Raw genomic sequence first — 71502 nt, 5'->3', positions numbered from 1 at the left:
TTCTGGCATTGAAAAAACTATGCAAAATGGTTTAGTAGCTCAGCAGATGATTGAATAATCCATCACGGCTGGCTCAACATTTGATAAATTCAGACTAACAGACTGGTGTTTTCCATTCTGGTGACAGGTGGTGGTCGAGGTCGAGGTTGATTTGATGCTGCTTTATTTTGGGGTAACGTTGCTATTTTAAGAAGCAGGTTGCATCCAATTGACTCAAGTGGCGGGTCAATTCTATCAGGGTGGTTGTCTTAAGTGCCAAATATTAGGTAGCATACTGGCTCTTCTCGTCCTAAAAGGTTAGGTGGTTGATATTTAAACTTTAAGAGCAAAGGTTCGAGATCTGGCACAGAAAAAAAAAAAAAAAAAAGAAAAGGAAAAGAGGGAGCATTGCAGAACTCAGTTAAGGATGTTTGTATTGTGGTTTGTTATTTACCTTCGTGCGCTTTCACTTATTAAGGTTGTAGCTTGTAAGACAAATTGCTGTTAAATTTATGCGTTAAAAAGTTAAATGATTATCTCTCTGCTTTTTGTTTTGTCGACTTGCTTGAGACTTACCTGTCTACTAGTGGAATGAATTTAATTCTCTTCTAGAAATGCATGTTAAAAGAGCTTCAATTTTTGAGATAGGCCACATGTTCCTCTTCGCTTGAGGGTGAATAACATAAGTTTCGGAAGGGTGGTAAGCTTCCCCTCCATAGAAGCTAATCAGCCCAAGGAACGAAACAATTATAGTAAGGTTTTCATTTCTTACATTGCAGTACAGTAATTCAAATTTCTTGTTGCTGAACTGGGATTGAGGGAAAAAAAGTTACAAGAAAGCTATCAGAATCAAAGGCATGAGCTGAACGGTGGACGTTTAGTAGGGATGATGCCTACTCTTTTTGCGATTTCATGGTGACTTCATGACCAATGCACCTGAGATCCAGGATCGATTGGTCTCTAGGGAAGCATCAGCCATCCAACAACACAAGCGACCATCCTCGCCACCAGTCCATCCAAAAATGGCTAGGTTTTGAGCAGGCCCACTCTGCATGCTTGACATAGGCAATAACATAAAGAGCCAGCATTAGTCCCACCAATCATCCATAAATTTTCTCCTCCAAAACAGTAGCAATCAACAAAATAATCAACCTGCATAATCGGTAAGGCAGATTTTCGAATTGGACTTCTTGGTAAAAGATCCTGAATACGATTTGGAGGAAAAAAATGCTTTTAGCTTTTCAAATTGTTGAACCTGAGTTAAATGGGGCTAAAAGCAAAAACTTCCCATTTTGAACTTCTAAGAATGAGTTATAACGGGAAGAAAATAAACAACTTCAGCGTTCTTCTTTTTTTTTTTATTATTTTTTTTAACTTATATGATCTAGCGTCCAACTGTCAGATGCTAACGAACGAGCATCCACAAAGTTTGCTTCATTTGTTCCGTCCTTCTAATTCCATACACCAAAAGGGTTAGTTAAATGGAGTTTAAGCACTAGTTCTGATTAAAATTTGTTAATATAAACCATTTTGGAGCAGGTTGTCAAAGCTTTAATTACTAAACGGACAGTAGATTTGAATGGAGCGTAAGAGAGGACAATGTGCTCGTATCTTTTTGCACATGATTTCACTTTGAGAGTGGTTTCTGTATACTTTGTTCCACGTATTCCAAGTAAAAGTAGGTCGCATCGTATTTCACCCACTGCAAACAAATGGAACAGAGCAGATTCCATCTCCCAACATTTTGCAAATTTCATAAAACAAAGCCCTCATGATCAAGTATAAAGATACCCCATGGTCTCAAAGTTTGTCCATCACCAGAGCTTCTCAGAAGAGTCCCCACAAATACCAACTTTCCCAATTGAAGTTCCAATATTGATCACCTGAAATATTGTGATAAAAATTAAATTAGATTCTGAAAAGAAGTTTGCCAAAACAGTGACAGGAGTTTGGTAAAACAGAAACTATGCAATGCATTCTCTAAACTAATAAATCAAGCAACAAAGTAGTACATTCTAAGATTATGAGCATGGGAACGAGAGATTTCATTGGTAAAAGAACTAGACTTTTTATGTAGAGTGTATAGACTGAAAGGAGATTAATTTAAAAAGAATGAGGTAGGAACTAGGATATCATTTATTAGAAGCATTCATAGAAGGCTAAACAACAATTAACTCATGAGTTAGCAGATTGCTTAACAGGCCAATCAGCTGTATGCAATAATAGTCCACCCTATCTGCGCTGAAACACAGGATGGCTTTGCGATTATATATCACTCTTCAACAACGCCACCAAGCAAAAAATATTCAATTTTGTACGAAAACAATACAGCAACAGAATTACCATCTACCTTAACTGCTACATGTTTTTAATGATTGGAAGAAGGACCTGAGAAGAAACCTGCATTAACGGTTGATAAGGGCGAGGAAGGGAAACCCACTAGTGTGTAGAACAGTCATTGAAGAAAATAAAATAAAAACCATATGCTTGTGTGCACTTAGAGATTCAAGATGATCATCATCATTGATGTCTCGATTGGTATCAAATATGCATATCAATCCATTGGCAGAGCAGAAGCAGAAGCTAGTTTGTTTTGATATACATTTTTGAAAATTAACCTATAAACAATCAAGATAAACATCAATTATGACAATAAGCTACATGATTCAACCAATAAAAACCCAATCTTTACAAATTTATTGCTGAAGCACTAGTAACATAAAGTGGGAAAGACTTAAATGAAGTTTCTTAAGTGAAGTTCCTGAAGTTTCGTACTACAAACGATGAAATAAAAAAAGAAAATTGAAATCACAAGATATAAATTGAAAGGTTTTATTATATAAATCATGTGTAAAATTTTAATAAATTTTAATATATTTTTTAGATAAGCAATTTTAATAAAAATGTTTATAGAATTTTTACCCTTTAATGAGTACCAATCAAATTTCAATTATAAACTACCTTTTTAATGACTTTTTACAAAGTGAAAAGGTATCACAGGCAAATAATTACTCAGAAAGCCTTGCATTATTCTTACCTTCATCATCGCTGTCTTCAAAGTCACCCATGCCTCCCATATTACCAAAGCTCTGCACAACCCCACACTTATTAGGTCAGAAAGGAAATGCTCATAAGTAAAGGAAGGAAATCGAAAAGTGTTATATCTCTATGACGAGAAGTCCATTCCTCCCAAATCAATATCACCACTACCTAATTAAAAATATTAGCAATCAATAAAAATGTATCAGCCTTTGCATCAATTTGAATAATCTTTTTCCACCACACTTTCTCAGCCTTGTCCAAGATGGAGAACATGCTCATGAATCCTATACTAATTTTGCTTTACTTTTGTCCAAAGAAACATACAGTAAGAAAAAATTTCAGACTCTCAAAATCCTTAAAAAAAATATGAGAGAAATGTAACAATTGGCAATGTAACAATCCCAGATAGGCAATCTAATCAAAACCCCACCACAGCATTTCTTTCCAATAATTAATTAACTGACCAGATTAATGACTTAAAAGCATGTTTATACCAACAATGTTCAAATATCTAGAAAATTTCACGTTTTCCCATGTTTCTCGTTGCTGTCAAATGAAATTTGAAGACAAACAACAATCACTATACACAAAGATACTTAAAAGAAGAGATTTTAAAAAAAAAAAATTTTGAAAAAGACAGAATAAGGACTACAATGTCAAAAGTGTAATATCGATAAAATCAGTTTGGGGTCAAAAGATCGAAATTGATATATGTCCTCAAATATTTAGTTTATTAAAAATGATCGAGAAAACATTAAAAATTTAATTTTAAATTTGAATTTTTTTTCTTTTTATTTATATTAAGATTTTGTTTTTTTGATATAAAAAAAAAAAACTGGACTGTTAAAAAAATTCTAAAAATCGAAAAAAAAAAGATTATGAAGCTTACCGCAATAAAAAAAATACAAAGGAGAGAGAGTACAGAAAGTAAAACCCCTGAGAAAACAGAAAATTACCGAACAGCCATTGCCCTTTGGCTTTATGTTACGGGTAAAATGTCCATATCCTTCTAGTACTTTCATTTCCAGGTTCTTTTTAATGCTATTGTGTGGAAAGTTCTGTTTTGTTTATTGCATCAGCCTCTTTTCATTATTGATTTATATTTGGAAGGAATGCCATCGGACGGTTCAAAATCATCAACATCATCAAAAGTGTGGGTGGCCCTGTTATAACTGGCACATTTGAATTTGGATATAAGGTTTTCATGAATTTGTTTGTTATTATCTATTACTCTAAAAAAAAAGGACCTGTTTCCTGAAAAAGGCATTTATATTTTCATAAAAGGTCCTGGCAATTGCCTGAACCCTACCCCAGTCCAGGCTTGCAAACGCAAGGACGATGCCCAATAAAACCCATGTTCGTATTTAGCGCTAGGCCACACCACCCTGGAGCTGCCCTGCTATTTGCCATTTTATGAGTGTTGACCACTGTATCTACGTGTCACAAGTTCACCTTTTCAACTTAAAAAAAAATCTTTACTTAGCGAAAAAAAATTATGATTTATAAATTTAGGATTTATTTTACCGACATTTTTCTCATTCAATCATGCAACCTCTTCATTACATTGATTTTTTTTCATTCGGTGAGGAAAAAGATTCACCTTGATCCATCTTAATATCTCTTATAAGAATTATCTATAAACCTTTAATTTAATAATTAAAAATATTTTAAAAAAATCAAAAATTTAATTTCGAATTAAATCTTTTTTTTCTTTTATGTATATTAAAATTTTACTTTTATGATGTAAAAAAAATATATAAAGAATTAAATCTACTCTCACACCATATGTTACATATCCACATTTCTAACCTGAAAAATCATTCATGTTAGATAAAAGGAAAAGACTCATGATTTATATGGCCAAAACCCTTTTTTTTTTTTTTATCGATGTAAAGTTTGTACGTACACAACCTGGCAACCACGTTCAATAGACCTTTATCGGGAAAAAGAAAAATCCCAATAGAAGTTCCCAAAAAAAAAAAAAAAAAAATGGTAAAATCGTTCCAATGGACAATGAGCTAACGAACAAATTTTAAGAGAATTTTAAAAAAATTATTTGTAAATATAAGTAAAATAAATAAATCGCTATTCATATTTTGATTCATTTAATAAATATTTTTTAAAATATTATTTAATATAATTTATTAAATTTAATAAATAAATAAAAATCAAACAATTCACAAATAATTTTCAAAAACTCTGTTTATTTACTCCCTACTAAACTTTGATCTTGTACAAATTTTGGAAGCCTGGTTGGTTCGCTTTGATCTTTGTCCATTCAATTATGTGCTTTTTCTAACTGCGTTGGGGCTTTTGAGGATCACCCCGTCTTTCTAACACACAAGATGCTCGAGGTCCTTCACTTCAGGCATTGAGCCACGTGACTTACTGTTATAATTATAACAAAAGCTATAATTCAATTTATTTTATTATATTAAATGTTAAACGTTTTTACGTAATACAAAACATTACTACTAAAAAAATCCATTTATGTTTGCAAATTAAAAAATCCTTTTAAATTTTTATTTAAAAATTAAAAAAAATTTTGAGGGTGTTTAGATTTTTTTATTTTTATTCAGCTATTGATTTGATGTTAGAGATGAGACGTGACAACAAATCTCAATCAGATTGTATTTTTCACAAGCTATCATGGTCTATAAGAAAGTCTGAAAAAGTTTGCTTCATATGATATGACAAATTCATAAACTTGTTTTTTTTTTTTTGAGAAGATGGTGATTATTTGTTTCTGTATGTACATGCTTTTGTTTTTTTTGGTAACAATATGGTAGATTTATTTATTACTATAATAAAGGTTTTTGTTTGCTTGAACGCATTGAAAGCCAAAGAACAAGGACAAAGGATCTTTCCATTCAGTTTTATGATTTGTCTCTGTCAAAGATCTTTAATAATTTACTCCACAACCACAACACATTGTACTGAAAAAGCTGCATTCACGTGATTTTAAAAAACCTAAAAAATTCAATAATACTTTATAAAAAAAACATATGTTTACTGCATGTTGTATTGGTGAATAAGAATGAGGTTGATAGCTCAGTATGTGACTCCCAGGAATTGAAAGCGCCATTGATGGGGACATTTTTCTAAAATATATTTTTATTTATTTCCTTTTCTAAAACTTGGCCTCCCATCAAACGGATGTTGACTTGGCTTTGTGTGTTCCTCAAACTGATGTCACGTGTGACGAATTCTTCTTGTTAATTAAATTATTAATTTTGACTAAAATACCTAAAAACAAAATTGACATCGGTGGCTGGACTGGTTTTTCTGGGAACTTGTTAGATTTTAATCAATGTGCATGATAAAAGATAACCATGAAAACTCCCTTATCCTAGTCATGGATGGCCCTACCAGCTTCCTTCCTTACTACTTCCCAAACCCAGATTCACTGAATTTGGCCGTTCATATGAAAACCACAAGCATTCTTTAATCATTAGGTTTTCTTACAGTGCATGAGCAATAAATTTTCAAGATTTCTGTGCATATTAATATCATGATAATAATCGCTTTGACCCATATTTTAAAAAATAGAAATTACATCCTCCAATTTTACATTTAAATTAGGGTTTTGATCCAATAGATTAATTTTTTATCAATAAGATTATTTTAAGTGATCGGTACAATGATTGAGTATTTATCAAGTAAAAGCTACTTATTAGGAGGAATATGTTCCAAAAAAGAAAATTCTTGGAGAAAAAGAAAACAAGCTTTATACGTTGGCTAGTTGTTGTTAATAGTTAAGTGGTCGTTGACTTGTTGGTTATGTTTTTGTTTTCACTTTTTTTTTTTTTAAGTTGAAAAGTTTTACACACAAATAATGTTTTTGGCATTGTTATGGGCACTGTTCATTTGCTCCATTGCTATTAAAAGAATTTAAACTTCTACTATCTTATAATTTAAAATTTTAGTCACTTTCTCTTATAAGGTCGAGACAAATCAAAATCCTTTAAAAAATTCATCTTCATGTCCCTATACTAGAAACCAAGTAGAAACTCTTAAAAATTCTAAACCCGAAGCCTAAAAAAATTCAATTCAATTTTATTATTTTATCTTGTTTTCTTTTTTTTTCTTGATCGGGGTTGGTACAAAAAAAACTAAAGCTGAAATTGAATTAGCCAGAATAGAATCTGATCGATATGGTCAAAGGCTTTAAATGCAAAAATCAAATCAGGGTAATTGTAAATTCAATCAAGGACCTAAAATTATGCTCAGCAAAACCCAATCCCCAGATTCAAGCCTAAATTGGTTCTGTCCGATCCCTAGAATTCATATGATATACTACCTATAAATTGGACTGATCACTACTAGATAAAAAGGGGTGGATTTTAAAGAAAAAAGGTTGGTGTTTGGGAATTTTGGAAAAAGATTGCTGAAGTTAGGTTTTGACAGCTTCTGGGTTGATGTTATGGTGATTAGAGGGAGTTTAGATTTTTGGGATTCTTGTTCTAGAGAGTAGATTTTATAGAGGGAAGTGATTTTAGAGGGAAATAGTAGAAATTTATGAAAAATTTTGTTACAGGTTTAGGAAACAGTTCTAGGCAAAATAAAAATCTAGGATTTTGATTTTTAATTTTGGGTTCGTTTGAAAGATTATGGGTTAGATTTAGGTTTATGGAGGTTGAATTAAGGTTCTGAAGGATTCAAAGAGTAATTTGGGTAAACTTGGGGAAAATCTAGAATTTTTTTGAAAAATATGAATTTTTTTATGAATATTTGAATTTATCGATGAATTTTTTTATAGGACTTTGAATTTTTCAATCAGATTTCGGTCAGATTTCCAGAAATTGACAACAAACCTAGTTTTTGGTTGAATGTTCTTATGACACTTTAGAGAAAATGGAGAGAAAAGTAAGGTTAGAAAGATAGTGGCTTGGGAAATTCTGAGGAAAAACTGAGAAGCATGACCTTTATATTGTCCTAGAACGACGTCATTTTGGACAACCCAAGATTCGTGCATTAACCCGATATCCACGCTCTAACTCGACCCGATCACAAGATTTCTTTTTTTCATTTTATTTTTGTTTTCTAATTTTATTTCTATTTTAATTTTTTAACTCATTTTATTTTTAGTTTTTCTATTATGGTTTTATTTTTAAGAAATTTTGTAAAAATTATTTCTATTATTTTATTTTTGAAATTAAATAGGTTTTAAAAAAGAAGAAAAAAATTTATAAAAAAAAACTTTTCAAATAAGTAAAAAAACATCTTTTTCAAAATAATAAAAAAAAACAAAAAAAATCTTTTTAAGTTTTCAAAAAATATTTATAAAAACAAAAAAAATCCTTTCAATAAAAAAATCTTTTTCAAATAAAAATCCCTACAAAATAAATTCATTAATTCTAATAAAACTATTAGGAAATTTTTATAGATTTAATTTTTAAAATGGAGTCTACCAAACTATTGAGAAATTTCATAAATCAGTAAAAATAAAAAATAAATTTTATCTTTTAAACTATTGAAAGATTGCTTCAAATTAAGTCCTACCAAACTATTGGATGACTTAATGAAATTTTTAAAAATTTTTACAAATATTTTTGTAATAAAATCTTACCAAACTATTGAGAAATCAGCTTTAAAGTAAGTCTTATTAAACTATTGAAAGACTTTATTAATTTTTTGAAATAAAATAAATCAACAAATCCGATGACTGAGCCTCTTCAGAGTGGGACACTACTCTCTATGAACACTCAAAAGGTGAGAGAATTGTCTTAAATTGCTACCAAACTATTGGGATAATTTTAAGACTAATTTTCAATATTAAACAATTTGGTAAATTACAAATATGATCAAGGCTTGGATAATTTGAGATCAAACTAGTACCATTTTTTGGATGGGTGCTGTGAGGGTGCTATAACCTTCCTCACAATAACCATACTCCCGAACCTAAACCTAATTCCTTAAATCAAAATCTGTTTCAAGTGACCAATTACAACTAGACAAAAAAAATTGGTGGCGATTCTTCTAATTCATGTCTAGCGATAGGTCCACAAATTTATACGTTATAACAATTTGGCAACTTCATTGGGGACATCAAAAGTTAGGCCAGTAAATAATTTCTTATTATCCAAGCCTTGCTTAATAAATTTGAGATTTTTTTTTCATTGCTTATACTTGTTTATTTAATTAATTATTTTTTTACTTCTTTTCATTGCTTACATTTTTATCTATCATTCATTTGCATATACATAACTTAAAGCTCTCCACCCGAGCTCTACCTTTAGGAGAGAATGAAGTACTTATGTCCTCATGAGATTTCATATCTCCATATGGGCTTACGAAACACTCCTACTCAAATTGAATCTTTTTCGCTTGTAGCCTATGATGGGTAGGGATTGAGGTGCCTTACTAGTCTTGATGGACTATGATTTAAAAAAATAATTTGGAAACCTTTTAAAGGTAGTCCAAACCATATATAGTTAACTTTAAGAGCCTAACCATAGATAGAGCCATGTCCTTCCACCCTTTATAATTAACCCAAATCTAGGGTCATGATGTTATTTTACTTGTTTTGTAGTGTTTATTTTTTATTTTTTAGGTGAATAACTTATTTTCTTGTCTTCTTTTATGCAGATTCATAAACATACATGTATATTATATATTATGCTTACTAACCTTTTTTTATTATATATACATACATCCATGCATCATTGCATTCATTCTTAAGTATAATCTGATAGATTCGTAAACATTATTTTAAATTTACACCATAATTAAGAGAAATTAAGGTTCAAGGATAGCTCAAGACCAGTATTACACTCAGGTTAGAGCAAAAAAAATAGAGCAAGATAATGTAGACTGACTTAAAAGAATAAAAAAAACTCAAGAGATACTTAAAGAAAAATTGAATAGAATCCTGAAAGCTCTAAAAAAAAGAAATAGAGGAAAGACAATAGAAGAAGACATTTCACATGAAGATACTTAGCCACTGTATCCTTCAGATTTCGTTCCATATCAAACTCAAGCCATTTCAAGCTTTCATCAACAACAGACCACGTATTCAAATTTTAATCAAGAGAATGTTTAGAGCTATACCAATCCTATCTTCATTGAAAAAATAGATGAGCTAATCCAAATTTTCAAAATTGATGAAACTAAAAAGGAAGTGAAACTGCAGACGATTGTGTTCCTAAAAAATCTTAAGATTGATCAAGCTATAAGTATAATTGACAAAAGATTACAGGCTATAGAAGACATTGATTTCCTTGGATCCATGGATACTGCCAACCTTTGTCTAGTTTTAGATGTTGTGATTCTTTTAAATTTTAAAAATATGATGGTACCAAGTATCTCATTACACACATCACAATGTACTATTGTAAGATGATAACACATACCAGTAATGAGAAACTGTTAATGCATGTATTTTAGGATAGCTTAATCATATCTGCTATAAGGTGGTATGTACCATTAGATAAAACTTGTATTAAGTCATGGAAGGATTTGACTCATTCTTTCATCAACTAGTACCACCTTCTGATCACCTTTTGTTACAAGGCATGAAGAAGAAAACATATGAGTTTTTTAAAGAGTATGCTCAAAGGTGGTAAGATGTTACTGCTCAGGTATAACCTTTTCTTATAAATAAAAAAATGACAGTGTTGTTTGTAAGCACTTTAAAGTTACCTTATTATGAAAAGATGATAGAGGACATAATAAAAAACTTTGCTGATATGGTGATCTTATAGGAGATTATTAAAATTGTCATCAAGAATGACAAGTTTAAAGAGGGAAAGATCGACAGTGCTAAGAAAGGTGAGATGCCTAAGAGAAAAGAAAATGAAGCCTACGTGGTGAGTTTTAAAAGGCAGCAATCCAGAAGTTATGCTTTATATCCCCCATATGTTCATCTTGCTTACTATCCAACAGCCAATAATGTTTCACAAGTTTTTTACCAGCCTTATTTTCTAACCGTGAACAACATCACTCTAAGTCTTTCTCAACTAATTTTTCAAGCACCTATATATAGGCCTTATCCTGTTACTACACCAATTTTAAGGTCTAACAATCAAGCGAGTGGTTTAAAAAAATTCAAAGGTAATTAAAAGAGAACTTATATTGATCATCCCCATAATTTATACTGAGCTATTCTCAGATTTAATCAAGAATAACCTAATATCTCTAGTCATTTTAAAGCCATTAAAGCCATTTTATCTCAAATGGTACAATGTTAATGCTACATGTGACTACCATAATAGGAATGTGAGTTACTTCATAGAAACTTACCTTACTTTCAAGCATAAAGTACAAAGTTTAATTTGAGCAGACTTGATAAGCTTCAATGGATCAAGAAAGCTAAAGATCCACGAAGACTCTTTGCCCAATCATTCAGGGGCACGATTTTGGAAAGGCTGATTGAAACTACTTATCATCTTAAGATTTGTTAAAAATATAAATCTTTTTTATATGCTTGGACTTCATTTTATTTTTCATTATTTTAATAAAAGTGACAGATTTGATGCATTTTCATGATATTTTCTCTTTTGTGTAAATCACCATTATTAATTTTTACCTTCTTATACTTTTTTTCATATCCATTCTTTGATTCCAAATAATGAATGTTCAGACAGTCATGATGATAACTCATGATTTAATTTTGAAAACATCATTCGATGATAGATGAAGATTGTTGATTCATTAAGACTGCTAAATAAAAAGAAGATAAATCTAGTGAAGAATTTTAGTAGTGATGCAACACATGATCTTTGTAATTATTCATTCACAAGTCTGTTCTTGATCAATAAATATTTTTCATTGAGAATATTCATGTTCGAGATAAGAAATGGCCATCTTTCTTCTATTCTTTAAAAAAAAAAAGAGTAAAATTATTCTTTGCTACCCCATTTAAGCCTGTTAAAATTTTTTTTTTGAGAAATCTTAACCAAGGATCACCTTTACATTAGGGGGCAAAGTTTGAGAAACTTGTTCATCCTTAGGAGTAAAGCCTTTTGTAATCAAGTTTCTTGAAAAAAGGAAAAAATAAAAAAAAATTAATGGGACAAAATGCCAATATGATCTACAAAAAAAAAAAAAGAAAAAAAATGAAGGAGAAATTGATAGAGCAAAACATCAAGGTGCTCTACATGAAGAAAAAATCCCTAGTTAGATTACCCCACAAATATAATTTGAGCCTAGTTTATCCATTTCTTTGGTAACCTTTACCCTAGCCTAAGTTATATCCTTTAAAAGTTTATTTTGATCGAACGAGAATATTCGATTTGGAGAATCATGAATTGAATTAGGGTGGGATTACTATTGGATTGTTTGAAGTTTTGATCAAAGTGTCATTAATGAATAAAGAGAAAGAGAAACGAAAAAAAAAATAAAAAAAGTGAGAAAAAAAACAAAAACAAAAAGGGGTAAAAAATTTGCAAAAAAAAAAAAGAAGTAAACAAAAAAAGAAAAAGAGAAAAGGGAAAAAAAAAGAGAGACTGAGATCGAAAACTTGAAATGGTGGTTTAAGTAAAGAGAAAAACTTGAAAAAAAATAATTTCATGTGAAGGTCCTTGGAATGAGGATGATGATTAGCTTAAAGATTGAATACATTAATAGAATGTGTTTTTGTTAGATGATCTTGAATTTGAATTCAAAATTGTCTGAGCAATCATTATTTTAGATGTCAATATCTTATTTGAATAAACTACAGCATTTTGCCTTTGTTTACCCTTGAGTTATTTTTGACCATACCATTTATTCTTTCAATAGTAAAGATCCATTTTGCTTATCCTTCTCTAAATGAGTAGCCTCTGAGTGAACAAAGGAAATGTATCATGTTTTCACTGATTTGAATGATGACAAATAAATGAATGACATTTTTTATAAAAGAGTTTTTCATTCTTTTGAAAGAAATTCAAGATGAGATAAATGAAAAAAGCATGAAAACATGATTCACAATAAGGCAAATAAGACTACTTAGTAACGAATTCAGGGATGGATTGATTGACACGATTTGTGAGTTATGACCAGATGACAAGAATGGCATAGATCAGTTGACAAAATATGCTCTAAGACTATTAATACTGAAAATTTAAGAAGGACTTGAAGAGTCTTAAAAATCTTGTCACCACAATTAAAATTTCATAACATTAACGCTACATACATTATATTTGCATTTTGGATAGGATATGTATTTGCATTGTTGCAATATCATCATCATTCATCTGATCTTGACTCAGTCTAAATCACTTTTTTGACTAGCAATTTCATCTCGATCAATCATCTTTGACCTCAACTTGATCTTAGTTGTTTTTATTTTTTAAACTCATGATTTAATCTTGATCATTCATTTTAATCTCGATTCAGTCTAGATTATTTTTTGAAACCTCTGTAAAGCTTAGAATCTTACGAATATTTCATTTTTGTAAATCTTTCTTTCTTACAAATATGAAAGTTTTTATTAATCTAAAATCTTTACGAATCTAAAACCTTTGCGAAACTTAGAAACTTGCGAATCTAAAAGTCTTTATGAATCTAAAATCTTTACAAATCTGAAACCTTTGCGAAACTTGAAATCTTGAAAATCTTTTTTTCTTGTGAATTTAAAATCTTTATGAATCTGAAACCTTTGTGAAACTTGGAATCTTATAAATATGAAAGTCCTTACGAACTTAAAATCTTTACGAATCTAGAATCTCTACAAAAGTTTAGAATCTTATGAATCTTTCATTCTTGCAAATCTGAAAAACCTTTACAAAGCTTGAATCTTTGTGATTTTGTTAAAATTAGAATGTTGGGATCTTTCAACTTCTGGAACCTCACAATTTTTTTGAATGTCCAAATTGTGAATATTTGGATTTAGAGTGAAATTCAATTTCTTAACTCGCGATATCATCCAGGTCATTCATCTTTTACCTTGACTCAGTCTTGGTCGCTTCATTTCTTGACTTATGATTTCGTCTCAGTCACCCGATTTTGGCTCAATCTATATCACTTTTTGACTCGTGATTTCATCCCGATCATTTATCTTCAACTTTGACTTGATCTTGATCACTTTATTTTTTGACTCGTGATTTTATTTCGATCATTCGATATTGGTTCAGTTTAGATCACTTCTTAACTTGTGGTTTCATCTCAGTCATTTATCTTCAACCTCGACTCGATCCTGATCGTTTCATTTTTTAACTTGCAATTTCATCCTGTTCACCCGATCTTGGCTTAGTCCAGATCATTTTTTATGACTTGTGATTTCATCTTGATTGTCCGATCTTGGCTCAGTCCAGATCATTTTTCATACTCATGATATTGTTTTGGTTAGTTTTCCTCGTTGATTTGACTCGAACAGAATATGTATCTAGGTCTTTACATCGTCCTTGTCTAACAAAAAATACAAGAAGGGCAGCTGTAGACACCCATTTGTGTTCGAAATCTATAGAATCAATTTTTATTACTATTACATTACCATACTATACTATTATATTATGTTATATTATGTTATATTATGTTATAGGGTACCATATTATATTGTATATTATTATCTTACATTATTATATTAGGTTATCATGTTATTTTTACTTTTATTATTTTATCTTTTTTTTTTCTTGATCAGGGTTGGTACAAGGAAATTGAAACTGAAACTAAATTAGCCAGAACAGAATTCGATCGAAATAGTCAAAGGCTTTAAATGCAAAAATCAAATCGGAGTAATTGTAAATTCAATCAAGGACCTAAAATTATGCTCAACAAAACCCAATCTCAAGATTTAAGCCTAGATTGATTCTATCCAATCCTTAGAATTCATATGATATGCTGCCTATAAATTGGATTGATCACTACCAGATAGAAGAGGTGGATTTTGAGAAGAAAAAATTGGTGTTTGGGAATTCTGGAAATAGCTTGCTAAAGTTAGGTTTTGATGGCTTCTAGGTTTTGTGTTATGGTGATTATGAGGAGTTTAGATTTTGGGATTCTTGTTTTGGAGAGTGGATTTTACAGGGGGAAGTGATTTTAGAGGGGAACAATGGAAAATTAGAAAAAATTTTGGTTGCTATAGGTCTGGGAAATAATTCTGGGCAGAATAAAAGTTTGGGATTTTGATTTTTTATTTTAGGTTCATTTGAAAGATTCTGAGTTAGATTTAGGTTTTTGAAGGTTGGATTAAGGTTTTAGAAGATTCGAGGAGTAATCTGGGCAAATTTGGAAAAAAATTGAAAATTTTTTGAAAAATCTAAATTTTTTCTGGAAAATATGAATTTTTTGATGAAAATTTAAATTTACCAATGAATTTTTCAATAGGACTTTGAATTTTTTGGTCAGATTTCGATCAGATTTCCAGAAATAGATAACAAACCCAGTTTTCAGTTGAATGTTCTAGGGACACCTTAGTAAGAAGAAAAAGAAAAGTAGGATTAGAGAGAGTGGCTCGGGAAATTCTGAGGAAAAGTTGAGGAGCGTGACCTTTATACTGTCCTAAAATGACATCATTTTGGACAACCCAAGATCCACACATTGACCTGATGACTCGCACGTTGACCCGCTCTTTAACTCGACCCGATTGCAAGGTTTTTTTTTTCTATTTTATTTTTATTTTTATTTTTCAACTCATTTTATTTTTATTTTTTTATTATAGTTTTATTTTTGAGAAATTTTGTAAAAATTATTTCTATTATTTTATTTTTGAAATTAAATAGGTTTTAAAAAAAAGAAAAAGAAAAAAATTATAAAAAAATGTTTTCAAATAAGTAAAAAAAAATCTTTTCAAATAAGATTTCAAAATAATAAAAAAAAACAAAAAAATCTTTTTAAGTTTTCAAAAAATATTTATAAAACCAAAAGAAAAATCCATTCAATAAAAAAAAACCTTTTTCAAATAAAAATTCCTACAAAATAAATTCATAAATTCTACCAAACTATTGAGAAATTTTTATGGATTTAATTTTTAAAATGGAATCCACCAAACTATTGAAAAATTTCATAAATCATTAAAAATAAAAAATAAAATTTATCGTTTAAACTATTGGAGGATTGCTTCAAATTAAGTCCTACCAAACAATCGGGAGACTTAATGAAATTTTTAAAAATTTTCATAAATCTTTTTATAATAAAATCTCACCAAATTATTGGGAGATCAGCTTCCAAGTATATCCTACCAAATTATTAAAAAACTTTACTAATTTTTTGAAATAAAATAAATTAATAAATCCAACGACGGAGCTTCTTCAAAGTGGGACATTAGTCTCCATAAACACTCTTGAAGTGAGAGAATTATCTTAAATTGCTAACAAACTATTGGTACAATTTTCAGACTAATTTTTAATATTAAACAATTTGATAAATTACAAATATGATCAAGGCTTGGATAATTAAGATCAAACTGCTACCATCTTTTAGATGGGCGTTGTGAAAGTGTTATAACCTTCATCACACATAACTGTACTTCCAAACTTAAATATGATTTTGTAAATCAGAATCTGTTTTAGGTGACCAATCATATATAAACAAAAAAGATTAGTGGTAACTCTTTTAATTCATGTTTAGCGATAAGTCCACGGATTTATATGTTATAATAGTGGGATAACTTACTTTAATAAGTCCCCATTATGTGTAGGCAAAGATAAAAGAAGTCTGCTGCGTGATAGATTAAGAAATGACAATGGAAGGAAATCCTAGTTTTGATATTATGTTAAATATTAAACTTAAAATCAATTAGAAGTAAGTGAAAGAACCTAACCTAAATATAAAATTATAAAAAATTAAATATTTATTAGATATGAGATAACTCAGTTTAATAATATGAAACTAAATTATGTGTGTGTGTTTGGGTCGAGTTTGTTATGCTAATCCTTGTTTTTTTTTTTTTTTTTTGTTTGATGCTATTAATTTTCGTTATTGAATGTAAGATAGCCGAATGGGTTCTTTTTATTTTCATGATTTTTAATTCAAGTTTTCTTTTTTTCTTTATAGTTTTGTATATTTATGTGAAAAATTCGTTTTGAAAGTGAGCTTTGTTTTAGTACTTTCATTGCTAGAAAAATGGAGTAAATAAAAAAGGAAAATTTTGTCTTTTGAGATTATAAAACTTTTAAAGTGAAGACAGTCAAAAATATTTGTTTTTTCTTCAATAGTTATTATGAGATTATAAATTTAATTCAAAGTTATGCAGATATTGATGGCAACAATTAGAAAATTTGAGGCCAAAGCAAAGTCCTTTCATTATAATTTTAACAGCATTAACCTTTTTTTGTAACAATAGTCAATTACAAAATTATAAGGAGAAAAAATTTATAAAAAATATAAGTGAAAAAATTGAATATCACATGAATATTTATATATATATATATATGAAGTTTATCCATCATAAAATAACAATAATGTCAAATGTGTATAGGATGCTAAATAGTATAAGATGATAATTATTTTATATTATATTTAATTTATATGTAAAAAAAAAATTATAAGAAAAATTAATCATCTTCTTGATATAAGATGATTCAATATTTTTCAAGTGAAAATGATTATTTTCAATTCATAAGATTAAACTCAAATGTTTTATTATACTTTTAAAAATTATATTAATAATTTAAATTGTATAAATTTTAAAAAATAATTTTATTTCATAAATAAATTATATTATCATAATCCTTACACATATCAAATATAAACTAAAATGATACTATTTAATCTAATATTATTTATAATATTATGTTATTTTATTTTATCATAATTTTATATATCAAATATATTATTAAATAATTAATATAGTGAAACATTCTTAAATAATTAATATACCTTTTTTTTTTCTTCAGAAGTCTTCCTCTACCACTACAATTATTGGGTATGTGGGGGACAATATACGTAGTCCAAGAAGCTGTCCTACCTTATTGGAAAAAAATGTTTCTCACACGATGTAGAATTCTTTTTGTAATTTCACGTTTTGATTTTTATCGCATACACTTTATTTAGGGTAAGTTTGGATTCAAACGGAGGGACAGTCCGGCGCGGTGAGAGATTTTTTTTGGCTTTAATCGCGCCGATCACCCGTTTGGATTACTTTCAATGTGGCACCGCACCGACCCACGTCTCCGGTAGCCAACTGGAGAGGTATAGCACCAGCGGGCAACTGAGATGTTTTTTTCTCAGTTTTATCCCTGATCAAATAACAATTGCCAATGCCTTCTTTTTTTTTTTATTTAAAAAATTATGAAATTATTTGTTTTAATTTAATATAACATATAAATTTTATTATTATGTAACAAATTAATAAATAAATATAAAATTTATTATTATATTATATTATTATTTTAATTAAAATAAATAATTATGTTATAAAAATGAAAAACAAATATCTTTTGATGTATTATTATTTTTATTAAATTTTAATTATTTATTAATAAAATTATTATTTGATATAAAAATAATTTAATATTCTTTACTTATTTATTAATTTTATAAATTTTAAATAATTTAAAAATTTTATTATATACAAATATTAATCTAATGTCTTTAATCGTCATTTTTCGTTTCACTACAATTCATCTTACCAATATTAACACGATTGAATCTAAATGTATTCTCTTATAATTAATTTTAATTTTGTTGTTATAATAATTAATTTATTTTTATCATTATTTTTAATTTTATCATAATTAATTTATCGATCATTCAAATAGATCCTCACTTTCGTATAATTTTTTTTAATTTCTTTAATTTATGAAACATTTTAGTTGCAGTAATTATAATATAATTAATAAATTTTAATTCAAAATTATATAAATTTTATTAAAATTTTATATATAAAACTTACCTTACAATTATAAAATTATAATAAAAAAATATAGGTGATATCCTCCCCCAATTTGAAAGCCACTTGCAGTCAATATCGAGAAGAGAGTATACTGTTTTTGCATTCTGGGTGGATTATTCTGCCCATGACTTGTATATGGTAACAAAATAATGGGAGCCAGCCAATAATTTACTACCAATATTTTTCAAATATTTTTTAATTTGGTAATGATTTAAATTATCTTTTAATTTTTAACTGTTATTTTTTTTTATATTTATTGAACAATGCTTTAAATTTAATTATATTTTTTATTTAATTTATATTTAATATATTATCAATATATAATATTATTTATTATTAATTAATCACATAATAATATTTTATAAAAATTGATTTTAAAATCTTAAAAATTTTAAAAACAAAAACACTAAATTTAAAAAATATATTTAAAATTAATTTTTTTATGAGATATAATTATATGATTCATTCAAACATATAATTATATGATTCATTCAAACAATAAATTAAATATAATTTTTTTACTTTTATAAAAAGCATTTTTTCTTTTATTTTAAAATTTGTACATGTTATGCAGAAAAGTACTACTACAACCGCCGCTAACCAATAATAAAAGCACCGCGACAATTCAAACTGTTTTCTCCTGCTTTCATTGCGCTAACTAAATCTTCTATCGTTCACGCGCTGTAGCCTCCGAAACAAGGCCAATCGCCTGTTTTCCACTGTACAGGGACCAGCTGTCCAGCTCGGTCAAACATGGCTAATTCCAATTGGAATGTGATTCCACGCGATGAGCATCGCACGTGGGAGTAGAAAACCAAAGTTCCTTTTTAATAATCGACATGCCGCCAAACAAAGAAAAGAAGAAAGGTCTCAGGCTGTCGATACTGAATGAAGATTACCCTATCCCCTCGTCTTTTATGGAAAGCTAACGTTGATTTTCTCCAGGAAAATTAAAAAATTTTTTAATTGGAAACTTGGAGGTGTAACATTAAGTTTTCAACCAAATATGACAGTAAATAAAACAGCAAAATCTTTGCTCTTTCTTATCAATCAATATTCATCTTCTTTTCCTATCTGCAAAGGTTCTGGGGTTCTGGCTTCTTCAGCCAGAATCTTTCTACGCCATTGAAACGAGTGGAACGGATTTCAAGTAGTGGTTGGCTTGTTTGGCTTTGGGTGTGGTTTTTTTTTTTTAAGTTTCGTGGTGCAAAATCTCTGACCTCTCTGGAGCTTGCAGCAGTGTTCGCTTTGGCTTTTTTTCTTTGTTAAACTTCAACTGAGTTCCAGGTTGGTTTTTATGGTTCTTCAGTGTTTTGCATGGTTTTGTTTTCTACCTTTTTCATTAAAGTTCTAACGCTTTTCTTCACTTTGAATGGGGTTTCCTACTATTTTATTTCATTGGTTTTCCGATTTCTTGTTCAAGAAACTCTTTTTTTAACTTCAATTTTTTCCTGACATGATTCTTTGCCAAGCAAGTTAATTTTTAAAGAAAAACATTTTTAATGCAAAATATATAAACACGAGGCGATAAGTTATACAAATTTGTAAAACTCAAGAGATTCCGTATTTAATACTATTACTTTAAGTATGGGATCTTTTCGTAGTCAAAGTTTCAGACTTTTCGTGGGACTCAAGAGCTCCTGTGACTTGTTCATTTACAATAACCGTAGTGACCACTGTTCCAACCTTTGCCTTCTGCCTTTTGGCTTTAGCTTCACGTTAAAGTTGATTGCGGATGCTTAAAAGCTTGAAGGTATTACTCCAGTTTTCAATCCATGGTGAAGCAAAAAATATGAGTTGACTTGATGTTTTCTTTCATTCTCCAATTGTCAATCCCCGGAGTCCTTTTCGGACATGATTTTGCCTTTTAACAAAACTTTATCACCATCACATTTTCATTGCTTTCTTGTTTTTTAGAGTGTTTTTTTTTTTTTGGATCATATTCAGGCATATACATAGTGATATGTTGGTATATCTTTACAGGGAATGTGAGGAAATATATTGATTGGAATCAATCGAGCTCTAAGTGATTTTTGTATTATTTCACATCAAGTTGAGTGAATATGTCTTCCGCTACTTGGGTTACTTCTCTGTCATGTTCAAGCTCTGTGATTGAATCCTTCAAGGAGACATCTACTCCTGTTATATTCCAATGGCTGAGATTCATTTTCCTCTCGCCATGTCCTCAGAGAGCTCTCTTCTCTGCTGTTGATCTTTTGTTCTTGATTACTCTCCTCTTCTTTGCGGCTCACAAGCTCTATTCTAGATTCTCAGGCAATCCCCATGGCCGCTCTGACATCAACAAGCCTCTCATAAGAAGCAACAGGGCCCTTTCCAGGACTTCCATATGGTTCAAACTCTCTTTGGTTGTAACGGTTGTCCTGGCGTTTTGTTACGCTATTATCTGCATTCTTGCATTTAGTAGAAGTAGCCAGGAGCGGTGGAAACAATTTGATGGAATATTTTGGTTAGTTCAATCCTTAACTCATGCGGTGATTGCAATCTTAATCATCCATGAGAAGAGATTTGAGGCTGTTAACCACCCTCTCTCTCTCCGAATTTATTGGATGGCGAATTTTATCATCATTTCCTTGTTCACAACTTCTGGGATCATTCGTATGGTGTCTGTTGAAACAAACCAGGATCAGAATTTCAGGTTGGATGATATAGTTTCCCTTGTTTCTTTTCCATTATCATTTCTTCTTCTTCTTGTTGCCATTAGAGGTTCTACTGGTATAACAGTGAGCAGAGAACCCGAACCAGCAATGGATAAAGAAGAAACCAAGTTGTATGAACTGCTTTTGAGCAAATCCAACGTAAGTGGCTTTGCTTCAGCCTCTGTAGTATCAAAGGCCTTTTGGCTATGGATGAATCCTCTGCTGAGAAAAGGTTACAAATCCCCTCTCAAAATGGATGAAGTTCCAACTCTTTCACCAGAACATAGGGCCGAGAAGATGTCAAAGCTCTTTGAAATGAATTGGCCTACACCACAGGAAAAATCAAAGCACCCTGTTCGAACTACATTGCTACGGTGCTTTTGGAAGGAAGTTGCCTTTACTGCATCCCTTGCAATTGTGCGGCTCTGCGTTATGTATGTTGGTCCTGTTCTAATCCAAGGTTTTGTTGATTACACTGCTGGAAAAAGAAGCTCTCCTTATGAAGGATATTACCTTATATTGATTCTCCTTGCTGCTAAGTTTGTCGAAGTGTTGAGCACTCACCAATTTAACTTTAATTCTCAGAAACTTGGAATGCTTATTCGCTGCACTCTTATCACTTCTCTATACAAAAAAGGGTTGAGGTTAACCTGCTCTGCTCGTCAGGCTCATGGGGTTGGACAGATTGTGAATTACATGGCTGTTGACGCTCAACAGCTCTCTGATATGATGTTACAGCTCCATTCTATTTGGTTGACTCCTTTGCAAGTTGCTGTCGCCTTGGTGCTCTTGTACAGGTACCTTGGCGCTTCAATGATCACGGGCGTGCTTGGCCTTCTTGGTGTTCTTGTCTTTGTGGTAATGGGAACCAGAAGGAACAACCGTTTTCAATTCAATGTGATGAAGAATCGTGACTTGAGAATGAAGGCAACGAATGAGATGCTTAATTACATGCGCGTTATCAAGTTCCAGGCGTGGGAAGAACACTTTAACAAAAGAATCCAATCTTTCCGTGAAACAGAGTTTGGATGGCTAAGCAAATTCTTGTATTCAATCTCTGGAAATATCATAGTAATGTGGTCAACGCCAATACTGATATCAACCCTCACATTTGGGACTGCACTTTTATTAGGTGTGAGGCTTGATGCAGGGTTAGTGTTCACAACGACAACTATCTTTAAGATCTTGCAGGAGCCCATCAGGACCTTCCCACAGTCCATGATCTCACTTTCTCAAGCAATGATTTCATTGGGGAGATTGGATACTTACATGATGAGCAAAGAATTGGTAGATTCATCAGTGGACAGACAGGAGGGTTGTGATGGTAGAATTGCTGTGGAAGTTAAAAATGGGGTGTTTAGCTGGGATGATGAAAATGGAGAGAAGGTTCTGAAAAATATAAATTTAGAGGTCAAGAAAGGGGAGCTTACTGCTATAGTAGGGACCGTGGGATCTGGAAAGTCTTCTCTCCTGGCTTCAATCCTTGGTGAGATGCACAAAATATCAGGAAAGGTATGAAGTCTGAGAATGAAGTAATGTCTTTCCACCCCTTCATTGATACATGCATTGTGCTCAACTTTTGTTGGTTAAAATGTTTGCATTTCATGATAGTTGGTTGTACATGTAGTTTTTTCTAGACCAGGGTTAGCTCTTTTATGGGACTTAGTGAATTTATGCATGTTTCTCATTTTGTCTTAAAATTTCTTTTGGGATTGCTCTTGAAATATTAAGAGGGGACAATTTCATCCATCCTTGTGGGCATCTCAAGTCAAGTTTCACTCAGTTCTTGATAGTTTAAGATGCAATAACATCAGCACAAAAATGCAATCAAAAAATGAATGGTTGTTAAACACAGGCTGTTTCCATGACAGGTTAAGCTTTGTGGGACAACTGCCTATGTAGCTCAAACTTCTTGGATACAGAATGGGACAATTCAGGAGAACATCCTATTTGGTTTGCCGATGAACAGGGAGAAGTATAGGGAAGTTATAAGGGTTTGTTGTTTGGAGAAAGACTTGGAAATGATGGAGTTTGGTGATCAGACTGAAATTGGAGAACGTGGAATTAACCTCAGTGGTGGCCAGAAGCAACGAATACAACTCGCCAGAGCTGTTTACCAGGATTGTGACATCTACCTTCTTGATGACGTCTTTAGTGCTGTCGATGCTCATACAGGGACAGACATATTTAAGGTGACATTATTATCTGATTTGTTGTCTGATTCCATAGATAAGCTGCTTGTTATCTCTTTCAGATTACTTTATCTGAATGTTATAATTTGATAAAAAAAAAATGGAAGTAGGATTTATGTTCTTGCAAATATAAATTGAAATATGAGTATTTTAGTGTAATGCATATGTGAGAAAATTACAAGAAAAGCAAGTTAATGGCTTATGAAATCTTTCTATGTTATCAGGAATGTGTGAGAGGAGCTCTCAAAGAGAAGACTATTTTGCTTGTAACTCATCAAGTGGACTTCTTGCACAATTTTGATCTTATCTTGGTAAGTAGAAGTATTATCTGTTTCCTGGAAAAGACACAAGCATGAATATGCATTCATGTAAAATTATTTATGTTTCTAAAATATTCATTGTCTAAATTACAGGTGATGCGAGATGGGATGATAGTACAGTCAGGGAAGTATGATAATTTACTTGACTCTGGCATGGATTTTGCAGCTCTGGTAGCGGCACATGAAACAGCTATGGAACTGGTAGAAGCAGGCAACACAATGCTTGATGAAAATTGCCCCAAAACATCCAAATCTCCTCTGGGTGTTTCCAACCTTGGGGAAGAAAATGGTGAAAATAAGTCTCAAGACCACCCGAAATCTGATAAAGGGGATTCTAGGTTAATCAAAGATGAAGAAAGAGAAACTGGTAAAGTCAGCTTGCATGTTTATAAAATGTACTGCACTGAGGCTTTTGGCTGGTGGGGTGTGGCAGCAGTGTTGCTATTATCTCTGACATGGCAAGGTTCTCTAATGGCTAGTGATTATTGGCTGTCATATGAAACTTCAGCTGAAAATGCTATTTCATTTAACCCATCACTATTTATTTCTGTCTATGCTATCATAGCAGCTGTGTCTCTTGTGTTATTAGTGTTCCGGGCCTTTTTCGTTACACTTATGGGACTCGAGACAGCCCAAATCTTTTTCAGGCAAATTCTTCAAAGCATCTTGCATGCTCCTATGTCATTTTTTGATACCACACCTTCAGGAAGAATTTTAAGTAGGGTAGGTTTCTCATCGCATCATATCTGTATATCTGGTTTTTTACTATTATTATTATTATTGCCCAAAAAATGAAAGTGAAAAGAAACAATTGGAGTCATATTTCCAAGAAACAAGTGATCAGAATAGCATGGTATCTTAGGACTGACAGATTCCTTCTTTTTTAATCCACAGGCATCAACTGATCAGACCAATGTTGATATCTTTGTTCCTTTCATTATGGGGATTACCATTGCTTTGTACTTTACACTGCTCAGTATCTTCATAATCACATGTCAATATGCTTGGCCCACAATATTCCTGATAATTCCACTTGGTTGGCTGAATTACTGGTATCGGGTATGAGTCTTTCATTTCAATTTACATGTTGGCATTCATTATTTTGTTTATTACAATCTAAACATCTTGTAAGAAATGATCATGTAATAAGCATTTACTGCAGTGGTTGCAGATTTAAACAATTATTTGTTCTATCCAAAGTGCTTGTGCCTAGCCAGACATGTTATTAGTCGTTCTAAGGGTCTGTATTACTTCAAATCTCAACCATCTATTCTCTTCAATTCTTGACCAAATATAATATGACCTTGTTCTCATTCACCACAATGAGTTAAATCTTGAACTTTTGGGTGCAGATTTTCTTTCTTTATATCTGGAACAGATGTTAGTTTATCTGCTTATGTCATAGCAAACCTTTTAATGGGGTTCAAAACCTGATTTCTGCATCCCAAGAGAGATTATAGAAGGTCCATTTGATGATATTAATTTCTCTTGATTTGTAGGGATACTACCTTGCATCATCTCGTGAATTAACTCGCCTTGACTCGATCACTAAAGCTCCTGTCATCCATCATTTCTCGGAAAGCATCTCTGGAGTTATGACAATTCGAGCATTCAGAAAGGATGATAGGTTTTGTCAGGAAAATGTTTACAGAGTTAATTCCAATTTGCGCATGGATTTCCACAACAATGGATCCAATGAGTGGTTGGGCTTCCGTCTGGAACTAATTGGGAGTGTAGTTCTCTGCCTTTCTACCTTGTTTATGATCTTGTTACCTAGTAGCATCGTCAGGCCAGGTAATTTTATGCCGCAATCTTAGTTCCGCCGACCAGACCTCGTAATGATTTCCATGTGAAGAAACACAGCATTTAATTAGTTGAATATATGTCATGGTCCTGATAGCAAGCTGTAAAGCAGCTGAATGCACACTACCATGCCACTTTTATACAACAAATCTTTTGGATTTTTACCATCTGGAGCCCTTGCTTTGTGATTATTTGATGACATTGTGTGCCTGACTCCATCAAAGACTTGCAAAAGATTGTAATTTTGATACTCATTATTGAGGTATAAGATAAACCGTTTATTGTATGATACTTTCTGGTTTAAGTATATTTGTGCAATCAATATTGTCATGTGTAAAATATGGTTCATTAACTTAGCCTAGCGAAATCAAGAATTAAGTTTCCGGATAGGTTAGACTTCATCTAAATGGAGGCCTACATGTAAATGATGGTATCTAGTGTCTTCAAAGATCTTTTACAATAATTCATGAAGAAAATTGACTTATTTTGCATAATGCAGAAAATATTGGGCTATCTCTCTCATATGGGTTATCCCTCAATAGTGTATTGTTCTGGGCCATATATATGAGCTGCTTTGTGGAAAATAGGATGGTTTCTGTTGAAAGAATAAAGCAATTTTCAAGTATTCAGCCAGAAGCAGGGTGGCACATTGAAGACCGTCTTCCCCCTCCAAATTGGCCTGCCCACGGCAATGTTGAGCTCAAAGACCTGCAGGTAACTGGCTTTTAGACTATTCTTGCTGTAACTTCTTCCGAACTGCCTGCCTTGTTGGACTAAATATCCTTAATTTTGGCCAACAGGTTAGATACCGTCCAAGCACTCCTCTTGTACTTAAAGGCATTTCTCTGAGCATTAATGGGGGTGAAAAGATTGGTGTTGTTGGTCGGACAGGGAGTGGGAAGTCAACTTTAATCCAAGTTTTCTTTAGACTGGTTGAACCAACAGGAGGGAAAATAATTATTGATGGTATAGATATCTGCAAGCTTGGACTGCATGATCTTAGGTCACGCTTTGGGATCATCCCTCAAGAACCTGTCCTTTTTGAAGGAACTGTTAGAAGCAACATTGATCCCATAGGACAGTTTTCAGATGAAGAGATATGGAAGGTAAGCATGTCATTCCAACAACAAACTGAGTCATTTTATGCCATGAAGAGATATGGATAATTGTTATTCCAATATTTCTTTCCTGTTTCCCCTGGCATCACCTACATGCATATTGGAAGATCTTGTTTCAAATCACTAGAAAAGTTTTTTTTCTTTTGTTTTTGCAGAGCCTTGAGCGCTGCCAACTTAAAGATGTGGTGGCTTCAAAACCTGATAAACTCGATTCTTTGGGTAAGCGGCTCTCGACCTTTTTCCTGAGTTAGTTCAATGAAAATAGTGCCCGAGAATTACCAAAATCCTTTGATTTTTCAGTGGCTGATAATGGCGACAATTGGAGCGTGGGGCAGAGGCAGCTTCTGTGTTTGGGGAGGGTTATGCTTAAGCACAGCAGGCTTTTGTTCATGGACGAGGCAACTGCATCTGTTGATTCACAAACTGATGCTATAATCCAAAAGATCATCAGAGAGGACTTTGCAGCCTGCACGATTATCAGCATTGCTCACAGAATTCCCACAGTCATGGACTGTGATAGGGTTTTAGTCGTTGATGCAGGTACCTGCTTCTTTCTAGTGTTACTTTTTCACCCGCTAGTCGTTAGCTTGAGTAATACCTCATTTTGCTACATTCGTTCCTAAAAGGAAAATCTCCTCAGAATAAATTAAGATTAGACTTCAATATTATGAATTTTATAGCTAATGTTCCTGGCTTTTGCTTCGTTTTAACAACACAGGAAGGGCAAAAGAATTTGACAAACCATCACGCTTGCTTGAGAGGCCAACAATATTTGCAGCATTGGTTCAAGAATACGCCAACCGCTCTTCGGGACTATAACCAAAGACTCTGCTGGGCTATGACCAAATCTCCTGGAGGACTTGTGCTCAAGCTTGCCGGTGGCTAAATTCGTTGGTGAAAAATGACAACATATTTTTTATGTGCCTAAAGTAAAATCAAACCTCGCTTTCCCCTCAAGCGCTGGACTGTTTTCTTATCTACTGCTTATTATTTACTTAGCATACCTTCATCTACAATTTCCAATCAAAATTTAATAAGATGTAATCTATCTCTTTGGCTAGCAATATAAGCGTGTAGTTCATTAGTCCTTTTTTTTTCTTCATGGATTTCTCGTGTTAGAACATTGATCTTTGGTCAGTGAATTAATATATGGTAATGACCATATCAATAAATTTCCAAACGGTTATGTTTTTCTCATTTCATTTCGAAATGAAATTTGTAGTGAGATTCAGTTTTAAATGAATTGTAATAGCGCTATATAAGTGGTTAAGTGGCCAACCAATCCGAGAGAGAAGAAGAAATAGCGATCGGATGGGGAGGTTGTGAAGGAATACAAACAGTCTCGTACGAAGGTAAAAGTTGGTCTCCCGAGGTAAAACCCTCATGTCTTAAACCCATCCTTCACTCTCCCTCCCAAGTTACCCTCTCTCATCGGTGTCGAGGATGCCCACTCCAAGTGGGACGACAAAGCCAGAGTAATCTAAAACTACAAGTCCTTCGGCGTCGTTTCCAACCCCTAACTTCCTCGGCTTCCGTTGTCGTACTTTGAGGTCTATTCAGGTTTGAGAGTATTTTGGTGAGAAAAAAATGGTTCCTTTAGATGAGAAAAGTTAACCCATGAATTCAACATTAGTATGAAATTCTAAAATTTTCTCAATTGCTTCATAAATTGTATTGTTAAACATTTAGAACTTTCACTTTCTGAACAATTTTTATATTCATTTTAGGACTAATAATGCAAAAAAAAAAAAAGAAGAGAAATTGCGTTACCCCTTTTCCTGCTCTATGAACTGTTTTAACGTGCTCTATCTTTGCCTTCATAGACTTTAAAACAGCAATGGGGAAGAAGCGAAGAGATGGAAAAAGCACACATTTACAGCCATTGACCACCGTGCAACGTTTTCATATAGGCCGGCTGATCGAGAAATTTGGCGATGACTACCAGGTTGGATGGTATTTCATTCTTATATTTGGAGTTCTAAATACTAATTCCTATGTTGGTAGTCTTCCTAATTAATGCTTTATTTTGCACAGGCAATGTTCATTGATACAGAAGTGAACAAGATGCAGCATTCCGTTGCAACTCTGGAGAGATAATGCAAGAGATATCATATGTTTGGAGAAAAAAATCCTTTGATATTAACCAGCTGAGAATGATTTATCATGCCAGTCTCTCGGGACTCTGGAGTTTGTATAAGTTATAAAAAAAAAAGTGATCCTTGTATCCTCGCTCAACTCCCAATTTGGATTATTGTATTCTCATCTTGGGAAGGAAGTAAAAATAATTCATTTTTCATTTTCATTCAAATAGTTCATTGGTCCCAGCTTTGGGTTTCTTAACCTTTTAAGTGCATTTCTATCTGAGTTATGTATCTTGAGATGAAATTGATGAACCTTCTGATCCAATATTGGCGCAGATCAGATTTAGTAACAGAAAGGAAAGAAAGATTTCGAAATTTGGCAGGTGGTTTATTCAATCACTTTAGAGAATATTTGTGGGAGTTTGGATTCAAATCCCAGCATTGCTTTTGTTTTTTCTTTTAAGGAAAGAAAAGTGCCATTTTGAAATTGGAAGGACTGTGAAAGCTATCCCAGTTATGATGCCCATTTTATCTGTTAAGTAATCCCCGAAACTGGTGAGCATGTGAAATCCCTAAGTTTTGGTGAGGGAATCAACAGATTCATGCTTCTCCAAGATAATACTCCACGTTAAAAAATTCTTTTTAGTTTCAGTATTTGGATATTGCGAGCAGATAGACATCATGCCAATAACTTAAATGCATGGTGGCAACTGTTTTTGAAGAATAATTTACACTAGGAAAAAGAACACTTAACGAATAAGAATAAGAATGAAAAGATCTGCAGATATACAGGGGCAAAGAAGAACTGTTATTCAGACGCCAATGAACGCCTGACACTGGGATTCCCAGTGTTCCTTTGCCTGCTGAACTCGCTCCACTCTTTCCGTCTGAAGTCGCTGCTCCCAGTATCCATGGCAGCTCTTCAAAAAATGCATCATCTGAGTAAGAACCTGAAAATGGTTGCAAAAGCACAAGCAGATTGCAACTGGCAACACATTTCATTCATTTGCTGCTCTTCACTTCCACAGACAAATATATTTGAAAAAAAACGAAACAGGAAACCTAGTTAAGAAATCATTGAACTGATTAAAGATAGAATTAAGAACACACCTTCTCCTTAATAATATACCAAGCTCATCCAAATGTACAGCACCTTGATAAACTCCTGCTTGGATTCAGAAAAAAAAAAAAAAGGTAAATTACAAAATGAAGAATAGTTACTTTTGATGGTACTAATATTGACATGCTTCTCAAGGTTCGGGGTGCTAACTCTTGCTCATTGCATCATCAATACAAAGATAAGAATCGTTTTTCCCCTTACAGATTCATTTTTACTGCTATTTTCATAACATAAAAGTGAGTTCTCTATGCTTGCGGCATGCTTCTCTTCAAGCTTGCTAAAGAAACTAGGAGTGGAATCCAGAGCTTAATTCAGGTGGTTCATGCAACCAACTTAATAGGTGGCATCCAACAAGTTTGGGGTTTAAATCTATGCAATCCCTTCTCCTATTCTTAGGTTATGGCTTCTTTCGTACCCCCTCCCCCTCCACCACCCCCCCCCCCCCCCCCAAAAGAAAAAAAAAAAAAGAATCTAGGGATGCCAACAGAGATTTTTGATTCTAGTCACTTACCATGTATGTGAACGGTATATGAGTAAAGAAGTAAAAGTATGACAAGGGCCTTGTGCGCAACTGATTTCTAAACATAGCCACAAGAATATTTTTCCATCTCATATGACAAGAAATAGGTAGAGGCCTAGTGGGGCCGTAAACCATGGTTCACTTATTGTAGATTGTATAATCGTAATTTTTCAATACAGAAACTTTGGCTGAAAGTAATAATGTTTAAATCATTTTCAGATCCTGCTAAAACAAGATTCTAATAAATTCTTGATCGATGCTGGTTTTTCTAGCATCATATTTGATTACAGAATGAATATAGTCTTTAGTCTACACAAACCATTCACCCGATGAGATTGAATTCCATGTCTATAGACTACTTAGTTCTCTATTATGAAAAGGGAAGCCAATTTTCCAAAGAATGAAAAAAAAAAAAAAAAAGAGAAATAAAATTAGAGCAGAAGTTAATTATGGGACATAGACACTCACCTTTCTACATAAAGGACACTTTTCTTTTGGCTCTGCTGCTTATAGTCCATCAACAATAGTCACCGATGCAGCTGAACAAGCGCACATGTAGCATAATATATGCCCACAAGTGAGCGATACTGGATCAAATACTGTATACTGTTGCATTAAGGAAGAAAATGAAATGCCTTAAATCAGTGAAGAGCCCCATAAAGGATCCTGCTAAGAAGATTTATTCTATTAAATTCTGCTTTAACTGTTGAGAATTTTGTTGAAATGCACAAGAAAATGCTCTCCATATGCTTCTAGATAGAGAGCATACCATCATGATTTAATGATTTTGATGCTGAAAGTTTTTAATAGTTCAAAGTCCAGCCAATGCGCCAGAATACCATGTCTTGGAGCAAAAACATCAGATCTATTTTTTAAAACCAAAGCTCTATGTCTTAGCTTGAAAATAAAAAATTTTATAGTTTTTATTTTCTTTTAGACGAAGTTCTAAATTTGACAAGTCTTTCATTTACAAAACAGTAAAACCATACTCTAAAACTCACTTTTGTAATTGTTGGTAATGTGTTTTACTACACTTTGTTTGGTAGAAAATTTTTTTATGATTAATAGGTGGATGGTGCACAAAGTGTCCCACTCTAAGAGCTGAAATATTCTAACTTACCAAACATATGGAGCATGTCCAGTCAATATCAAGCTTGGCAGAATAAGAAAGGTCACAAGAAAGGCATGGTTTGCCATCATAAATCTGAAGTAGCAGCCCTCCGACAATGCAGGGGTCTTCTCTAATTTGACTTTGGTTTCATTAGGGAGTGTAGGGTTCAACCCCATGTAATTGATTGATCGATTAAAGGTTCAAAGTCTTTTTGTTTTAGTCATGAAATAAAGTCCTACTTAATAAAAAAGAAAAATGGGTAGTTTTAGCGTGAAGTATGTGGCGCTAAAAAGAGAAAAAGAAAAGCTAGAAAAGATAGAGAGAAAAAGAAGAAGAGAGAATTGGTTGAACTGAAGTCGATTCGTAGCCTGATCGAGTTGAAATTTTATCAATAGGTTTATAATTTAGAGTTTTACATTATGAACGGTGAAAATCGATTTTGAAACTCTTTAAGAATAAATTTAGGGTGTATTTGTTAAGTTACCTATTTAGTGAGATTTCTATAATTGTCTTTCTAGTTGTTGATTAGCTTTAGTTTTAGCCAAAAGAAAATTTTGTATGTCCATTATTTGATAGTGGATTTTTTTTAGTGGTTCGTGATTTTTTTTCTTTACACTAAAGAGTTTTTTTATGTAAATCTTGATGTGCTTTACTTTTTCTACGCTATTGATTATTGATTGTTATATATTACTTTGAGTTTTTTGTGATATATTGCTTTTGCATTATTGTGTTTGTTGCTTAGGCCTAACGAGTGATATCAAGCAAGGGTTATTTTGAGACATCCATATAGAAGCAACTCAAGACATAAGTAAATTTTGTTTAAGATCATGGAGGTTTATACGAGTTTCATGATAAAATTGATAGTATCAAATTATTCAATTCGAAAGTCTATGGTAAAGGATCATTTATACTGTAAAGACTTATATGAGCCAGTACTGGGTGATTCGACCAAATCACCAGATACAAAAAATGAAAGCTGAAAGAAATTACGTAGAAAGACAATGGCTATAATAAAAAAAATAGGTTGACATCAGTGTGTTCCATCATATAATGCAGGAGATAGATGCCCACATTATTTGAGAAAAATTGACAGCATTGTATGAGAGAAAAACATGCATGAATAAAGTTATGCTTATTAAAAAGCTTGCAACTTTACAATATAGGGATGGATGATTGGTTATAAAGCACTTAATGATTTTCAAGATATATTTAATCAAATGACTATTATGGAGCTTAAAATGGATGATAAAATGAAAACATTGTTTCTTTTGGGTTTATTGCCAAACGGTTAAAATACTCTAGTTATAAATGTTCTTAATTTAGCTCCTGATTACAAGGTGACATTGGAGATGATAAAAGACATTATGCTTAATGAAAAAGTAAGGTGAAAATATTTAGACCCTAGGAATCAAGCTTTAATTATAGAGAACAAAGACAAGAACATCGACAGAGGTCAAAACTTAAAAAATCGTAGCAAGTCTAAATATAGTTCCAAGTTTAGAGATAAAGTAAAGTGTTTCCATTGTGGTAAAGTAGATCATATAAAGCGATATTGTAAAATCTTGAAGTAAGAGTGGAAGAATGAGAAAGGCAAAAGTTCAGATGATGGTAATGTTGCAACAGTAAATTTAGATAGTGATTTAGTTACTTTAATTTGATATAGTAATTGCAATCATGTTAGTGATCCTAATCATATTGGTGATCTCGACATTGAGTGGATAGTTGATACATGAGTGACATATCATTGTGTTCTTAAGAGGGAATTGTTTACAACTTACAAAATAAGAGACTTTGGTTGCACTAAGATGAAAAATAAGACTGTGTCATAGATTATTGAGATTGGTGATATTGTTGTACAAACTAGTATGAGTTATATGTTGACTTTGAGGAATGTCAAACACATTTTGGATATGAAAATTAACTTGCTTGCTATTAATATCCTTGATAAGGAAGGATATGAGAGTTGACAAAAGAATAGATAGTGAAAACTTCTCAAAGAATCTATGGTAGTTGTAAGGAAAAAACTATGTTGTACAATATATAGAATATGTTCCAATTGAACGACAACCAAATAAATGCCGTTGAAGATGATGCTTTAACAAACTTTGACACAAGAAGCTGGATATATGAGCGAAAAGGGGTTACAAGTTTTGGCAATGTAATCTTTCATTACTTTAATTAAATGTATGTCTCTTAAATCATGTGATCATTGTTTGTTTGGCAAGCATCATAGAGTTTTTTTTCATAAAAGTTCTAAAAATATATATATATATCGGAATTGATTCATTCTAATGTATATGGTCCCATTGAGGTTGAGTCATTGGGTGATAGCAAGTATTTTGTTACTTGTAAGACTTAAGTGTATATATTGAAAAATAAAAGTTAGGTATTGTAGTATTTTAAAAAATTTTATGTCATGGTGAAAAGGATGATGGGCTACCTTTGAAATGCATTCGGACTAATAATGGTAGGGAATACACATCCAAAGACTTTAAAGAATATTGTTCAAAGTATGGGATTAAGTATGAGATGACAAAACCTGAAATATCGTAGCATAATGGTCTAAATGAAAATATGAATTGTACCGTTATGAAAAAAGTCAAATGTATGTTAAGGATAGCAAAATTACTAAAACTATTATGGGGTGAAACAATTAACATGCTTGTTATTTGCTTAACAGATCACCATTAGTTCCTTTGGGTTTTGACATTCCAAAAAGAGTATGGATAGGCAAAGATACTTCATACTCTCATTTAAAAATTTTTTGGTGTAAAGCATATATACATGTGCTAAAAGAATAGAGGTCAAAGTTCGATAGTAAAGCCACATAATGTGTGTTTATAAGACATGGTGATGATGAATTTAGCTACAGGATGTGATCCAATGAAGAGAAAAACAATCAAAAGCAGAGATATGGTCTTTTATAAAAAAAATTTATAATAGACCTTGAAAAAAATGAGAAGACTATACGGGTTACTGTTGAATGTGATGTTTTAATACTGATAGGTATTTCACAAGAAAGAACCACAGATGGTAAAAATGAGCAAGAAATAAAACTTGAGGATATAAATGAGCCAGTTATAGTTAATGATGAGCCAAATACGATCAATTTTGAGCAGAGAGAGCAATCTTCTCTATCTGAGAATGTTGAACAGGGTGAGCAGTCCTCTTCACTAGAAAATGTTGAGTAAGAAAAGCTACCTTTGGCATCAAGTGGTGTAGAGTCTCAGTTTAGGAGATTTACCAAAGAGCACAGACCATCCACCATGTATCTAACTTCATATTTTATTTTAGTTACTAGTGAAGGGAGTCAGAGAGCTTTCAAGATATACAACCTATTTCGGATATATAACACCGATTAAAAGTAATGAAAGAAAAAATAAAGTTATAGTGAAAAAATAGTACATATGATTTTGTTAAACTTTCAAAAATAAGGAGATCGTTAAAGAATAAATTGGTATTCAAGTTGAAAAAATAGTGACAAGTTAGTGAGGTATAAAGCTCAATTGGTGGTGAAAGGTTTTTCTCAAAAACTTGGTATCGATTTTGATGAGATTTTTTCTCCAGCTGTAAAGATGAGTTCCATTCGAGTGGTACTGAGATTAGTAGCTAGTTTGAATATTGAGCTTGAGCAACTTGATGTTAAGATTTCATTTTTGCATGGTGACTTGCAAGAGGACATTTATATAGATCGACCTAAGGGTTTTGAAGTGAAAGAGAAAGAGCATTTAGTTTGCAAACTAAAAAAAAAGCTTGTATAGATTGAAACAAGTTTCGCGATAGTGGTACAAAAAGTTTGATTCTTTTATGGTGAGTTATAGCTATAAAAAAATGACATTAGATTTTTATGTGTATATCAAAAAATTTTTTGATGGTAACTTTATTATTCTCTTATTATATATTGATGATAAGTTGATTGTGAAACAAGATACTGGTATGATTTATAGGTTAAAAGAACAATTGTCTAAGTCTTTTGATATGAAAGATTTAAGTCCGCAAAGTAGATTCTTGGTAGGATATTAATCGGGATAACCAAGCTAGAAAACTACGATTATCACAGGAAAAGTATGTTGAATGGGTGCTTAGTAGATTAAACATGTAATATGCTAAATCAGTTAGCAGTTCATTTGCTAATCATTTTCATTTAAGTAAGAAATCTTATCTAGTGACTAAGAAAGAATAACTAGTTATGTCTAGTATTTCTTATTCTTTTGTAGTCAGTTCTTTGATATATCTTATGATTTGCACATGGCTTAACATTATTCATATAGTTGGTATAATGAGTAAATTTCTTTTTAATCTGAGAAACAGTGAAATAAATTTTCAAATAATTGAGAGGCACTTCAAAAATTTGTTTGAGTTATGGTATTTCAAAATCAGTTTTAGAAGGATATATTTATGCTGCCATGACAAGTGATCTTGATGGGAGAAAATCTACTATAAGGTATTTATTCACTATTATAAGAAGAGCTGTGTCTTGATAGTATAAATTACAGAAGTGTATTGCTTTATCAACTACAAAGGTTGAGTATATTGCAGCAATTGAAGTAGCTAAAAAAATACTTTGGATGAAACTTTTTTTTTTTTTGAATTGGTGTTGAATAAAAAAAAGTATGTAGTATTTTGTAATAACTAAAATGCTTTAAATTTGAGTAAGAATATCATGTACCATGCTAGAATAAAGCACATTGATGATAGATATTATTGGTTACGTTCAACAATTAAGGAATAACAGATACAATTGAAAAAAGTCCATATTAATGAGAATGCAGTAGATATATTGACTAAGACATTTACTAGGAAAAAGTTTAAACTCTGTAGTAACTTAGTTAGAATGGATTCTTTAGCCAAGATAAGTTCCAAATGAAGTTGCTATCGTGATGAATTTCCTCCTAATAAGGTTGAAAATGGAGATTGTTACGAAGTGTAGGGTCCAACCCTATGTAATTGGTTGATCAATTAAAGGGTGGGCAGTTTTGGTATGGAGTTGTGGCGCCAAAAAGAGAAAAAGAAAAGCTAGATAAGATAGAGAGAAAAGGTGTAAGGGAGAGTTGATTGAATGAAAGTCAAATCGTAGTCTAATCGAACTGAAATTTTATCAGCAGGTTTATGATTTAAAGTTTTACATTTTGAATGGTGGAGATCGAGTTTGAAGCTCTCTAGGAACAAATCCAGAATGTACTTGTTGAGTCACTTATTTGGTGAGATTTCTTTAATTGTCTCTCTAATTGTTGATTAGCACTAGTTTTAGCTATAGGAGAATTTTGTATATCCATTATTTAATAGTGGAGAATTTTTTGGTGATCCGTAATTTTTTTCTTCTACACTTGAGGATTTTTTACATAAATCTTAATGTACTTTATTTTTCTTGCGTTATTGATTATTAATTGTTATTTATTACTATAAGTTTATTGAAATATATTGCTTCTTCATTGTTATGTTTGTTACCTTAGACCCAACATGTTTCTCTCAAATTGATGTGGAAAGCCGTAGGCTCACATAGCCATGGTGATTGAAGGATTTCTGCGTATACTTTGTGCTTGTGACCTGAAGGCTTGCCCTTATTTGGAGTAATGAACCTGCATTACATTTGAAGGCGAATAAACCTAATAGTAAAGAGCATTTTCTACCAAACCAGATTACCAGAAAAGTGAACGTTCTCTGCAGTGAAATAAACATACCTTATCATATTTCTTTAATATTTTTTGAATTGCAATAGCATTAATCAATGCATAGTTAACCAGGTCCTTCCCTTCTTGAACCAATGAAACATGGCGGCCTTGAAACTTGCCTTTGAACCAAATGAAGTACTTCTTGAAACCAGAAGCCAGATGTAGTTCAAGCAATTTCTGTGCACGCTTATTGAAGCAGCCTATTACACAGACATTTCTTGAGAAGGGAAAGGAAAAAAGGTCTCGTCACACACTGGACATTAATTTCCATGAAGATGGGATTAAGTCATAAGTATATACAGATGAGAATAAAAGGTTAAAATAAAATTATGATATGATATTGTTTGTTCAAAATCAGACTATATAAATATATCACATAGACCACAAATTAATAGCTTCTACAAGACTAAAAGCCTTTCTTCTCTTCATTTTTCTTTCCCTTAGAATCCACTTCAAATAAATAATTTAAAGTTCAAAGAAATGTTATCTGGATCACATGAAGTAGAGAATAAAAAAAGATGAAAAGTATGAAAAGGTAACAAATAAAGATGACCCAATATTGGATCACAGAATAAAATGATTGAGACAATTAAATTGATGACAATCATCAACTCTAGTGCTTTTAACATGGAATCTGTTTATTTTGTCTCATAAACTCACTTACCACCATTACTCTAGGCATTGTATAACTGCTAATGTATATACTCCTAAGTATCAAATTGTATTTCCCTTGAATCATGGGCAGTAGAAGCACCCACAAGAAAAAATGCATCTATTAAGGAGGCACATGCTTTTTGAACTTATGAAATACCATTTATCCAAAAAACAAAAGGGAAGGTTTAACCAGCAAAAGCATCAAAGGAGAAAAACCAGATATGCTTGAGAAACAATTTTGTCTCAACATATAAATACGTGGGTAATGGTGGGGACAAGTTTGGATGTCAAGAAGCCCATTAACATCATTCTTGGATTGAAAATCCCTCCTACACTTCTTTAATATTTTCTTAAGCTTCTTTAATATTGTTTGAGTTATATTCTGTCGCTTGTTCCTTCAATAGAAAGAGTAAGAGCGTAACACAAACAGTTGAAACGTATTTTTAATAGACAACTGGGATTGGTGAGTGGGGATAATAAGATATAATCCTTTCCTTTGCCTTTTCGTTCAACCTCCTCTACTTCAAAGCATTCGAGTTTTAGAATTTTAGTATATTACTTAGTAAAACGATTATTATTATTATAAAAATAATCCAATTTATTTAATAATAAGGCATCGCCAAATATGCAATAGTTCAAAGAAACAAATTAACCTAGTACTAAATTACTCGGTTACTGTAATTAGTGAAAATTCCAAATAAGCAACAATTAGGACTATTAAATATGATGATTTCCTTGTCTTTCAGTTCTCGGTGCTCTTACCTTAATAATTTTGACTTTGTAATCTTTTTCATATTTGTTACTATAACATCTATATCCATATCTATATATTAAAGTTGTCCTACTAAAATGGGACAGTTAAGCGATGTAATTTAAAATAATCAAGAGTTAGATTTTGAGAAAAGCTTATAGAATTAAGGGTTAATTTGAAAAAAAGATTCTTCTTCTCTAAAAATTTGAATTAGAAACTTCTTCAAAAGCTTTCATTGGAGCATGCAAAGCAATGGTATCTCTTTTGTTGAACGAATCATTGGCAATAGTTACAAATTCTCGAACTTATCAGTTCCATCCTCTTCGGTCTACCATTATCGATCTCTTCAATCTTTATTTAAAAGTAATAATTTCTTTTTATTCTTTTCTCTTTTTTTTTTCTTTTAATTTTCAAATTAAATTGTAGTAATTCTTTTTTCTCTTTGTCTATTTTGTTTGCAGAGAAGTAATCACTAAAAAGCTGATGATTCTATACAAGAAGCACCGTAAGTCTTTTTTTTTTTTTTTTGTTAATTTTGGAGGTTTAACTGAATTTTTTTAATAATTAAACTTTATTTTTTAAAAATTTTGATGGAGATTTGTCATTCATGACTTTTGAGTTTGATGGCTGTGACAGTGAAGCACCGATTATCTTTCACTTTTGGGCTTATTGGTGTAAGGCTTCTAAGCACATGGATCAAGTCTTTTCCCATCTCTCCACCGATTTCCCTATTTGCTACTTCCTTAAAGTTCTTCTTCTATTTCCCTCAAACATTCAAATTCCTTGTTTAGAGTTTAAATTTTTAATTTTTGATTGGTTTTTTATTTTTTAATTAAAAATTATTATTTGAATGTGATTGGGTAACAATTATTTTGTAGATTATCAAGGAACTAAGCATGCAACTATTGATTATTTGAAGGTCTATTCAAATCCTTAAGCTGCTTTTGTAGTTGTTTGTTTTCAATATGATATACTGGATTTAGTTTTTAAAAATAATTTTTTTAATATGAATATGTGTGGTAGGAAATTGAACGAAACAAGTGGGCTCATTAAAAACTTTTGTTATGGATTGATAGGAAATCAGGTGCCTTTAAGCATAAAAAATTAGGTGTCTCTAATTACACACCACAAATGGGAGTTATTGGCACAAATTGGTTTTCAGTGGTCATGAAAGCACAAGAAAAATCAACTGATTTGATTATAGAGAAATATCATATGGATGAATCTAAACATGAGTGTCTGTTAAAAAAGGTATGGATTCTATAGTAAGATACACAAGACAACTATTTATGCATGTTCTACTATAAATGTCAGCAACTGATGTTATTTCCTTTCACTATAAATTCCATTGACAAAATTGTTGAAAATGAAAATAAGGGAGAAATACAGTTTAAGCAATGTAGTTTGACTAAGAACTTTTATTCTGGATTGATAGAGAAGCAGGTGCCCTTAAGCATACAAAATCAGGTGCCTCTAATTACACACCACCAATGGGAGCTATTGACACAACTTAGTTTTTAGTGGTCATGAAAGCACAAAAAAAATCAACTGATTTGATGATAGAGAAATATCATATAGATGAATCTGTACATGAGTGTCTGTTGAAAAAGGTGCGGATTCTATATTAAGGTCCACAAGACAACTATTTATGCATGTTCTACTATAATTGATTGATAGGGAATCAAGTGCCTTTAAGCATACAAAATCAGGTGCCTCTAATTACACACCACCAACGGGAGCTATTGACACAACTTAGTTTTTAGTTGTCATGAAAGCACAAAAAAAATCAACTGATTTGATGACAGAGAAATATCATATGGATGAATCTGAACATGAGCGTCTGTTGAAAAGGGTATGGATTCTATATTAAGATACAAAAGACAACTATTTACTCATGTTCTACTATAATTGTCAGCAAGATGATATTTCCTTTCATTATAAATTCCATTGACAAAATTGTTGAAAATGAAAATAAGGGAGAAATACAGTTCAAGCAATGTAGTTTGACTAAGAATTTAAAAATCTTATGTGCAAGATGATGCTTCATTCATTGCTCCAGTTATACAAAGTTGAAAACTATTGAGTGTAATGATGCATGAAGCAAGGATCTCTTAGTGATGTTATTATAAAATTGAATTATAAAGTTTCTTTCTCTATTGGAAACAAAATCTCTGGTTTGTAATATTTACATGTCGTGCTGTTAATATTGCAAGATTATTATTATTATTTTAATATAAGGAGAAAATGTGTTAAGGGAGCTAAGCCAAGCCTTGTTTTGACATGGGCACAAAGAGTAAATGATTAACAATTTTTATTAGCAGATTCATTGTCACATGAAATTGTTATATATTAGCAGATTCATTGTGTAAAATACATAGCAGATTCATTAGCCTTGACATGCGTGTTTCAGCTTTGGTAGGTTTATGTTATGAATTTTTTTTTGCTTATAGGACCTTTATATACAAGAATTTGAGCTGTGGACCTAATACAGAATATTATCTTGGTTATTATTATGGTTATTCTTTTCCCATAATTTCTTACTACAAAGTCTTTGGCGGTAGGTCAATGATATCGTTGGAACACTAGCTAAAGGTAGGTATACTAACAGTGATGTTGTTGCTGTTGTGATCCTTGGTACTGGATCAAATGTAGCTTATGTGGAACGTGCACAGACAATGCCAAAATGGCATGGTCTACTACCCTAATCAGGAAAGATGGTTGGCTGTCCTTTAGTTGCTATTAGTAACTTTCTATAGCTTTGAGACTGTTTCTTTTCTGTGTTGACGTCACAATTAAAATCAATGATGTTATCCACATAAGTATGAAATAGAACTATTTAATTAGGAAGTATGAATACTAAAGTTGCTGTTGATAATGGCTAAAGGTTATCAATATGGAGTGGGGTAACTTTAGGTAATCACATATTCCATTAACAGAGTATGACCATGCACTAGATGATGAGAGTTTAAACCCTGGTGAACAGGCAAGTGCACAATTTTTTACTGTTATGGTTTTTTTAGCTTTTGCCTTACTTCTGTTAAACATAATTTGCTCATATTATATTCTTTTGATTTGCCATATGAGAAGGTAATAGTTGGTATGTGTTTGGGAAAAATTGTCTGTAGAGTTCTGTGTAGGATGGCTAAGGAAGCTAATTTCTTTGGTGACACTGTTCTACAAAAACTTAAAGTGCCGTTTGTATTCAGGTAATTTCCTCATGCTATTTAAGGATCTGTATCCATTTTAATTTTTCTTTGCTTTCGGTATTTCGTTCTGTTTGATTTCAGTTATTTTTCATCAATTGCACTCTAATTTCTATAAATACTGTATATTAATCGTTTTCATGTTTTTTTGGTACTCTAATCATTTTCATTTACGCAATGTTTGCAATGAGAAAACTGGTATTGAACATTTTGTTTGCCCTTACTAAGAAATGTTATTCATAGAAAACTTATTTTGCGTGAGATTATGAGAAGAATTTGAACTTAAAAGTGATCTGGCTAGATCGGGTGTTCAAAGAACTATTAAATATGAGTCAGTGTATGTGAGGTTTTGCATAACATTTTCATACTTCAAATGAAAGTGTATTCCTTCATAGGAGAAGACATTTCTTTCATTGGTTCTGTGCTTATTTCTTGAATTTATATATACCTAAATTACGTTTCATTTTTGTAACACAATCTAATGCACAAATTTTTAATTGCTGCTGCTGGAGTATCCAATGCAAAGATGGTTAGATAGGTGGTATTATGCTGATAGTATGGTTAGACAGCTTCTTTTTCTGCTTTACCAGCAATTGCACTGAAATGCTGTAGCTGAAAAAAGGGAATCAGAAGAGTATCTTTGCAAAGAAGTGTTTGTTTTAATGCTATTTAGCTTCAATTACTTATTATTGGAAAATTTTTAATTACAATGTCCACTGGTCAAACTCTTTTGTATGAAGAAAAAAAAGTAGCCTATAGCTAAAACTTAGGATTGCCAGTCTCCACTGTCTCTTATCTCAAGTGACACATCTGATTTCTTTTTATGCTATAAATAGAAAAAATTGCAAATAGAAATAATTTTTGGAAGATGGTTCCTATAGTAATTTTGCTTAAAGGAATCAATAAGATAAAAATAATGGTTTAAGTTTTTACCCTTTCTGAAATGTGTTTAAATATGAAAATTCTCTTCTCTGAGCGAAACAGGATTATGGCTCCATCGTATTTAATAATATCGAAATAAGAAGATACGCGTCAAAGGAGTTTTTATTTCTTTTAGTTTATTAGTTATTACCTTAAAATGATTTGTTTGTCATTATATTTGATGATATATAATTGATTTTACTTTTGTAGCTTGGTTGAAGGTTACTTTAGCAATATAATTATTTTTGGCTTTGGGTACAGATGCAAAGGGACACATTCCTTTACATTTGATCATGTTTATGGAAATGGTGGTTCTCCGTCACCTTCCATGTTTGAAGAATGTGTTGCTCCTCTAGTTGAAGGTTTGTTCTACGGATACAATGCTATTGTACTTGCTTATAGTTAGGTAATACCGGTTGATATATCAGAGTTACTCTAAGTTAAACAAGCCTTTTTTAATGTCTTGGTATTTATATTCATGGTTGACATGTGCAATTGTTGCAAACGAGATCTGGGAAGACATATACCATAGGGATAGCTATCAAAAATGGTTACGAGACAGGATTGATTCCTCAAGTTATGAATGCATTGTTCAAGAAAATTGAAACATTGAAGCATTAAATAATAAACCCGCAACATGGGGCTTTAACACTTGTATATATAATAATAAATCAAGCATAGAGCTAGCAATTGTAAATGACTATTATTTCTCTACTCATTAAATTTTATTTTTCAAATCACAAAAGTATTGTTTTCAGTAATCATCAAGCAAAGCCTATTCATTCTAGTGATTTTTTTTTAATTTAAAAAATAAAATAGTAAAAGCTTTATAAGTATATAGTATGTAATAAGATTAAAAAAACCCCTTGATTCAAATCTGAAAAAATTTAATTTGATGGATCCATATGTTTGTTTTTAAAAGATAGTATTTACTAAATTTAAAGTTAAAATCTTAACTTTAACAACCTATTTGTAATCTTTTTTGTAAAAAAAAAAAAGAGAGAGAGAAAACCATAAAGTCAAGTATATTTATTGTTAATCTATAGTTCCAAATATATTAGAAATTTGGTTAAAATAAATTTTATTAATTTTATTATTTTATTTAGATAAATGTTTATATTTTTATTGTACCTAATATGCCTTTTACTTTTATTTGCACTAAAATAAACTCCTAATTTTTAATTTATATATAAATAACTTCTTAACATAAATTAATAATTGTATGAATTAATAATTTATTTAGATACAAATCATAGAATAAAATTTATTTAGATATAATAAAAATATAAAGATATTTTAAAAAATTAAATAATTTAAGAGCTTTTTTTTTTATATTTCAACAAAGGTTGTTAATATCGTATCGGATAATATTTTAGTTTTTTTTTTTTAAATGATATATACTTATACCAATTGTTTCGACATATTGTTTTAAATTTTTTGATTTAGTATAAATATATTTGTAAATATATATGAATTTGTACATTATAACATTATTAATAATCTACAAAATACATATGTAATATATTCAAAAATCAAATAAATAAGTTTAAAAAGCATGAGAAATAATATCATAAAATTTTTATGATATTTTTAATATTTAATCTAATCATATGATATTTAAATAAATATTTTTTATATAAATATTAAGATAAAAACAACAAATAAAAAAATTAACTAAAGTTTTATGATTGTTAAATTTTTTAAAAAGAATATAATTATTTTTTTGAAAAAAATTAAAATACTTATAAACTTTTAGTTGAAAAATTAAAATAAAACATAAAAATTTTAACTTTTAAAAGTGATTTTGTTAATTAATTTTATTCACATATAGATCGAAACATATTATTTTACTGAAATTTATTAAAATAAATTAAAATTAATAAAAATAATTAATATTATTCGATATTAAATTTAATAAAAAATTTATTTTTAAATATATTATATTTTAATATAATTAAACTATACTGATCAATACAACCAATATCAAAATAAAATTAACTACCATGATTTCAACATAAAAGTTTACATTCCATCCAATCCGGTCATGTCATCACTATGTCTTTTGGCTTGACATATTGGCTAATTAAGTCGGTTGGTAAATCTGTTTACATTAAAAGACTTAGTCTCGAACTGATCATGATTTTGGCCCAAATAAAAAAAAAAGTACTCATGATGAATCATGCTGTTTCCACATTTCCTCCCACAAATGTTTATTCAAATCACAGCGCTCTCAAATTTTTAGCAGAAAACTCGTGCGGTGCACATATGGGTGGTTGTGAGAATTCATTCAAACTTCAAAGTCTACATTTTAAGCAACGCTGCAAATGTTCATCATTATTACTAGGGTGGGCAAAATCACCCGAACCCGTCGGGTTTCGACCCGACCCGACCCCTTAGGGTCGGTTTTTTTTTTTTGAAAATCGGGTATCGGGTCGGGTCGGGTCGGGTAGAGTCAAAAAAATTTCGGGGTCGGGTCGGGGTCGGGTTTTAAGCAAACCCGACCCTACCCGACCCGATATATATAAAAAATTTATTTTTTTAATTATTTTTTAAATTTTACATTTAATTATATATATTTTTATATATATTTAATTTTATATTTATATTTAAAATAATATTTTATTAATTTCGGGTCGGGTCGGGTCGGATTTGATTTTATACACTGTCGGGTCGGGTCGGGTTCGGGTATTAAAAATAAAAAAATTTTCGGGTCGGGTACGGGTATTGTATATTTAAAATCGGGTCGGGTTCGGGGCGAGCAAAAACCCGCCCCGACCCGACCCGTTGCCATCCCTGATTATTACCTAAGAATTACGAATGAATGAATGGACCAAAAGGACCCTTATTTTGTGTGGAACAGCTACTTCTTTCAAAGTCGGAGCATACAGGCAAAGATATTTTACTTCAAGGACTGATCTTTGTAACTGCAGCCCAAGTTCCATAATTGTTCAAAGAGAGGCTCTATTTTTAAAGGTTGAATTATTTGCTTTAATCATGTTATTATGTATTTTAATTTCGAATTAAGAAACATTCAGTGATACTTTACCTCCAACACATACAATTGTTTTTTTAATTACTAACGTGTATAATATTTTTTTTTTATATATAAAGAAGATCGTGTTTCAAAAATTAAAAAATAATTATAAATATGAAAATTTAAATTTAAACTTATTAAATACCACCTTTTAAAATAATAATATAATTCATTTAAATCATACTCCAAATTTTATTATTAACATATATTTAAGCGTAGGGTCTACAATTATGCTAGTTTATATTTTGTAACATATACGTTTTCGAGAAGCCCAGAAAATGTGGCTGGTTTTCCTATCTATCGATTGCAGAAGCCTAGATACAGCTACTTCCTTAATGAAGAAAGAACAAATATAATTAAACATAAAATTTATCGAAGAAAATAATAATCAAAATAATAATATTAAATATGCTTCACATGAGCCTTTGACTAATTCTTTCCTCTCAAAATGTTGATTAATTTCCATAATATATGCACCATTTTTTCAAAAAAAAAAAAGAAAAAAAATTAAAATTTGATGAGTGTTGAATGAGTCAGTGCTTAGTTGACAAGTGACAACATTAAAAACAATCCAATAAATGAGGGTTCATTTAAGTTTAAATTAAAAAAAAAAAAGAAAGAAATCAGTAAAAGTAGAAGTAGATGTCTAATTTGTGTATATGTATTGTATTAATGTTTACTCAATATGTGTAAAATATAAAATATTTTTTCGTCAAATTTATATCATATTTTAAATATAAAAAAAATTTTCTTTTTTTATTTTTCTAAATTGATATATAAATTTTTTAAAAATTTTAAATTGCATTATTTTTTTATTTTTTATTATTCTTTTAGGGTATTATATCCCATTTAAAATTACTAATTCTAAGTAAAAATATAATATTTTCCTTGTGGTGGGACGTAAAAATTTGATAATATATATTTGTATAATATAAAATATTAATAATTTATGTATTTTTATTATATTTTATAAAAAAATTAAGTGACATAATTTATATTGATATAAAAATATGAAATATATTTTTTATTTTATTAAATTCACATAAATTTAATTAAAATTTTAAATTGTGTTATTTTATATTTTTTAATTTGTATATTCTTGTATGGTATAATTGTAGTGTTTTAAATTGATAGATTCGGGCGTAGTGCAGTAAAAGTAGAGTACTTCAATACATTAAAGACAAAAGTCCGCAAAAAGCTGTTGAGAGTCCCAACCACCTAATCTGACAGGTCGGATGCATATCCTCGCATCCAAATTCCAAACCCAACACATAAACCAGATACACAACCAAAAAAAAAAAACCAGATTGGGATTTGTCCGTTTCGGATTTCTTTTCCAATTTGGTTGGGCTTTTTTTTTTCTTATGCGTTTTTGATTGGTGGGAAAAGGTATGGTGGGCTCGCTTGATTGTGAACTTGATCATGATGATCATCATCGTCATCAACTGATGAACGGTCATCAAGGGGATGCTGCAGCAGCTCCATCTTCTGAGGTCTCATGCTCGATTTGCCTTGATTTGGTTTCCGATACTGGCGGCAGATCCAGGGCTAAGCTCCAATGTGGTCATGAGTTCCATCTGGGTATTTTTCATGTTTCTTAATTATGCTGTTTTCTTTTTGAAATTATATTTGATGCACCGTTAGTGTATACATTTCATCAATAAACAACTTTATGAATTATCAATGGAATTATGGTGATAGAAGTCTACGGAGATAATCTTGTCAATTTGATATTGGGAATCAATGATCAATTGGTTGCCTTTCAAAAGGACTTACAACTTTTAGGCAGGAGTCTTAAGGTTGTCCGATAAGCTAAGGGGTGAAGGCGAAAGAGATTTTTAGATGAAGCAAACCTCGTGCATTTACTGTTTCTGCTTGAAGCACGCTTTTACATTGTCTTGTTGTCTTTTTGTTTGGCCCATACACGCATTATATCATAATTGGTTTTCATAATTTGCTGCTTATGACCCATACTCCGCAGATTGCATCGGTTCAGCATTTAATATGAAGGGGGCTATGCAATGCCCGAATTGCCGGAAAGTTGAAAAAGGTCAATGGTTGTATGCAAATGGCTCCACTCGATCATTTCCTGAGCTAAGCATGGAGGACTGGAATGTTGATGATGATTATTATGATCAAGGTTATTCTGAAATGGTATTAACAAACTTCCTATGTTTTCTATCAGTCTGTATTGCTGTTTATTATCTTATAGCTGCATTTTTAACTTGGAAGAGATATTATCTTTTTCAAGATATTGGCATGTGTCCAGTGGCATGCCTAAAATGGTGAAGTCTTTTAGGTTCATGCAGATTATGGCTTGCAATATTGTATATGCTTTTCCATCTTTATGCTGCTCTTAATGTCTTAGTCGCAAAAAAATATAAATATAGGCTTCAATGTTCACAGAAAGAAAAGTTTAGGAAATGTCAAATTCGTTTTAATTGTGTCCTTTTCACCACTGAAATTTGTGACAACTTTCTCTTTTGAGAGAGATTTTTTAAAGTCTTAATAAGAATCCTTTCTTTCTCATACGAATAAATAAAAAAAATAAAATAAGAGTAATAGCAAGACAAAAAGATAAAATAATAAGAGTAATAGTAAGACTATTAAAACTCCTTTCAACACTAAAATAGTATGAAGAATGTAGACTATTATTTCTTTTCCATTACAAAACTTGTTATGTAGGTGCCTCAGGTTTTTCCATTTTAAATCCACTTTGTGCTTGCTGTTTCAAAATGTATAAATTATTTCTTACAATTTGTTCTTGATAGCATCTTTTTTTTATTATTATTATTTTGTTTTTGCAGCCATTTAGAGTTCACTGGTGTCCATTTGGTGAATTTACAAGAATTGGTTCATTATCTGAGTGAGCAAGATCCCTCTTTTTGCATTGTTGATTTCATTTTGACCTAGTTTTTGTACTATGATTTCATAACTGTTAAGCTTATATCCTCTTGAATTTCTAGTTGTTTAGTGCTCAAAGAATACATTAGCATAATTGTTTACAATAATTTAGCTGCATATTTGGAATATTTTTATCTGATGTTGCTGCCTTTTACATAGTTCCTCCTCTACATGGGCTTTGATTTCTTTAGCATTCTAGCTTTTTTACCCCCAAGATAATTATGACCTCCTCCCTCTGAGCTTGTTTCTAGTTGAAGTTTTTCTTTCCAACCAATTTAGGAACTAGGCTAACAAGGTTGAAGGGGTTAAATTGCAGACAATAGCTTATTGCTTTAGTGCCACCCATTATTTGGAACTTGTTACATTTTAAAAATTCTAGACTCCTAAAATCAAGGGATTTACGTATACTTTTGTTTAAGAATGTTATGTAGATACATTTTCCTAGGACAGATAAAGTCATTGAAAGGAATAGTAGGGTAAAAGAGTTGCATGCTGAGTGCAAGGTTTTAAACTTATAATTGAAGGATTATAAGTAGTGTTGAATGTTGTGCAGGATTGTTAATTTGTATTCTTTTTAGTTTTCACTTATGTTGTAAACTTCTGTTTTGCTTCAGCAACTGCAGTTGTTTTCTTATGGTGTCAGATCTCTCATTTCTCCTGTTCTCTTTGATGGAACTGTGAAACAAGATGGAAAAGTACTTATATTAGAATCTTGTTGTCTGTTTATTGAAAATGCTCGGCAGTTCCTTTGATAAAAACATTGCTGCTGTCACTGACATGTTGGTGCTTTATTATATCTTTCAGGGAAGTGGAACCTCCATCTACTACATGTAAGGATTTTTTTATTTTTTTTTTTATGAATAAAATCACTTTCTACATACCATTTCTCTGGTGATTCAATGAGGCAACAACTGTGACACAAAAATGAAATTTCTTCTCCATGTAGATCATGAAATACATGGACACCATGCTATATCTGCTGAACAAGCTGCTGCTTCATCTGTGGCTCATTCATATGTTGCATATGCTGGACCACTTCCACCCACAACTCTAAGATCTAGTGATAGTGTTAATGATCCCAACATTAATCGCCATTCAAACAGCCTGTCTGGACACAATGAGATTTTTATTCCCCATGCTTTGCCCACCATTAGTATCCAATATCATAGTTGGGGCTGGCATTCTCCAAATTTGTCTGTATCTGATAGCCATATCAGCAATACTGATCCAGCTTCTGTTCCAGCTGCAGCTTTCAGATCTTCCAATGGGGAACTTAATGCTTTGAGTAGAGCCGGATCTTTTCCACATCCTTTTCCCTTGGAGCATGGGTAAGGCACCATCTAAGATGAGTTTGAATATCTACCTGATGTTATTGGCAGTGATTACAGAAACATGACAGTTGTGTTCAATTAGTTCTGTTCCATGTGAAAATAGTCATAAAATTTATTTATTTGTGTGTTTATATATATATATATAGGGAGGGGGTGTGAATGTCATGGTAATGCTCTTGAATTCTAGGTACGACAGAGCATGGTCTGTGATGTAATCATGTTAAATGTGTTTATAAAACCCAAGTTTACTTTTGTTAAAAATCACATGAATATAAGTTCTCTTTGCTTATGAGCCCAAAATGATTAATTCAGCGATGGATTTTTAAGAATGTGGTACTTTTTTTTCAAAATAGCTAACATGATTGGAAAAGAGATACTTACCACTTTCCTTTTGATCGTGAATGCTGTTGACTATTGGAAAGCTAAATGGTCATTGACTCTTCATAGGTCCAGTTCTAGAGGTGGGAGTTCGTATGTCTCTTCAGTTTTTCCCTGTCATCCAGGCAGCACTGCTCATACTCATGATAGGACCCATGCATCTCTTGCCTTTTATCATCAGCAACATCATTTCTATCAACAGCGCTTCAATCGACCTGGTGTGCCTGCTGCTGTAGTTCCTGGAATGAGAAGAGCTTTGGCCCCACTAGCCCCAGTAGTCCCACAACCTGATCAAGGTGGCGGCTTCTATATCTATCCTCCATCAAGTTCATCGAGGCAGAACCTACACGAAGCAGAAAGTTTGTTTCCAAATAATTATAGTGCTCTGGAAAGAGAGCTTTTATCACATTTCCCAACCATATCAAGAGACTCAGGTTGGGGGTCATATCATCCTACACATAGCTCTGATTCTGGCAACAGGTCTATGAGCTTCCTCTATAGGCGTTTTGCTTAGATGATGCAGTCAAAGTTTGGTTGCAAATGCTTATCAATAGGTTTGTCCATGTTTGTTTCAAATGATTGCATCTAAATTTATGACTGGCATAAAAGGAAACTATAAGAATCGATCAACTTTGATCATTTTTGTAATTTATGGCAAATTTGCCCGTGGGGCAGACCTCGAAATTGACGAGTCCCTTTGCTCATTACATGCTGATGCATTCATCTATATCTTTTATCTATGTTGTTTAAAATTTCGCCTAGTAGATGAAAGGAAGCTGTAATAGACATTGGATTTCTGAACAAAAGCTAATGGCCGGTGCATTTGAGGATTTCCTGCAGGTAAAATGAGGAAACTTGATGCAATTGAACTTCGCTCAGTTTGAAGAAACAGTCACGGACGTGCACCTAGCATTTATCGAGTGATATGCTTCCAGGAAGTCCATCGCTTTGTTTGGTCAAAAGGGAAAAGTACAGCTTAGAAACATGGAAAATCAACACAAGGTCATTATTCTTTTCCTTTGGAAGAAATGGCCGTGGGAAAGAGCAGATCACTCCATTTGGACTGACGCTTCCTCCCTTGAGAAAATGGGGATACCAATCTCTCGAAAGTTTAGGATATCTTCTCAAATCTGGATCATCCAAATAAGCAGAACCAAAGACAAATTCAGGCGGAAAGTCAAATCCACTATATTTATCAGTGCAAAGCACGGGTAGTGTCAAACTTAGAAGAACTATTGTTAGCGAGGAACATAGACTCGTCATTTCGCTTTACCCTCACAGAGTTCAGCTCAGTGTAGAACTATTGTTCCATGATAGAATTGGATGGCAACTTGTTGAAATAGGATCGTACAAGAACAATCTCATCACGAGGAATCCACTTGGTAATCAAGAAACTTTTGGGTTAGACATTCGGATGTCCTTTTCTGCTTTTAGCGAAGGGCAAAGACTCGTATAAGGAATTGGTTTAAGTGGTTTTGGCTGTTTGCCTGTGCTAAATGGTTGCATGAGTTCCCCATTCCTGCCCTTTGCCTCCCTACCATGAGCTACTTGACAACTTTTCATATTCGGTCAGAAACATTGCTTCCAGGAGAAAGGTTCTCTTCAAAACTGGAAATGCAAACCCAGAAAACAAGTCATTCTATCATTCATCTGTTTTATAAATCAATGAACTGGACTCCTACTGTATGTAGCCTTTATCTAAGCAGTTCATATCACTCAAACATAAGCTATATGGCAAAAGACATGTAACGGTTTCAATTAAAAGTTTTTTGTCATGTTTTCATCATCAGGTCTGAAAACTGTGACAGCTGCAGATGATTTACCCAACACTTTATACATGACTAGATTGCTTTAAGGCATTTGAAAACTCAGATCTCAGTGTGTATCTCTAATAACATTCAGAGCAAGCCACTAATATAAAAAAATTTTTCCTTTAACCACAGCCTCAGTAAAAAGCTAGGACAAGGCTGCATATACCCGCTAGACCCTATAATTTGGAAGCCTCATGTTCCAGGGCAATTCCTGGAGATACTCTCTCCTGAAAACAATGCGAGTGACAATTCACAGATGCAATCATGGCTGAAACAATCAGCAGAGGTCAAACATGATCCAGATCAACAAATCATCAGGTTCTTCCTGGTATGGTTAGAGAACTATTTTCAGCTTGGACAGGATTTATGGCTTTCCCAAGCTAACGAGGAGGTCTGGAACTTGCTTTTTAAGCACTTTGCTAGTCTGTCTGGCATTTCCGGAAGGAGATAGCCCTTCGCAAACACATTATGTCAAGGAGACTATCAAGCTTTTTTTCAGCACATGAAACTGTGTCTAACAGCTTTTGATCCTCTTGAATGTCTAAAATTACTCTTTTCCCAAATTTAGCTATAGCAACAAGAAACTTTTAAGAGGATCCTTCTAAGAAATTAGTAACAATTGAAAATGATTACATGCATGCACAAACGTTAAAACAGAAAAGAGAATTATGAGCCAAGGCCAAAGGTTGAATGACACTCAGTTGAAATGACATGAAAAAGTCCAAAAAATAAAAAATAAAAAGAGAATCAAACATTACTAGAAATTGATTATAGTACCCAGTCGCGTGGTGCAAACACAAAGCCGTATTTTCAAGATTTAATATAAGCAGTAAAAAACCCATATATTAAATCATGGTTCTAAAAAAATGATTTTAAGTTTAAGGAGAATCATATATTGAAGACTGATTATGTAGGCAGTTGACTGCCTTAAACTGTCAAGAAGACCAATCGACTACAAATTGATATGGAGTCGATTGCTTTGATAAACAAAAATTAAATTTAGATTCTGTATAAAATAGCAGCGGACTGTCATCCTAGAGCATAGTCAAACAAATGTATAAATTTAGATATGGAGTCATTGTTTTCTAACACTTTCGAAAATGTATCTAATCTTTGAATTAGCATAGTCAAACAAATTGATTAGTAAGAGAAAAAATAATTATTAAAATTTAAAAATTAATAGTTCAGAGACTGGAATTCAGCTTCTGCTACTCTCATTTTTGTAATCTGCCATTAATGGAGACAAAGTGTTCCCCATCTTGGTATAAAACTGTGAAATTTCATTTTCCAAAGACCAAAGTTCAATCATTGAACAATGGCTGCGCACACATTCACTTGATGATATAAGATTCAATGACAATAAACAATGTAACATATAAAAATAACTTGGTTAAAAGAAATTAAACATAATCATACCTCCAAAACCAGTGTCATCTTCAGAGAAAACCAAATTCAAAAGTACATTCTTTTATCAAAAGCTCAAACCCAATAAAACAGACACAATATTAAAATTCCTTTTATTTCGATGAAACAACTTACTAGTAATTTTGATGTGATACACTCTCTTCTCTTTAAGTGTATAAAGGCAAATCAGTCCAAGCACCAGAAACATGTCCATTCTCACAAACATAAGCTCGAACAACAGGCTCACCGTCCTCATGGTACCCGAAAACCCGCCTCAAACAGAAAGCAGAATGCAAATCCCAAGTGTCTTTGCAAGAGCAAAACGAGCAATTCAGATCAATCTTGCTTCTGTTCCCATCATTTAACGTCTTCCAAACCCGAGATTTCTTGAAATTCTTGAAGATGCCTCTGAAAAGCATGTAATTTCGCTTCTCCTCTGTGTGAACGCATCCCGGCCAATCGCTAATGTATAAGCAATCGCCTCGAAAACGGCTCGCTAATAACTTATTTCCTTGTTCTCGGCTTAAGTTCCAAGCACCGGTTGCTAAATGGGACCTCAGTGATCTATAAATCTTCCTTCTTTTACAAACGGAAAATTCACGCCAAATTTTAGTTGGTGCATTATCGGTTGTTTCCTCAGGATAGCCCTCTGTCGAATCGGATGCGTTATAAACGGTGTCGTAATAGAGATCTTCGAAAAGTGACCAGGAACAATCGCACCCAGGAACGTCCACTTCCGGATCCGGATTTGAAGTCGCTACAGTTCTGCTGGAACAGGGCTTGGTGGACGGCGTTGAGTCTTGGGAATTGGCTGGCTTGTGATAATTATCGTCGGGGACAAGCTGGTGTTCGAGGCCGAAACAGGAGTTCTCTAGAATGACGCCGGCGTGGAGAAGGCCAGGGCAGCAGACAGACAGCTTGTGGAGGGAGGCCCAGCCGCCCGGTGGGGAGGACGATGAGGAGAGGAGATCGGAGCAGACGGCGGGGATGGTTTTGGAGCATTTTTGTTTAAAGCAGGTGTTCCGTATTAGGGAGGAGAATTTTGCGCAGACGCAAGCGAGAGAAGCCCAGCTTTTGGGGTGGTGTTCGAGCTTGGAGAAAATGTTTAGAACGACGTCGTCAGGGAGTTTTGCGAAGGGCGTCTCTGTCATTGTTGTGGGTGGGAACTGAAAGGGGTGATATTTGGTTTTTCTTCTATTTTCTTTCTCCAGTTGAAAACGGTTGAATTGAGTCCAGATTAGGTTAAAGTTCCGTTTGGGATTTCAGAGATGTGTTCAATGAACTTTTTTGTTTATTTTTTCTCTACTTATTTAGAACTCAAAGAACAATCAGGGAAGCCGAGGAGGTGGTGGCTCTGGTGGCGGTGATATGAAAGACCGTGCGAGCAGCTTTTTGTTTGGACAGCTGCTTACGACTCCTCAGCCCTTTTTTTGGTAGCACAATGTATTTGAATTTTTTTTTTTTCAAGTTTATTGTGAAAAGAGTTAATTTCAAAGTTAGGCAGATCACATAATTTAAATTAGATTTATAAATCATTTATTAAAAATTGTTAATAGTAAAAATAGAAATTTAAACCTTACCAATTCAAACCGAACTTGGTTGTCTGTTTCTTTCATCGTTGATTTTGATTCAGCGCAATGAAACATTCAGCATTTGAAGGATTGCTCAAATTGGAAGCGTAATTTCCTCCCCCAAAAGTAAGATTTTTTAGCAATTGAGATTGAGTTCAGAATAGGGTGTTCAGAGTAGAGTAGAGCAGGGTAAAATAAATAATTAAAAAAAAAAAAAAAACTTATATACTTAATTACAGATTCTAAATAAACCAAGATAGATAAATTTTAACCAATATTTTCGATTATAATAGCAGGGTTGTAGCCTCACCAAATTTTGAAAGCAACTTCTGTGTCTCTTGCGCTAAGCATACTAAACAGACTCAAAATAATAATAAAAAAAAACAATTATTAAAAGGAGCAAACTCAAGTTCAATGAAAATTAAGTATACCATTACCACACGAAAGGAACACTAACTTACGTTGAGTATACTATTAAGGAACACAACTTTAGAGTCCTTTGTCACCATTATCAATCACCAGGGACAGCTGGACATATTTCTGTTCGGGGTTTGGACATTTCACGCGCCCACTTATCCACTTATACCTGTAACACCAGCACATGATACCTCCGCCTCCACTTCTGTGGATCTCATCCAAAACGAAAATATTCCTAACAAATTTCCCCATCTTTACTTAGAAAAGGGAACCGAAACCAAACCCATGAACACTTGAAAATGGTATTAGTCATTAAATTTAAATTGATAAATGACCAATACGAGGTTTCAGTTAACCTCCAGTTCCACTTCCTCTAGACATTTGATTAACGGTCCATTTGGCAGCCAATTTCAGGGATCCCCAAATCATTACTAAAGATTCAATTATAAACCACACCTTTTAATGCAATAAAAACCCTCCGATCAAGCTCCCAAATAGAGCCACCCAAGCCAAAGATCTAGCAATCATACATCTACATTCTAACCCTCAGGCCATAAACCTTTTATTAGTTATTTATTCGTTGGCTCTCCCTTCATAGTTCATATCCATATCCTATCTCAAAACATTTTTACTCACAAATGGTTGATTGCCAACTGACAGCGATAACTATTAAGGTTGATCCAAAAAGCTAAAGATCTGGAAGGCTAAAATCCGCGGCCTCCTTACTTTGCATTCCAACAAAATTCACTAATCCAACAATCACATTTAAAGTGCCAAGAACAGGTATATAGAATGGTTCAAAAAACAGAACAAACATCAGATGTTCTAAATTTAGCCATGAAATCCAGCATGATTCGTACACTTATTATAAGTTTTTTCAGCTCAAGGTAATTTAATTGGAACTTCAAATTTCATAGGAGTCTTCAGCTTCTGGGTCATAAAACAACTCAGCAATTGTATCTTACCTGTCAAATGAAATATACTATCAGGTTGCAGCGAAAATTTGTATGTGGGAGAATTGGAGATGAATGGATCAACATTTCTTGTACAAATGATATCAACAATTTTTTTATTTTTTAATTTAGTGAAGGAATGAAATTAACATCTTATTACCCAAGAAACTATATCAACGAAAGACACTAGAGAAGGAGCATGAGATCAAGACCTGGATAAACTCTTGCTTCTACTCCTGCTTCTACTCCCACTTGGACTCCTGCTAACACTGCTTCTTTTTGGACTCTTACTCCTTCCTTTTTGACGCTGAAGCCAATCCATTAAATGTAATGTAAAATATTAAACAATAGTAATCAATAAAATGAGGGAATAGCAAACCGGATAGATTAAACTTAAGAGGTCAGAACAGACTGCTCAATGGGATAGAAACCAACCAATTTTTCCAAAGGTGAAAAAACTTCATTTTTGAAAATCTTGACTACATAAATGCAAAAAATCACTTACAGAAGGCAAAGGAGATCTGGATTTTGATGGAGATCTGCAAAAGTTCCACAAAGAACCCAAATTTAAAATCAACATGTTCCTTTTAACAACTTTACATCCAAGAGCCTTGATGCCACTTCCATGTCAGAATCACCATATTCAAAGGGAATAAAAAAGAAAGCATAATCTTTAGCAGTTAAATAAGGAAATAATAAGTAGGACCAGCTCACAAACCTGCCTACATATGCAAGATAAATAAAAAATAAAAAAATAAAAACTAATCAAACAAATTGAAATCCTTCAAGAATAATTTTTCATATTTCGACCAGTGAATAGAGAATGAGCATGCTTCCCTACTGTGACACGAAAATCCACAGGTAATCCACATAGCATATCCTATTAGCTTGGCAATTTCCAGGAGCTGAAATTGACAGTGAAATATTTCTATCGCTCAATGATGGTGACTTGCAAATTCCAATGCATTTACTTCACTGAAATCCAGCTCTACTATTGCAATTCCTTGTAAAGAAATCCAGCTCTATTATTGCAGTCCGTTGTCTTCTTTGTTCCCAATCTAGCACCCACGGACATTTATGATACTATGTACATTAGAGAAGGGACAGTGAGTTTTTAAAGCTGCCCATCTAAAAAACAGCATACCTCTGCAACCAAATGAGTTGCATGCAATTGAACCATATTCCCACAAGTTCCTAATATCCAATCCCCAGTTTGCTGCATATATCCATATCTAAAAAGACAAACAAGGCAATTTTTATTTGACAAAAGAAACAAAGTGGATGTAGTTCAAAAGCTGGGATATAGTCCAGACCCATTTTCTTAGCTAAGCCATCTATTGGACAATGAAAGCATGTAAGTCAAAAGCAAAAATTCATGTTGACAACCACAAAAGAGTAGTTGAGTCCAAAAAGCACTAACAAGTATCTTTTCATTGATAACCCAAGTAGATCCCCATGAATGAAGCACACAAACATGTCCTCTACACATTCCCTACCTTACACAAGAAACTAAGAGAGAGAAATAATAGCATAATTAGCTTTCAATAACAATCACGAATTTAAGGTTGGACATAAGGTCTGCCAATGCTCACAGTTACTTTAGACTTCGAAAGTGTAATATGCTATGTCTAGATGCATTTTTTTCTGTATGTGTTAAAGGGGCAAGCGAGTAAGAAAATTTTCAACGGCAAAAAATATAGAAAAAGAAGAGTAAGCAATCAGAATGTATAATGAAATCATTCCATCACGTGGGCAAACTAAATATTCGTTTCTTAAAATGACTTAGTTCAGCTTCCCAAAAAAATGCACTTATTGCATTTAGGGGAGAGCATATGTTGGTGCAAACCGACTAAACCATTCAAAGACCGATCATTATATTAAATTGGTTTTGGTTTTTTTGGTTTAAAAGATTAAATCAGTTTTGTATTCAGTTTAGGCTGTTTATTTAGTCAGTTTACGATTTTGAATCTTACAAACCGAACCAACCGAAAATTAATAATTAAATATTTAATAAAATATTATTTTACATTTGAATTATTTTGATTTTCTAATTAGTAAATTACACATTTACCTTTACCCAATACCCATTCAAGAAACCCTAAAATCTAAATCCTTAATTTTATTCTCTTTCTCCCTCACACTTTCTCTTTGCCACTTCAGCTCCACCATCAAAATATTTTCAAGGGGGCTATGTTTGATACAAGACTTGTTCGACATGGCCTCTTCTTTGCCATCAAAAAATTTTCAAGGAGTTGATGCAAGGGGACCTATGCCTACTGACCAAAATGTTGCGCAAAAACATGATGCATTCCTTGACAGAAACTATGATGGCCTTGTTTATCCATGAGAGACTTTTGAAGGTTCTTCTATTTTGCTCTTAAAAAGAAGAGAGAACTCTTTTATTTATTTTAATTTTTGTGGGTAAATCAGTTATGGGTTTTCTCTTTTTAACAAGTTTTCAAGCAACTGGGGCTGGTTATTTCTTGTCTATGGCCGATGCCATCATCAATGTTGCTTTCAGTGACAACTCAACCTACAAATTCTTGGAACTTGCATTTTTATATTTCTTTCTGTTACATATGCATTCTCTTTCCTTTTCCTACATTTATTTTATTTTTTTGATCCCTGTTTTTCGATTCTTTCTTGTCTGTTTCAAATTAATTGTGGTTTTATGTTCTTTCCTTGGTGAGAAATATCTTGTGAATTTTACTCTTGAAAATGTATAGCAAATCATGTTCTAAGCTAGATTTTGAAGGCATTCAGTTCCTTCTTCAAAAGAATATCTGAGTGGATTTTAACCTTGTAGCATTTCTATGAGTGAAACCGATAAAACCAATGAAACCAACCAACCTAATTGGTTTGGTAAATTTCAGTTTTCATTTTATTAGTCAGTTGGTTTGGTTTTTCAATAAATAAACTCGGTTTAGTCGGTTTTCGGATTTTTACAACTGAATTAACTGAACCAACCATTTGCTTAGCCCTAATTGCATTCCAATTTTTATTTTATTATTATTAATTTTGCATTTTCAGGATCCAAAATGACTATAAACTCCGAGCCACCCACCTACGCTTATATAAATTTAGAGGAATCATTTAAAAAAACCTCTTCAAATGCAACCAAAAATCAATTTTAAGGTCGACAAATCTGATGCATTAACCCGTGACTACAAGCAGATAATAGATGAATTATTATCAGTAAAACCAAAAGCCAGCAACTAAAAATTCCAAATAGCATCATGCTTCATAAAACAAAAACATATCCCATGGGAAAGGGGAGGCAAGTGTACCTTGACAAAGAATGAGACCTGGACGCAGAGCGGGATTGAGAAGGAGACCTTGATCTTGACTTAGCAGGTGACTTGCGCGAAGGTTTTGCACTGGGGGACTTGCTGCATTGCAGGTGCAAGGTTAACATGCAACTTTAAAGCCATAAATAAAATATCATACCCTAAAAGAAAAAGAAAAACCTGTGGCTCCTGCTCCGACTATAGCTCCGACCACGACTGCGGCTGGGGCTGCGACTTCTTGAGAGAGATCGACCATGACTAGGGCTTCTGGAGGAGTCCCTCTTAGAATCATATTCCCTAACCTACAGGCAAACAATCTAGTAAACAAGATGGAATATAATAATTGCAACTAGAGAGAAATAGCATTAAAAATAGAAAAAAAGTCAACTATGCTAAAATTTTTGTATATGTTAATTAGCAAAATGAATCATCTTCCTTCAGCTTCTAAAAGACTAGGTTGAGATCATATACCCGAACATAAGCCCGAGAAAATGCATTCCGAAACTCAGAATCATCAAGTTTCTTAATCTGCAAAAAAAATACCAGGAATTTTCGTACATAATGATAATTACTCAATGACATTAACTAAGACGTCTTCCAGGCTGTCAATATGAGTAAAAAGGAAGGAAACTTACAGCATACTTCATATCATCATAATTGGTGTAGTCCACAATCCCCGTTGTCCCTGCAAAACCAAAAGACAACTTATATCAGTAAACCCACAGTTTTAAAGCGGTTGAACTTTCATTCCATAGTCTAGACCTGATTGCAATGGTTTTGATCAATTCAATTAAGGAAAACAAAACAACTAATTTTAACTAAAATTAAACATAAAAGCTAAAGGATCCGCCAACAACTGTTTGCATCAAACATAGTGTCTTACCACTACCATCACGGAAAACTTGGGAAAAACAAACATCCCCAGCTCGACGCATGTGATCCTGAGGAAAATACATCACAAAACAAAGATTTTTTTTTAACTTCCTTCTCTTTTCTTGTAAGGGGTCTCTTCCTCTTTTTAAAAGGGGGGAGGGATTACCAAAATTACCAAAATCAACTCTTACCTTGAGGTCCTGCCATGAAGCAGAAGATGGCAATCCAGTGACTAACACTGCATATCATAGTAATTCATTAAAGACAAATTATAGGCATTCTAGTATATCTGCCAAATGGATACCATGGGCATCAAATAGATAACAAACCACGATATTCAGAACGTCTGGAAGGTCCACGTCCACGCCCACCACCATGACTGCTGTGACGATCTAGTGATGATTGCCCACGACCACCATGCGCCAGTTCAACCTGTAATTAATAATAAGCATGAGAACATAACCTACAAAGCCAAATCTACTAAATTGATGCTAAATAAAACCTATACATGCAAGAAAAAATAACTAACCCGCAAACGATGTCCTCCAAAATCATAGCCATCACGACCATGAATAGCATCTTCAGCATCTCGAGCCTCTTCAAACTAAGAAAAATATAAAGACAAGAAACAAAAACCCAAAACCAATAATATCCCCCCACAATAAATAAATAAACAACCAAAAAGAAAAGTTAGCATCTTTAAACTCACCTCAACAAATGCATAACCTGGAGGCCTTGGTGGAATTTTCAGGTCAATATGGGCTATTGGACCATACTGCAACAAAAACAAGAATAGCATATTGAGATTCATTCAAAACTATATCAACTAAGACAACTCACCAAACTTAATAGTAGAAACTGTGGTTCTACTCCATAAATTAAAAGAGCCAAACTTTGTGTCACATGCACATTCAAAGAAGAATTTATGCAAACCACAAAAGAAGTATAGTACATTTAGGTTTTCTTGGTTTTGGTAGCCAGGATTAAAGGTGAATTTTGTAGATTAGCTAGAACTTAAAGTGTTAGTCCAAAATACAAGGCTTTGGCAGCAATTTTTTGGTTTTCATTAGATTCTAACTTCTTTTTTTAAAGGAGTATAGCTCTTATCTAATTTGAAGTCCTATTCCTTAATTTCAATGGACAAAAGGATAATAGGAAAACAAAAATACTAAAGATCTCTCAGCATATTTTCTAGTGAATAAGGCGGGAAACCATAAAAATAGTCGATTAAATCATCCGGTTTCCTCTCATCAATCTTCTTTAACCGTAGACCTGATTTGAAAGTCTTCACACTATAATTCCATTCCTTTACATTTAATATGCCCTAAAGATCAAATCCCAAGCTCGGAATTGAAATCATAAATACACAACTTATATTTTTAAGTTCAAAGTTCCACCTAAGACAACTTGTCTGCTCCCAATCAAGTACTTTACAAGTAAATAGAAAAACTTACTAGTTTGCTCATAAGAAAGTTTCCATTTAACCTAATATATTGAAGAGTTAATGGTGAAATTGCAAGAAAAAAAAAGGAAAGATGAAAGTTTATTAACCTTGTAAAACAAATCTTCAACTTCCCTCTCGCGAACATCACCAGGAAGATTTCCAACGTAAAGAGTCCTGCTCGAGCGGCTACTCATTTTTTTCCCTTTCCTGAGAAATACAAAAAACAAACAAAAGCAAATTTCCAGAGAGCTCAGCCTAGGATTTAAAGAAGAAAAAGAAAGATGCATCGACTTAGGGTTGGAATTCAGGAATTAAGGGTTCACCTGAAAGAAGGGCTTGTTTCGACACGGAGACCTTAGGAGAGAGTTTTTAGGGCTTTGAAATTTAACAATGGAACAGACGATAGGCGGGCCGGGCAAGGTTAGGGCACAAAACAAGAAAACAACGGGGTATAAGGTTAGGGTGAGGCGACGTGTATAGCAATCTTGTTGCGCGCCTATGATTTTATAGCAAACACGCTGCGTCAGAGCGCGAAGATGTCATCTTCTGTTTTAACCTGACATGGTAAACTGTGGAGCCTTTTTATTTGGTAAGAAGAAATGCTGACACTGACTGCATCCAGTTTGCCGGATGATTTTGTCCACTTATAGGTGTTTGCCACATAAGCGGCTTGTTAAATAAAGAATCATTTTCTAAGATATTATTGTTAAACATTTTTTAAATTAAAAAAAAAAAAAGGGCAAAAGAGGTAGGAAAAGAGTTGTACATACAAGCTCAAATAAAATTCATACAAAATTTTATTGACAATACTAATAACAACCACTGCTATATTAGTTCAATAAATGAATGTAATAATTTGTGTATTTATATTTATTTATTTTATATCTAATATATATAAAATATAAATTTTATTTTATATTAACATGTTAAATATAAAATTTTTTTATCAAATTGAAGTATAATTTTTATTAAAATTTTAAATTATTTCATTTTCATATTTTTTATATCATTTTCATATTATATTATCATAATATATTTAAAATTATCTAATTTACTAATTGATTAAAGAAGATATTTTATCATCTCAAGTTAACTTTTATAAAAAAATACTCTAAAAGTAAAATTTCAAATATATCATTTAGAGCTATCAAACAAATACAACCTATAAAAGCCCTTGGACTAGATGATATGTCACCTTTATTTTATGGACTTGAAATAATGAGCTTCTGCTTATCTGTTTTTAATGGGGGCATAATCTTCATGATATTAATAGTATGAATATTGTGTTGATTCCTAGAGTAAAAAACCTTAGGGTTATGGCCAATTTTCGACTAATTACCCTTTGTAATATAAGCTATAAAATTATTACAAAAACCATAGTTAATAGGTTAAAACATATATTAGTTGGGGAATTCCAAAGTGCTTTTGTCCTTGGAAGATTAATATATGATAATGTTTTATGGCCTATAAATTATTACATTTCTTGAAATTGAAAAAAAAGGCAAAATGGGTTATACAGCTCATAAGCTGGATATGAGTTATATTAGTACTCACGAATTACTTGGATTCGATTCGATTAAAACTCGAATATGATTCGATAACTATCAAGTCGAGTTTAAGCTTGAATAGCTCAACTTATCGAACAAGCCAAATTCGAGCATATTAGTACCCAACTCGAATAGTTCAGGAACCTAATCGAGCTTTTTAATTATATTATTATTATTATTTTATTTATAAAATTACTATTTTACCTTCAACCTAAAAAACCTTAAATTTCCATTTTTTCTTTCCCTTTTTCTCGCCGTTTCTTGCATATCATCCTCTTCTTCGGAGACTCTAAAATTTTTCAGAGAATATAAAATTGAAAAAACTTATATCAAAGACAAAGTCACTGCAAATTCTTACTTTGGCTTTTAACATCTCATCTTTGTCATCTAAATTTAGTTGGGCTTATAACCACAGCAAATCTTCAGTGAGTGGTCACAATCTTTCATTTGTTTTTCTCTGCATTAGATTCCAATATGAAGTAACCATTTTATCACAAAGGTATATAAAAAAAATGGTTGCTTCGACCAAGGTTGGCCGATGAATAATATGAGTGTTAGGCCTAGGGTTTTACTATTACTAGGGTTCTAACACTCAAAGCTTAGCTTTCTTTGAATAAATTGAGATTTAAAATATCTTTTTTTTTGTTATATTGCTAAATGCTTAAATGCAAACTTAATTGAGATTCCTATCGAAGTTGAGGCTCCAGATCTTTATTATTATCATGTATTCACTATTGATTTCTTCTACCTTCCTAGTCCTATTTGTTTGGTTAGTTTCAATTTTTGGCAATAACAAGTCTAATTAAACATTTAATGTGTGTAGCTAGCCTTTTTAACAACAAGAGAAGTTGAAGCACTTGAAGAGCTGCGTTGGGTAAGTGATTACTTATAGTTATATTATTCTGCAGCTTTTAATTGATATTAGTTGTGTTTCATATGATTAAAAAAGAAAAGAAAATGAAAGTAATGATCAGATTGTTGACTTTGTATGAGGATGATGGACTTGTACTTTTTTTTCTTATGATTCAATCAGTTATTTTAACCTAACCTTACCTGTCTTCTTTTCATTTGGTGATAGCTTGCTTTCTTATCTGTAAGGGAGTTATTCATTTGAGAATTTGACTTGAGAACATTTCTATAATCACGTTGATGTGGAATGATTACTAACTATTCTTGACTTTAGTGTTTTATCCCATTTCGCACTCTAATTTAGGTTTGTACTTTTGGATGGGAAATTAAGGTCACATTATTATTATATATTGGCATTTAGGATTCAAAAATGAATTGGCCAGCTAATAACCTCATCAATGCTATGGCCTTGGTTTAGAATACGCCGTTACAATTATTTACTTCGAGCATGTGTTGGATTTTGAGGGTTTTACAGTCAATATTACAAAGCAATAATTGACAATTTTCATACAAAATTTTGAGTGTTTAAGCAGATTATTATGTAGTTAATCAAGACACACATGTATGTGTCTAGATTTAGAAATAACCTTACTTTTGCTATCATGCTTGTGTAAAAAATTCATAATGTTAGATAATTTTTGAATTGTAGGAAACAAAATTCTACCATGATTTTGATATATCAATTAATATAACCATATTGACAATGTTGATATACTTGTTACTAGTATTCAAAACTTTGGGAAAACCTAAAGTTTTGACATTTTCTTTTTAGTTTGTTATTCAGTTTCAATTCTATAATAATATTTTAGTAGGGATCAATATAGAACTTTGGTTTGGTCGTAAGCATGAAAACAACGATGATGATAGGGCAAATGAAATAAACTAGGTCAATTAGGCAACCAGTAATCTGTTTGCATATTTCTAGCTTGTCAATAACCTTGCAACAGTTGTGAATGAATGGATATTTTTGTTGCCAAAATTTGAACCCAATCATTAAAATTAAGAGCCAAAAACTTTACCATCAAACTTTATGTCTGTTCAAGAATGAACTTTTTTGGCTTATTAAAAAAAGGTAGCCTTCTTTTTTCTATTCATCCCATACGTGACAATTTAAACACATGAAAGTGGAGATAAGTGCTAATAGCCACATAGACATAGTACTAAATTTTATAATATGAACCATTCCAAAAAGTGTTCTCTCATTATCAGCCGATTTAGATAGTCCCCAAAGAACTAGCTATGAAACTACATAAATGCTCAAATTTATGCATTTTAATGAAAAAAACAAACCATTAGCAAAAAGTTCTAGTTAAACATGTTCAACTGAGTATGACTTATCATTTAGCCTTATTTGGCAATCTTACCTAGTAATTATTTTATGAAGTGAAAATCATGCAATGCTTTATGCAATATAAGAGGAAAGTTAGTTTTCTCTCCCACCGAGACTATTTTCAGATTTCAGCTATCATGGATCATTCATGATAAAATTAATAGTCTATATTTTCTATAGGTTATAAATTAATGCATGATATATATACGCCTTATACTTATTTTCTGTAACATAGTCTACTTAACTTTTTTGGCTCTAATGCAATTTTTTTAGGGCATATGCATGTATGAGTGTTTTCATACATTGATGCATTTTTTGTTTGGATATATTAAAGCAATATATGTTTTTCATATGTGGTTTGAAGTGGAAATTGGGTATCAGCTCATGCATTATTGTATTACTTTGTTTGTCCCTAGTAAGCTTGTGTGAGGTATATTGCTTACAATTCCCATAAATGGTTATCATTTACTGCTAAATTCCATACTCTTCCAATAATTTGTTTCTAGCAACTTGTTTGGCATGTTTCTCGAAAAAGAATTTATCACACATGTTTCTAACAACTTGTTTGGCATTATTGTTTAATCCCATTGAATTATTATTTTGATTTGTTTTTTTTTTATTATAGAGAACTAAACATGTCATTAACTACACAAGATATCTCTTATGTACCATTTGAACCGACAACAAATTTTTTTGCTAGGCGAATTGTGTCAAATGATGATAATGATTCAATGAATTAAACTTTAGATGTCATTGATGGTAACACAAATAAAACACCAATCACCAATACCAATAATAGAGAATGTGATGATGCTGACCCTGAAGAGTGTGGGAAAGGTAATGAGAAAAAGAGGCAAAAGACATATGATGTTTGGTTAGAGTTTAAAAAAGTCAATCTTCTTGATGATTCTAAAAAAAAAAATGTGTTCATTGCAAGAAGAAGCTAGCAATAAATGCAAGTAAAAGTACAACTCAATTTAAAAGGTACTTAATAACTTATGTTAAACGAAAAAATTTTTAGAATCAACAACAAATGATCAACTTTCAATCTGTAAACACATGTGGTGATGTACAGATACTACCTGTTTTCACAGATAACAAGTTTGATATGACAAAGATGAAAGAGGCAGTTTCATATTAGATACTTATGCACGAGCATCCTTTCTTCGATTATGAAAAAAAAAAGTTTTAACATGATGCAAAAATGTGATATGCTTAAATGGGAAAAGATATCACACAATACTATTAAGAATGATTGCATGCAAGTTTATGAAACAGAAAAAAAGAAATTAGAGGCACTGTTGAAGACTATCAGCAACATTAGTTTGACGACATATTTGTAGAAGTCAAGTAATTAAAGGATTGAGTACATGATTCTTACAACAGACTTTATAGATTCTAATTGAAGATTACAAAAATGCGTTATTAGTTTTGTTCATATACCTCTTTCTCGTCGCGGTGTTGAGATTACTCATTGTATTTTTAAGTGTTTAAAAAAATGAAAAATTGAAAACAAAGTGTTTACACTTTTTATAGACAATGCTTTAAGTAATGATATGGCAATTAGAATTCTTGAAGACATCTTTTTAAAAAATATGAGGTTACTTTGTGGAGGAAAATTATTTTATGTTTGGTGTTGTACGCATATCTTAAATCTCATAATTCAAGATGATCTTTTTAAGATTAAGAATGTGATTGGTGATGTTCATGAAAGTGTCAGTTTTATTAATCAGAATGAGGTAAGACTTAATTCATTTTTTAATATCGTATAGCAATTGCAGTTGCTTGATAGAAAACTCATTCTCGAATGTAAACCATTGGAATTCAACATTCAAGATGTTATCGACTGCAATCAAATTCAAAGAAGTGTTTTCAAGACTCAAAAAATGAAAATCTCATTACGAATGTTGTCTAAGATAGGGAAAAAGTGGAGAAAGTTTTATGAGTTTTGAAAGTGTTTAATTCAGCCACTAAAATCATCCTTGGAAGTGATTATCCAACTTCAAACCTATTTCTGAATGAAGTTTATCGTGTGAAAGTATTGTTGGATAAAAGGATGAATGATGAAAATGAATTTGTTCAAGCAATGGTTCGTAAGATGAAAAGTAAGTTTGATAAGTATTAAGGAGAATGTAATTTGTTAATGGCTATAGCAACTATCTTGAATCCAAGGTACAAAATAAGGGTGGTTGAGTTTTACTTTCTTCAAGCGTACCTTGATAAAGAAGCAAGAAAAAATATTACTAGAGTTCAAGATGCTTTTTATAAGATTTATGAGGAATATGCTTATGAGTATCAATTTGGCATCAGTATAGTGCTGAAACTCAAATGCATGATAGTGGTATTAAAAGCTTTTTCTTCTAATTGGTCTGAATTTGCAAATTCTGTAAAATTAGTTGAAATTGCTTAACCACAACAATCTGATCTAGATATCTACTTAGCTTAGGGTTATTTTATCTGTAAAAGAGATTTCACTAAATTTGATGCTTTAGAATGGTAGAAAGTAAGCACTTTGAAGTATTGTATTTTATTTAAAATGACTCGGGATATACTTGCTATTCTTATTACTACAGTGGCTTCAAAAGCTATCTTATTGCAAGAGGTAGAGTTATTGATACTTATCATGCTTCTTTAGCTCCTGACACAATAGAAGCATTACTTATAGAAGATATTGGTGTCGAAAACTTCATAAAGTAAAGAAGAAGAATAAAGTGAGTTTTTTTTTATTATTATTTTGTTATTGGGTGACTATCATTACTTTAATTTAATTTTTAACTATTATTTTTTTTTTACTTTATCTATATAGAAAGCGAAGAAATCAATTGAAATTGCACTCAAAATCCCCTAAAGTGAGGATTTCTAGTGTTTTTTATACAAGTATAAAATATTATTACAAAATACCTTTAATTTGTCGTAATATTGCTAAAGAAAAATAGGTGGTAACTAGTCTAGATTGAGTTTTTTGCATTATAGTTTACGAATTATAAGTTAACTAATGACAAAAACTTATGTTAAAGCAATTGACAAGACACTGTCTATATTTTTTTGCTTTGATTATAAGGCTACTGACAAGATATTGTCCATGTTTATACTAATGCTAAAAATTTTAAGTTATTGATTATTGTAATAATAACATAATTTTTTTTTTGCATGGGTGCTTCTACTATTATTCTTATTGTTAATTATAATTTGTTTGTTTTGTAGTTATTCTTTTGTATAGGTTTGTTGGAAAACAATATAGGCCCAATGTTCATTTGAAAACATAATATTGCGAAGGCAGTATATATATTATTGTTGGTTTGTTGTAACTTATTTGTGGACTTATTTTCTTGGATATCTAATTTCTTTCAATTAGGACTTTAATTTCTAAGTTTCATTATATCTTTTATTTGTGTGTTGTATTGGAATTATTTGATAAGACTTTTATATGCGTGAATTTTATTGTTGTGTAAGTTTTTATTATTATTGTTGTTGTTGTTGTTATTACTATTATTATTGTTATTATCTTGAAAATATAATATTTATTAAGTTTAATAAAAAATAATTGTAAAAGATCTCGAACTCAAGCTCTCGTTCTTGATCTCGAGCACAAATAATTGAGCTTTTGTCGAGTATAAGAATCGAGTTTATTTTTACATATTTAAATAGCCTAATCAAGCGAGCTTGAATAACTCGATTTCGATCACGAATCGAGTTCGAGCTAGAAAACTGAAACTCGATCGAGTTTGAGCCGAGTATTGAGTTGCGAGTTAAAAACAAGCTCGAGCTCGAGCTTTTCACTGTATCGTATTGATTCGACTCGATTACACCCCTAGATATAAGCAAGGAGTACGACATGGTGGAGTGATCATTCCTTGAGTCAATGATGATGAAGCTGGGATTCTATGAAAGATGGACAAGAATGATTATGCGATGTGTACAAACAGTTTCTTACTCAGTTATGGTGAAATGGTGAGGTCTCAGAAAATTTTACTTAGAACGTGGTCTTCGCCAAGGGATCCTCTATTGCCATACCTCTTTTTATTGTGCACTAAGGGTTTCTCAGCTTTGCTATCTAAATATCAAAGGAAAGGTTGGATCAATGGTGTAAGAGCTAGTCAACATGCTCCTAAAATCAACCACTTTTTTTTCGCGGATGATAGTTTGCTCTTATTTAAGAAAAATGAACTGAAAAGTGATAGGGTGAGATACATTCTACAAAAATATGGGAAAGGTTCGAGCCAGTTTGTCAATTTTGAGAAGTCAATGTTATTTTTTAGTAAGAATACTCTAAGGGATGTAAGAGAGGCGATAGAGCAGCAATTGGGGGTCAATGCTACTAATGATCCAGGGAAATATTTGGGGTTACCTTCGATGGCTGGAGGAACAAAAGAAGATCTTTCAGGGACCTGGTTAGTAAAATAAAAATGCAGATTCAACACTGGAGCAAGAGATGGCTATCCAAAAGAGGAAAAGAAGTTTTTATCGAATCAGTGTTGCAAGCTATACCAGCATATGCTATAAGTTGCTTCCTTCTTTCAAAAGATTTTGTGAAGAAGTTAATAGCATAATAAGCAATTACTGGTGGAGCTCAAAAAAAGACAAGAGGAGGCTGTATTGGTTAAAATGGAACAGGGTTTGCCTATCAAAGAGTGAAGGAGGAATAGGATTCCGAGATTTCAAATGTTTTAACTTAGCACTACTAGGAAACGGGGTTGGAGGTTGGTAAAGAATACTGAGTCCATGTTTTACAAAGTGTTATAAGCAAAATACTTCCCTGAAACAGACTTTCTAGAAGTGCCACTTGGGTCAAGGCCCTCACTCACGTGGAGAAGTATATGGTCCGCCCAAGAAGCATTGAAAGAAGGCTTAAGATAAAGAGTTGGGGATGGTTCAAAGATTCGGGTATGGCATGACAAGTGGTTACCAGATGGTTGACTGTTAGTGTATCCACGTCAACAGAATATCCTGGCGGAGGAAGCACTGGTGGAAGAATTAATTGAGAGCCAGGGTAAGATATGGAAGAGGGAGTTCGTTCACGAAGTCTTCGGGAAGATGTGATAGATCTCATTTGTAGTATACTGCTTGGCCACTTTGAACACATGGATGAGCTTGTATGGAGTGGGTATAGAAAAGGTGATTGCACTGTACGGAGTGCATATCATACAATTGTGCAGAAGCGGGTGAGGACATTAGCACAGCCACCACAAACAGGATAGAATGCATGGAGTAAATGCGGTGAAATGTTGGAACCGAATTTGAAAAATGGGAACACTGGCGAAGACTAAAGTCTTTGGTTGGAGACTGAATCATGGAATCTTGCCAGTTCTATGTAACCTAAGGAAACACAACATTGATACTTGTACAATCTGCCCTCAGTTTGGACAACATGATGAAATGGTGATACATGCTCTAAGGGATTGTGAGAAAGC

General features: G+C 32.2%; 4 protein-coding genes, 1 long non-coding RNA gene and 2 pseudogenes across 24 annotated transcripts in view; 3 read left to right on the top strand and 4 right to left on the bottom strand.

Moving 5' to 3' along the window:
- Positions 1 to 539, top strand: part of LOC111283937 (sm-like protein LSM4) — a 2790-nt gene extending 2251 nt beyond the window's left edge. For all 7 annotated transcript variants that reach the window (XM_022872630.2, XM_022872631.2, XM_022872634.2 and 4 more), the window contains one exon: positions 128 to 539. In XM_022872630.2, coding sequence (XP_022728365.1) covers positions 128 to 150 — 23 coding nt within the window. In that variant the 3' untranslated portion in view covers positions 151 to 539. The remainder of the gene's footprint in view (positions 1 to 127) is intronic.
- LOC149519757 (uncharacterized) lies at positions 353 to 3677 on the bottom strand. Its single transcript, XR_016341002.1, has 2 exons — positions 3017 to 3677; positions 353 to 1862 (listed from the first exon to the last, which is right to left on the bottom strand). It is a non-coding gene; the product is annotated as an uncharacterized LOC149519757 (long non-coding RNA).
- Positions 3678 to 19823: 16146 nt separating this feature from the next.
- LOC111283448 (ABC transporter C family member 4-like) lies at positions 19824 to 28062 on the top strand. 2 transcript variants are annotated; one of them, XM_022872019.2, is made up of 12 exons: positions 19824 to 20062; positions 20759 to 22944; positions 23304 to 23624; positions 23849 to 23935; positions 24038 to 24667; positions 24839 to 25003; positions 25444 to 25738; positions 26247 to 26461; positions 26548 to 26853; positions 27021 to 27084; positions 27166 to 27405; positions 27584 to 28062. In XM_022872019.2, the coding sequence occupies exons 2-12, from the start codon at positions 20839 to 20841 to the stop codon at positions 27682 to 27684; spliced, it is 4530 nt and encodes a 1509-aa protein (XP_022727754.2). In that variant the 5' UTR covers positions 19824 to 20062; positions 20759 to 20838; the 3' UTR covers positions 27685 to 28062. The 2 variants fall into 2 exon arrangements, with proteins under 2 accessions (XP_022727754.2, XP_022727756.2); XM_022872021.2 differs by having other exon boundaries at positions 19824 to 20528.
- An 840-nt stretch (positions 28063 to 28902) lies between these two features.
- LOC111283532 (putative E3 ubiquitin-protein ligase BAH1-like 2) lies at positions 28903 to 38844 on the bottom strand (annotated as a pseudogene).
- Positions 38845 to 47137: 8293 nt separating this feature from the next.
- Positions 47138 to 51885, top strand: LOC111283334 (E3 ubiquitin-protein ligase RFI2-like). 7 transcript variants are annotated; one of them, XM_022871785.2, is made up of 7 exons: positions 47138 to 47513; positions 47914 to 48086; positions 48740 to 48798; positions 49641 to 49666; positions 49783 to 50164; positions 50615 to 51099; positions 51386 to 51885. In XM_022871785.2, exons 1-6 carry the CDS (start codon positions 47324 to 47326, stop codon positions 51057 to 51059), a joined length of 1275 nt encoding a protein of 424 aa, XP_022727520.2. In that variant the 5' UTR covers positions 47138 to 47323; the 3' UTR covers positions 51060 to 51099; positions 51386 to 51885. The 7 variants fall into 7 exon arrangements, with proteins under 7 accessions (XP_022727520.2, XP_089614636.1, XP_089614634.1 ...); XM_089758510.1 differs by lacking the exon at positions 51386 to 51885 and having other exon boundaries at positions 50086 to 50164; positions 50621 to 51250; XM_089758508.1 differs by lacking the exon at positions 51386 to 51885 and having other exon boundaries at positions 50086 to 50164; positions 50615 to 51250.
- LOC111283335 (phytochrome A-associated F-box protein pseudogene) lies at positions 49601 to 56000 on the bottom strand (annotated as a pseudogene). 3 transcript variants are annotated; one of them, XR_016340999.1, is made up of 3 exons: positions 55793 to 56000; positions 50549 to 50888; positions 49601 to 50199 (listed from the first exon to the last, which is right to left on the bottom strand). The product of XR_016340999.1 is annotated as a phytochrome A-associated F-box protein pseudogene, transcript variant X3 (transcript). The 3 variants fall into 3 exon arrangements; XR_016340998.1 differs by lacking the exon at positions 55793 to 56000 and adding an exon at positions 53896 to 55170; XR_016340997.1 differs by lacking the exons at positions 49601 to 50199; positions 50549 to 50888; positions 55793 to 56000 and adding exons at positions 51714 to 52153; positions 53896 to 55246.
- A 512-nt stretch (positions 56001 to 56512) lies between these two features.
- LOC111283336 (serine/arginine-rich splicing factor SR34B-like) lies at positions 56513 to 62709 on the bottom strand. 4 transcript variants are annotated; one of them, XR_016341000.1, is made up of 15 exons: positions 62629 to 62709; positions 62413 to 62512; positions 61571 to 61636; positions 61391 to 61465; positions 61191 to 61293; positions 61053 to 61099; positions 60872 to 60929; positions 60624 to 60673; positions 60460 to 60516; positions 60169 to 60290; positions 59989 to 60090; positions 57846 to 57933; positions 57207 to 57759; positions 56914 to 57008; positions 56513 to 56713 (listed from the first exon to the last, which is right to left on the bottom strand). XR_016341000.1 is itself a non-coding variant. In XM_022871791.2 (14 exons), exons 2-14 carry the CDS (start codon positions 62497 to 62499, stop codon positions 56710 to 56712), a joined length of 900 nt encoding a protein of 299 aa, XP_022727526.2. In that variant the 5' UTR covers positions 62500 to 62512; positions 62629 to 62709; the 3' UTR covers positions 56513 to 56709. The 4 variants fall into 4 exon arrangements, 2 of the variants coding, with proteins under 2 accessions (XP_022727526.2, XP_022727525.2); XR_016341001.1 differs by lacking the exon at positions 57846 to 57933 and having other exon boundaries at positions 57207 to 57784; XM_022871791.2 differs by lacking the exon at positions 57846 to 57933 and having other exon boundaries at positions 57207 to 57240.
- Positions 62710 to 71502: the final 8793 nt, after the last annotated feature.

The sequence above is a fragment of the Durio zibethinus genome, chromosome 3 (genome assembly GCF_047325235.1).
Source record: "Durio zibethinus cultivar Kanyao isolate XHJ-2024 chromosome 3, ASM4732523v1, whole genome shotgun sequence".
In the NCBI taxonomy this organism is placed as follows: domain Eukaryota; kingdom Viridiplantae; phylum Streptophyta; class Magnoliopsida; order Malvales; family Malvaceae; genus Durio; species Durio zibethinus.
This window is presented reverse-complemented; position numbering and strand designations above follow the sequence as displayed.

Bases quoted from the DNA above. Each gene is read 5' to 3' on its own strand.
- LOC111283334 (XM_022871785.2), top strand. From the start codon at position 47,324: ATGGTGGGCTCGCTTGATTGTGAACTTGATCATGATGATCATCATCGT. The intron at 48,087-48,739 runs GTATTAACAAAC...TTGTTTTTGCAG, and splicing joins ATCAAGGTTATTCTGAAATG to CCATTTAGAGTTCACTGGTG. The intron at 50,165-50,614 runs GTAAGGCACCAT...GACTCTTCATAG, and splicing joins CCTTTTCCCTTGGAGCATGG to GTCCAGTTCTAGAGGTGGGA.
- LOC111283336 (XM_022871790.2), bottom strand. From the start codon at position 62,499: ATGAGTAGCCGCTCGAGCAGGACTCTTTACGTTGGAAATCTTCCTGGT. The intron at 60,674-60,871 runs GTAAGACACTAT...TTGGTTTTGCAG, and splicing joins AGTTTTCCGTGATGGTAGTG to GGACAACGGGGATTGTGGAC. The intron at 60,291-60,459 runs GTATATGATCTC...GTTTGCCTGTAG, and splicing joins TTTCTCGGGCTTATGTTCGG to GTTAGGGAATATGATTCTAA.
- LOC111283448 (XM_022872019.2), top strand. From the start codon at position 20,839: ATGTCTTCCGCTACTTGGGTTACTTCTCTGTCATGTTCAAGCTCTGTG. The intron at 22,945-23,303 runs GTATGAAGTCTG...TTTCCATGACAG, and splicing joins TGCACAAAATATCAGGAAAG to GTTAAGCTTTGTGGGACAAC. The intron at 27,406-27,583 runs GTACCTGCTTCT...TTAACAACACAG, and splicing joins GGTTTTAGTCGTTGATGCAG to GAAGGGCAAAAGAATTTGAC.